The sequence below is a fragment of the Apium graveolens genome, chromosome 2, assembly GCF_009905375.1.
Source record: "Apium graveolens cultivar Ventura chromosome 2, ASM990537v1, whole genome shotgun sequence".
Classification (NCBI taxonomy): domain Eukaryota; kingdom Viridiplantae; phylum Streptophyta; class Magnoliopsida; order Apiales; family Apiaceae; genus Apium; species Apium graveolens.
This window is the reverse complement of record NC_133648.1, coordinates 313,602,905-313,674,993: the sequence shown is the minus strand read 5'-3', so window position 1 is coordinate 313,674,993 and position 72,089 is coordinate 313,602,905. Positions and strand designations below refer to the sequence as shown.

The window sequence follows — 72,089 nt, the reverse complement described above, 5'->3', positions numbered from 1 at the left end:
TGGTCAATATAATGAGTCTTGGGCAAAAAGTGAATAACGTGTAGAATTGATCTGGGTTAGAAAAAAAAACTAAAATTAAACTAATGATAATTCACACTATTGATCCGGGTTAGAATTAATCTTTTAATTAAAACATAAAATTCATTTGTATACTATTATATGATATACGAAACATTAAAAGTTTTGGAACTGTTTATGTTTTTTGATAAACGTTGAATTTACCAGATTATTGTTAACTACTTACATATCTATCTATACTGTTATATTAAAGAAAAAACAATAAAAGTTTGGTTGGTATTCGGTTTGGTCACCGTAATTATAGAAATACTTAAATTAAACACTCTCATAAATTGATAAGTATTCACAATAAAATTATATTAATACAAATAAAAGTAAAATTAAAAATAATTCAGTCAAGCTGGGAAAAAAATAATATTATTGATCCAATCTTAAATAAAAAATAAAAGTAAACTACATATAATTAGTTGGATTTGCAGTCTCGGACTAAAAATAAATAATAAAAACTATTGATCCCGCTAAAAATATTAATATTATTGGATCGGGCTAAAACAATATAAAAATTTGAAAGGAAATTCGTTTGGCTGATTAATGCCCACGATAAATCAAAATAATATATTAACCGTTCGGTTTAAAAATAAAATATGTTATTTGTCTGTTTAAATAAAATAATATTAACCCAGGGCTAAAATAAAATTAAAAATAAATAATGTAACTAGGGATCTGGTTGATATAACGGGCCTAATGGTTAAAAAAATAATGTATATTATTGATCTACGCTAAAACAAAAACTAAATTCGACTAAAAATAATTCTTATAATATTGATCGGGTTAAAATTAAATTAAAGTTTACCTAATTAGCTGGCATGTAAGTGTAGGTTTAGAAGAGTGAGATAATTGATATCTGACCCTAATAGCTGAAATTGACTCTAATAGCCGATATATTAAAAGTTTTATAGTAGATTTGCACGTACAATGTTTGGGTTTAAATAATTACGGTTTTTTGCAATGTTAATAATATGCATACTACTTTAATAAAATGAAAATAAAGATGATTCTTGATAGAAATGTTCAAAAAATCCGAAGGCCGAAATCCGATTCGATCCGGAAAAAAGCCCGAAAAACCCGATCTAGAAAAAAGCCCGGCCGGCCCGCGGGCCTTAAATGGGCCTCATTTTTTCTCGAAAATTCGGCCCGGCCCGAAATCCGAAAAATCCGGATAAAAGCCCGGATTTAACAAAGTTCGGATAAAATACCGAATCTAAAAAAGCCCGGTTCGGCACGGATAAAAACCCGGGCTTTTTGAAAAGCCCGATTGAAAAACCGATTTTTTTATATATTTGTAAATATACAATATTTTTTTATGAATTTTAAGATATTATAGTATAATATTAGAAGCAATTAAGGTATATATGATTATTTATATCTTATATTAAAGAATATTTATTTATTTCGGTGTCTAAACTACTCTATCTAATATATCAAAATATTACTTTCTCCGTTATTTAAACTACTCATAATTCGAGTTATAAAATCTTTAAATATTTTTATATATAAATAAAAAGCCCGGATAAAGCGTGGTTCGACCTGATTCGGCCCGGCCCGCGGGCCTAAAACGAGCCTTGTATTTCTTAGGAAGCCCGGCCCAGCCCGCCCTAATTTTTAAAAATGTCTGGCCAAATCCTTTTCAAAAAAATCGGTGTTTTTATAGCCCGCATAAAACTCGGCCCGATTGGCTCTTTGTGCATCTCTAATTCTTGAGTGGGTATAAAAGCGTCAAACTAAAATAAATCAATATATATTATTTATCTGAGCTAAAAAAATTATTCAATTGATATATGATAAATTAAAATTAAAATAAGAAAATAATTAGACAAGTTAAAATTAAAATAAAAAGTATTTTTGTCGGAGCTAACATAAATTTTTTACCGTTAATACATGTTTTTTTACCATTTATCAGGACTTAAACAATTTAAAATAAAATAAATATAAATATATTTAATTGAATTTGATCGATATAACAAACTAAAGATAATTCATATATTATTAATCTGAGTTAAAATTTATCTTTTAATTAGAACATAATTATATTTCATAAACACACATATAAATATTAATAAAACTATATTTTCCAATCATTTTATTTTTTAAAATTAAAATGTTAATCACTTATATACATGTATATTTATAATTGTTATCAAATCATATATTTAAAAACTTCAAATAAATAAATTTTGTATTTTAAATTTTTATTTCAAATTAAATTCAAAAAATTATATAATATTAAAAATAATTCGTGCGATGGACGGATTTTAGAGTGTGCATGATCAGAAAACACGACACTTAACACTTAAGATGAATGGGAAGGAGTATGTACAAAATCAACCAGTAATAACTTTTCTTTTTACAAAGTATTTATCTTGAAATCCAAGATTTAAAATGAGACGGGACAGTGGATATTTAAGAAATTGATTCTCAAGAATCTCGCAAATAAGGTGACACTTACGGGCGGCTACAGGCTACATCATCCATGATACGAAAGCCGGTCCTTTATAAGTTTTTTTTGTGAAATATTTTCGGACTTCCTTTCTTGTTTACAAAAATTTGACAAGATTTGCATAATTAATTAAGGATGCCCGCAAAGAGATACACCGTACTGGAAAATCTTTTGACAGAGATTTAGCATCTTTAATATTGGCGAGTTCAGAGCATAAAAAAGGAGCAAAAACTCGCAAGAATAAAATTGTATCCATTTTAAAAAGGAACATGATAAAAAATCCAAATTTTTATATCAAAAAATTTCCCAAATCTGATGTGTCATATAAATATTTGACAACTTTTCTAATAATAATATTAAATCCCGCGTTCATTTATATGCGTCCACGAATTAGAATCAGACACGTTATTTGATAAATTTTTTGGAAAGGTATTTGGGTAAAAAATAACGAAACCAAACACCAAAGGCTTTGAATCCAACGGTATTTACATCCACTACTCTTAACTGAAGTTCTTATCACTATCCGGAATTAAAGGCACGTTTATCCCACAATTAAACTCCTATCCTACATAAATACCCCTCCTCATATCTTTGTTACACACCCAAAACCCTAGTACTGTTTCTGCCTTCGCCAAAGGTGAGTTTTTTATTGTTACTTTATTTTGTCAAACGTTATATAATGTTATTATTTCAATAAGTATGATGTACTTCAGTTTTGAATGTTTTTATTTTTATTTATTAAGTATGATAACATGTCTATTTTGATAATTATGATAGCTATAGTATGCATTAGCATCGTTTGTTTGTGGAATCCATGTGCAAACTCTGATATTTATGAACTGTGGAAACAGAATTTATTCAAATGGCTAGAGGATATTCGGATGATGATTCTTATGATGACCGAGATTCTTATGGTGCCACTTACTCCCGGTCCAACAACAGTCGAGAATATTCAGATGATGAATCTTACGATGATCGTGGTACCACTTACTCAAAGTCCAACAATAATCGAGAATATTCAGATGATGACTCTTATGGTTATCGTGATACCACTTACTCAAAGTCCAACGACACTCGAGAATATTCAGATGACGACTCTTATGGTTACCGTGGTCGAGAATATTCAGATGATGATTCTCATGCTCTTGGTGACTACAATAACACCTACTCAGGGTCCAGAGCCAAAAGTGGTGGAAATCAGGTGAGTGTGCATCAAAAAACTTACCGACTGAAGAACGAGGACAAACAGAGCGGGAGCTATGATCGCTTCACTGCAAAGGAAAAGACGGTGAGTGGTGAACCCTTTGTGGATAGGTATGGGAACCGTGGTTACCAGAATGAGCGCACCACAACTTCAACCTACAGAACTGGTAACAAACGCGGATACACTGAGTACTCCCGCGAGGAGAAGGTGAAGCATGTTGATTATGATAAAAGCAGTTATGGCAACAACAACAAGGCCGTTAGGTCCTACACAAAATACCGCAAGTATTAGGTCAATCTATATCCTCCATCAGCATGTAGCCTGGTGGTTTATCAAATGTTTTCAATCTTAATTTCTAGCTTTATGAATCTGGCTTCTTAATGGTTGTACTCTTGGTTGGTGGTTTTGATCCGGTTGCAAAGATTACGATTGTAATTTCATTTTCATCAGTTTTGTCTTATATGTTCTTAATTTTGCTGCTTATAACATTCTTACATCAGCTGGGATTTTTTTTTTCACTTGTAAAAATACTAAGCATTAAATTATGAAAAAGGAAAATCTAATAACCGAAATAGGGTATATTTTGTTTTAGTTATCCCCTCTTTTTATTATTAAAAATAAAAATAAATAGTGCTACATACATGTTGAACTACTAACATATCCCGCTAAACTACGACCAAATCTTCTTTCTAATTCTTTTATTATTTTTATTATAAATTTATAATTATTTTATATTTATATAAATATATTAAAGTTATTATATAATTGAATAAATAAAATTTTAAAATTATTTGAATATTAACGAAATTTTAAAATTATTTGAATATTAACGAACCCAGTAAATTTTAAGGTAGCGAATGCAAATACATTTTTTAAACAAGTATGAACTTATTGGAAGTGTGACTTTTTTGGCTAATTAATTACGCACGCAAAGGCAAGTCGAACTCTTGACTAGTAATGAGGAGTATTTCGATAGTACTAAACAATTAATTTTAAGATTAAATGGTTGTCAATTTCAAAAAGATTAAATGGTTGCAAAAAATCAGTGTTTTTAAATCACCCATAAATCTCCGATTTAACTGATTAATCCACTATAAAATATCCGACCAATTCGATCTTTGAAATCCGATTAATTCTTACGAATTTCTCTTTATTGGAGTATATATAATTATTTATTAAAATTAAAATAATATATTAATTTAAATATGAATAAATATAGAAATTATGATATAATAAATATATATTTGTTAATAAATAATATAATATAATTATAATAATATACTAAATATAATTTAATATTATTATAATAATCCGATTTTTACTCCGATTAATTCCCGATTTTCAATTAATCCTAAATCGGTAGCTCGAGCGATTTTCGCCGATTCCCGATTTTTACAACACTGCAGAAAATATATATTGAAAACGATTAAAAAAATTTAAAATTGTGGCAACCAGTTTTATAGTTAATGACATAACTCATTTAAATATACAATATTTACTTTTGCACCAAAAAAGTATTCAATATTTATGTTGAAAAAATATTCACCAATAACGTTGCAATTTCTATTAAGCTGTCTGTCACACTTCGCTCTCCATTCTCAGTTTCATTTATAATTTATTTGTATATTATGCTTATTTTTTTTGGTTAAATTGGTTTCTATTTGCTTAGCCAAAATAAATACATGCATGTTTCTATTTATTTGTTTCTATTTATCTCTCTGTGTTGTGGTGTTCATGTATTTAACTGTTCTGTTCGTCTTTGTAAAATTTTCACTGCTCAATTGTAGATCATGTTATGTTAAGCTTGATTTATTACCCATAGTAATGGAAAATTGTAATGGAAAATTGTAATGGAAAATTGTTCATATAATCATATGCTTAATATGTATATACAGTTTTAGTTTAATTAATTACATATTTTGGCAAAAAAAAGTACATATTATGTGGATGCTTTTGGACTTCTTTTATCTTTAAAAGTTTCAGCGTGTTAACAGATATTACAACAATGTACTGGAAGCTCGTTGTTTCGTGTTCTCATCTTTAAACGGATTTTGAGTGCTTTAACGTATTTTGTGATAGTTTTAATTTGTTGTTTAAAAATTTGGAGGAGAGTAGATGTCTTTATGTATGTGATTAGTCGATAGTTTTTGAGTTGTTTAAAACTCCGAGAAGAGTAGTTGTTTACTTAGCGTTTGTTTATGTGACTAGTTTATAGCCCGTGTTTTGCATACGGGTATTTTAAAAATTATTTAATAAAATAAATAAATAAATTTATAATTAAAATTGAATAATATAATTATAAAAGATTAAGTTATCTATTATCTATATAAAAAGTGTATTGCATCTGCATATTATGATAAATTTATTTAAGAACTACTTTCGTTATATAAGTTATTTTTATGTTATATATTTTATGAAATTATTTCTATAAATAGATTTGTCAAAATTTAAAGTTTACTTCAAATTTGTATTAAAAACTTATCATAAATAACATAATTCATATTTAAAATTGTATTGCAAAGTTTCTATAATTAAAATGGGTCATAATAAATATATGGATCTTTTATAAACCTAATATGGATACCAAACCTAAAAATGGATAGTCCACTGGGTCAAATTAAAGTTAAAAATTATATCCGAACCAAAATATGGATACCAAACCTTAGGAAAGAGTTATCCAGCAATTTATAATATATAGATTAGCAGGGTTCTGTTTGTCTTACTACAACTGTTCTCCTTTTAAAAAATTTGCCGTAAAATGATTTCTTTTACATTTGAATTTTCGTTACGGTGTTCATATAATATACAAATATTGACTTGTAAAGTTGAAGTTTGACTATCAGAATCGGTTGGAAATAATACTAACTATTACAGCAACATAGAGACAATTATATATTGAATTTAGCAAGGCAAGACCAAGATAACAGTTAACAAAGCAAAACATGTAGGTAAACAATATGCAAGTCGGAAATTGTAAGAACAAAGAAAAGTAAGAGTGCATACGAGTAACCGTAGCTTTAACACTTAAAGAAAGAATAGAAAGCGATGATGTGCAACTGGTAAAATGCAGAAAGTAATGTAACAGCTGAGTCGTTAGGCCTTACTCGAAGTCCTGACCGCTCTTGAAGAGATAGTTGCCCCCACCTGGCTGCATTGAGATGCTATGCAACAATTACTCCAGGATAAAACAGCTCTGAGCTTTGAGTTTATAACACCTCGAAAGCTCGACCTCGACTGGAACCTCACTTCGCCTGAAAACCACTATCTGAATCTGGGAGAGCAGAAAGTATAGAGAGGAGAAGAAGAATGTAGGGTGTGGTGCAAAAAACTCAGAACCTTAGTCCTCTATTTATAGTAGAGACTAAGTGAAACTGCCACCCCATTTAATATCAAAATTAAACTGTACAATTAATACATAAATCAAAATTGATAATTTGAATTTAAAATAAAATTGTGACAGTTACAAAGTTATTTGTCAAATGACCAAGTTCAATGAATCTGACTAAGCCCACTTATAAAGTGACTTAGCTCAATTCAGAAACCGAACCCAGCCCAACAGTTATAACCCATCCCAAACTGATAAATAAATTCTAATTAAAATATTAAATCACACAAATAAATAAAATCCTCGTCCAAGTCACCTCGCGTACGCGAGACGCCGAGACATTCGCCTAAATCGCCCTTCGACCCGACCCGACCCGACCCGGTCTGTGGCGCGCGCGTGAAGCACACAAGAACACAATGCACCATCTCACACCTTAATTAGTAGTTGTACATAGAGCCGGCCAAATGGGCGGGTTCGAACCGCTCATTCGGGACCGGCTCGTATCAAAACCGGAGAAAATTCGGACCGAACCGGGTCGGTTTAAACCCGCCCAACTCGCTAAACTGTACGAACCGAGTACGAATTTCATTTTAATAACCCGAAACCGCACGAGCTCGCACGAAGCCAAGCCCGCACGAGCCGCATGGACCAGGCAACTCGCGCAGCCTGCACAACCCGCACGAGCCCGCACTGTAGTTGAGTAGATTTTGTGTGTTTTTGATTGTATATATACGGCGGCTTCTACTTCTGGCTTCTGGACTCTGGTATTGTTTTTTATTGTTAATTATGGCCTCTGGGTTTGTTAATTTGAGGCCATGGTAATTTGAGGATTGAGGTAAAGTCTCGAATAATTAAAAGGTTTTATACGTATATAGATAGATTTTTGTCGTTTTATACATATATAGATAGATTTTTGTCATTGTGTGTGTATTTATACAAAGCTTTTTTCTCTATATATTAGGAGAAATGTTATGTACTTATTTATTTATTTATTATAGTATATTGTTCATTCGTTTTGTAAATTCGTTTTTTTTAATTGATGATTGTAAATTTCTTTACTAATTTTACATTTATAATTTTTTTATAAATAATATTAGGAGTCCTCTCACATCATTTGTAATTTTTTTTAAATTAATAAAATTTATAAGAGGTACCGTCCTCTTTTTAACCAAAAACTTAAAATAATAAAATTAATTGATTACAATTATAATATTTCGAATAAATTATGTAACATAATAGAAAATAGTGTTACATTTTATTAATTATATTTTAATAAACATTGATATACTAATTTCGAAATTTATATAGTAAAAAATATTTATTATACATCTTCAATACACGAATTTTTTATTAAAAAAATACAAGCGATTAAACTCTATTTATAGTTTCTCTGTGCTTGACTGCTTGGACATCACATTCACATCACATGTGATGTGACATAGTAGAGTGCACATGGAGTAGCCGACTGCAGGAAGAAAAAACAATAACAAGCAAATCAAGAGCCCGCGGCCCGCACAGCTCGTTGAACGAGCTCAGCGTACATCCCGCGGCCCGCACTGTTCGCTCACGAGCTCAGTATTGGGTACAGTTTTCCTTATGTCGGTTCAAGCCCAGCCCGACCCAATTCGTTTAATTAACGTGCCGGTTAAGTGTCTGTGGTACAGTTTTCCTTATGTCGGTTCAAGCCCAGCCCGACCCGATTGTTTAATTAACGTGCCGGTTCAGTGTCTGTTATTTCCGGGTCCAGCCCGCTCCCAGCCCGACCCGGACCGCACAGCCCGCACTACTGGCCAACTCTAGTTGTACACTACCCATGTGTGTGATACTATATAAAGTCAATATCCCTTTATTTATTTTCAATGTGGGGCAAAACACATTCTCTTTTTTCAAGTTCTTTCAAGTCACTAAGTTTAACTCTAATTTTCTATGGATTTCATTAAGAAAATTTTCTTAAAACCATACATGAAAGTTTAAGTTCACATATCATGCAACAACTTCCAATCATTAGATTTAAGGATACAACTTCCAATCATTAGATTTAAGGATTATCATGAAGAAATAATAAAAATATGATCAAAAATCCAAGTTTTCTAACAGAATCAATTATGAGGTGCTAAGAAATGGTCACAATCCTAATCTGTATGTAAAATAAATTATTCTAGGCTGCTATTTTGTTTGACAGTATTATATAGATATTTTCAGTTTATTGTACATATATTGTGAGGTGATATTGTGATCTGCAATATAGTCGTATAATTTGGCGATAATAAATGTGCAAGTAAATGTGCAAGATTCCAGCATTGTTTGATTATTTGATAAGGTTTGCATGTTGCGTAATATTGGTTTATTAAGTATAATGTAGGTTCTGGTAGTTTTGATATTCTCCCCTATCTTGGGACAGATTGATAATTGATTAGTGTACCTTGATGTTTATAGGACTTGGATATGAGTTAATTAAGGGCCTGGTGTATATTATACAAGTCTAGTAGGTGTATTTACATTGGATAGGGTACTTGTTGAAAATCACCCAAAATCGAAAGCTAAATTTCATGTGTGTAAATAAGATTATGTACTACTTTGCTTGCACTGTATTATAGGTTTGGCTAATAGGTAATTTTGATTGTTCAAAAGCAACCTTTTGGTTGGAAGAGGAGTTAATTATAATTTGTTAGATTGTTTTCTCAGTTACTTTATCATACATTTTGTCTATGTGAAAAGTCCAATAGTTATGTTCTTGGTGGATACAAAGTATCTACAAATGGCAGGAGTGTATTCAGATTCAGATGATGAATATTATGCTGGTGATGACTATGAAGACACATACTCGGAGTCCAACATGGGAGGGGGAGATAATTCAGATAATGAAGACTATGTTGTTGACTACGGTCACTCAGACCCCGACACGAAAAGCGAAGGGCATTCAGGTGAACAACATTATGCTCTTGGTGACTATGGTACCAGTTACTCAAAGTCCATGATGCAGAGTGGTGGAAGTCAGGTGAATGTGTATCAGCAGACATACCGTGCTAAGAATGAGGACAAACAGAGCGGGAGCTATGAGCGTTTTACTGCTAAGGACAAGGCGGTCTGTGGTGAACCCTTTGTGGACAGGTCTGGAAATCGAGGTTACAAGGATGAGCACACCAAATCTGCTACTTACAAAGTTGGTGATAAACGCGGCTATACTGAGTACCACCCCGAGGAGAGGGTGAAGCATGTTGAGTTTGATAAAAGCAGCAGCAACAACAAAGTTGTTGGGCACTACCCCAAATACAAGAAGTATTAGGTTTCACCATCAATCCTCCTTTGGCATGTAACCTGGAGGTTATCTACATTAGTAACTATCACCCTGGAACCACTTATATAGTTATGTAATGCTCGTACTTCCGTTAATGGTTTGTATTCTGTATTATAAATTTCTGTTAGGATATCAGTATCGCTGTGGTATACTTTTGTTTGAGGCTTGGCTTGAAAATCAATTTCTTTTTAGTTTCTTTGCACTTAATTGCTATTGTGGACTCAGGCATAGAACTGTGACAGCAGATAACATGATAAGGAGTTGATGGTGCCAAGTTCATGGCTTGATTTCCGGGCCTTCTTATTTGGAGTTGGATAGCAAAAAGGTGAATACATGGGTATAATCCTAACAAGTTATCATTATTTTACAAGATGAATGGTTCAGTTTCAGGGATTAGTTGTTTAAAAATGATGGTCTAATATGGAGCGGTGAATTAAAAGTAAAATTTCCGAACAACATTGATTCGTAAATAATTAACAGACTGTTTCAGCTAACAATTTTTATATTTTTTGCTAAACTAAATGAGCTCACTTTACCATGTTTGATGTAATCTTTTGGAAAACATACGGCCTGATAAGGGGAAGGGGAACTAAGAAAACTGTTTTTGGAAAATATACGGCTTGAGCACGGTTGGATGGCTTCTTATGTGATTAATTATTTATTTTTTATTGTTTCAGGTCCTAAATTCAATTCTCGCTCATATAAGGCGATAAAGACATATTTATATAAAAGAAAAAAAGTAAAAAAACTGTTACTCCTTCCTACCACTAATTTTGTCATCATTTCTCAGATTTGATTGACAAAATTTTATGTCACAAAAGTTTGTGCAAGTGCAAAAATTAAAGTTTGATTGACAAATATTTAGTGTAGGTATGAATTATGAACCCCGTAGGCTAAATTTAACTAGGACTTTGAACCCCGCCATTGATGGTGCACATCACATAGAACTGTAAACTATAATAAGACTTCAAAGCAAATGACTTATTTATTACTCCTGAAAAGCATTACATATATAGAAGAACTACAACCACCTATAACTAGAAATAAGGAAACCACTACTACAACTGCAACTAGAATAAAGGAAACAAACTTGACTAAATCAACTATTGTCCACTAGCCAATAATGCTAAATACTAGGACTCTTATTTGACTAAACTTAACATTCACTCCCTTGAACTAGATTGCATTGGCAGCTAGTTAACTTCTGAAAGATCACACACTCCAAGCTTCTTCCTCAGCTCTCGAAATGTCTCCAACTTCAGCGGTTTAGTAATGATGTCTGCCAACTGATTTCTCGTTCCACAAAACTGAAGCTGCACAACTCCATCATTCACGAGCTCCCTTAGGATATGATAGCGTACATCAATGTGCTTGCTCCTACCATGCATCACTGGATTCTTGGATAACTTGATTGTTGAGCTATTGTCACAAAAAATCAGAGTGCTTTCACCGCCTTTGTAGCCTATCTTCTTTAGCACCCTTTGCATCCATATAGCTTGACAACTACTCTCTGCAGCTGCTACAAACTCAGCTTCTGTAGTGCTTAAATTTACTATAGGTTGCTTTCGAGACGACCAAGCCACTGCAGCCCCACTCAACATAAACACATAACCTGACGTGCTTCTTCTATCCTCAATCGAACCAGCATAGTCACTGTCAGTGAAGCCAATCAAGACATGGTTTCCTCCCTTTTTGTACAAAATACCAAACCTGGCTGTTCCTTGCAAGTAACGTAGAATTTATTTTGCAGAATCATAGTGAATTGTTGTGGGTCTTGACATGTACCTGCTAAGTAAACTAACTGCATACATTATATCTGGTCTTGTTGCAGTTAAATACATTAAACTTCCAATCAACTGCTTGTAAAATGGACCTTCCATCTCTACACCAGTTTCATATTTAGAGATCTTAATCCCTGATACCATTGGATTTTCAACAGAGTTACAATGCTCCATTCCAAACCTCCTTAACACCTGCATTACATACTTTGTTTGACTGATAAATATGCCACCATTAAACTGAACTACCTCGATGCCAAGAAAAAACCTCATCTTACCCAAGTCAGACATATTAAATTCTCTCATCATAGACTCTTTAAACTCACGCATCATTATCTCATCATCTCCTGTAAATATTAGATCATCAACATACAAACTAATAATCAAGAATTTACCTTGTTCGACTTTGGTAAACAACGTTTGCTCACTATCCTCCTTCTTGAAGCCTTCCCTTTTAAAGTATGCCTCAAACATACTGAACCACGCTCGCGGAGCCTGCTTGAGCCCGTACAAAGCTTTGTTAAGCTTATATACCTTCTGCTCCTCATTCTTTCTTTCATAACCCCTTGGCTGCTCCACATACACATTCTCAACTATTTTTCCATGAAGAAATGATGATTTTACGTCAAGCTGAAACACACACCAAACCCTTTGTGCAGCAAGAGCTAGAATCATTTGAACTGTATCCATACGAGCTACAGGAGCATAAACCTCTTTATAGTCAACTCCATATTCCTGAGCATACCCCTTAGGAACCAAACGAGCCTTGTATTTTTATACTTCTCCATGCTCATTTAACTTCGTTTTATATACCCATTTGACTCCTATCTTTTTTGCTCCCTTTGGCAGCTCCATGAGATCCCACGTGTTGTTCTTCTCAATTGATCTCATTTCCACATCCATGGCTTCCCTCCACTTCTTGTCAATCACTGCCTTATCAAATGTAGTAGGATCCGAGTGTACAGTATTGACAATATTAGCAAATAAGACTAAGTGAATCTCCTCCTCCTCCTCCTCTGACAAGCCTTTCCCAGAGACATAATCATCCATCCATCCCGGTGCTCTTCTATTTTGAGGTGACATAGGTGGAGAGTTGTTCTCTGCATTCTCTTCGTTATTTCCACCCTCGAAATCTGCATTTTCTTCTTCAGTCTCATCACCTAAGTCAGCACTGGCTTCCTCCCTTTCGTCATTTGTTTCATCTCCCCATTCCAAGTTGAAAGTATTGTCTTCTTCAGTGTTTTGTTCCCAAGCCCATTGTTTATCTTCTTCAAAGACAACATCCCGACTAATGATAATCTTGTTAGAAATTGGATCAAATAATCGGTATGCCTTTGTTGGCTCACTCACACCAACAAGGACACAACGACTATTTTTATCTTCAAGCTTTGTGCGTCTAACATCAGGTATATGAGCATGTGCTACGCAACCGAATACTCTTAAGTGTCCAACTGATGGCTTCTCCCAACACCAAGCTTCCTCTGGCGTTGTTTCTTTCAATGTTGCTGTTGGACATCGATTAAGTATGTAGACTGTCCAGTTTACTGCCTCTGCCCAAAATTTCCTTGGAACATTCTTCTCAAGCAACAAACTCCTTACCATATTCATTATGGTTCTGTTCTTTCGCTCTGCAACACCGTTCTGCTGTGGTGTATAAACAGCAGTTAATTGTCGCTTGATCCCATGCTTCTCACAGAATTCTCTGAACTCTCCAGATGTGAATTCAACCCCGCGATCTGTCCTTAAACATTTGATAGACTGTGCCGTTTCTTTTTCAACAAGGGCCTTGTATAGCTTAAAGATATTGAATGCATCTGATTTATGACTGAGAAAGTAAACCCACGCCTTTCTACTATAATGATCAACGAAATAAAGAAAGTACCTCTTTTTGCCTTCTGAAATTGGAGAAATCGGACCACAAATGTCAGCATGAACCAGTGCTAGTTTTTCTGATGCCCTCCATGTGCTTTTCTTTGAAATTACATTTCTATGTTGCTTTCCTTTCAAACAATCAGTGCACACAACTCCACCAGTTGAGAAGCACGGCAAATCATTTACCATCTCCTTGTTCTGCAGCGTTTTTAATCCTTGATAGCTAAGGTGACCGAACCTTTTGTGCCAGAGATAAACCATGTCTTCAGTGACTACTTGAAGACATTCCTCTTCTTTGTGATCTTTGTTGCTTGGCTTGGCTTTTGATATCAACAAACATTCGATTTTCTGTCATGTTGGTTTGAAATACCAGACCCTTAGTGTCGTGATAAATGCGACACTCATTCTTCTTCATTAGCACAGCCAAGCCTCTTTCTTGCAGTTGTCCAACACTAAGGAGATTATTCTTCAATCCAGGAACATAGTATACATTTCGTACAACGTAGTTGATCCCCTTGATAGTTAAACAAACACTGCCCTTTCCGGCCACCTCCATGCTCGCAGAGTTTCCCAACCTGACCACCTTGCTATTTCCCTTCGTTACATCACAGAAAAGAGATAAATTGCCACACATGTGGTTGCTGCACCCAGAGTCAATGTACCACACCACATCTTTATCATCTCCAGCCTTCTCAATATATGCCATCAGCACCATCTCCTCAGATTCTTCCACACCTGCATAGTTTGCTTGACACTCGTACTGAAAATGCCCAAGCTTATGACATTTGTAAGACTCAATGGTTGCCTTACTCCATGGTTGACGACCCCTGCCTTGTCCTCTACCTCCTCGAAGACCAATTCTTCGTTGTCCTCTTCCACCATAGTGATCCTCATGAGTCACCTTCAAGGCCTGCTCTTCTTCTCCACCTGCTTTGAACTTCTGCTCATGAACCAACAAAGAACTCTGTAAGGCATCCACAGATAGTTGATCTATGTCCTTGGCTTCCTCAATGGAACAAACAACATAGTTCCATTTATCAGTAAGAGTTCTCAAAATCTTCTCAACGATCTTGACATCAGCCATGTCTTCTCCATAATTCCTCGTGTCATTGGCAATCGTCATTACTCTTCCAAAGTAATCAGTGATTGATTCTCCTTGCTTCATTGCCAAAACTTCAAAATCCCGACGTAAACGATTGAGTTGAGCTCTCTTCACTCGAGCATTGCCTTGACACTTAACCTTCACGGAATCCCAGAGCTGTTTAGATGTCTCCTTCTGAGTGATTGTCTTGAGAATTGACTTGTCAATTGATTGAAACAAGTAATTCTTGGCCTTCAAATCCTTCAGTTTCATCTCTTCCAGGCTTGTTATTTCAGCTGGTGTCAATTTATCTCGACTATCTGGCTCATTGTAACCCTTTTCAACAGCAACCCAGTACTCCTTAGAACGAAGGAAATTCTTCATGATCATGCTCCAATGATCGTAGTCACCATCAAACTTCGGAATGGAGGCTGCTGCAAAATTTGCTTCTGAACCCATCTTTCGTGCTCCCTCAAGTGTTTCGTACTGTTTTTCGGATCTCTCAAGTCACACGCTCTAATACCAAATATAAACTACAATAAGACTTCAAAGCAAATGACTTATTTATTACTCCTGAAAAGCATTACATATATAGAAGAACTACAACCACCTATAACTAGAAATAAAGAAACCACTACTACAACTGCAGCTAGAATAAAGGAAACAAACTTGACTAAATCAACTATTTTCCACTAGCCAATAATGCTAAAGACTAGGACTCTTATTTGACTAAAATTAACAAGAACAGTGTTTTCAAATTTCAAGGTACCATCAATCAGGGACATAGGGAGGGTATAGTACCCACTCAACTAAAAATTGTGAAAAAATGACAAAAATACCACTTTTTTAGAGTATGTGACAAGAATACCATTTTTTCAAGTATATGGCCAAAAATACCACTATAATACGCATTTCTAAGTTGGGTATCACTAATACCCATTTAACAAACGAGTAATTTGTGTAAAAAAATGTTTAAAAAAAATAAAAAATATATATAAACGAGATACGCATTTTAGAAATGCGTATCAAATGGTTATTAGGTAAAAAAAATTAAAAAAAAAACAAAAACAAAACAAAAGACACACATTTCTGAAATGCGTATCACCCTTTGACTTTTGGTGATACGCATTTCGGAAATGCGTGTCTTTTGTTTTGTTTTTGTTTTTTTTTGTTTTTTTTACCTAATACCCATTTGTCAAATGCGTATTAGAGTTACCCATTTTACAAATGCGTATTAGATGGGTATTTTTGGTCATATACTTGAAAAAGTGGTATTCTTGTTACAATTTTTTTTAAAAAAGGTATTTTTGGCGATTTCTCATTGAACATAGTGTCTGTTTGGCGTTGTTGTTGCACACCGCTACAACAGCTTTTTTCAGAAAAGCTGTATTAAAACTGTTTGGTAAATTTAAAAGTACTTTTTTGAACCACACTTTTGGTCCAAAAGCTGATTATATACAAAGCAGCCCTCACCATGCTTTTAAGATAAGCGGCTTTGGCGGACAGCAGTATAGGGGTCAGGTATCAAACCCTGGGAACTACATTTTTTTACAAATTTACATATTTCCTATATCATCTCAAAGTATAACCAAATATACATACGACCTATTAATAAAAAACAAAAACTTAAAAATATAACCTAATAAACGTATTATAATTGAACACAAAAACTTATTTTTATAACCTACTGTAATCATTATATAATATACGACCAATAAATTATCAAAATAGGGTTCATGAAGCTGCTGGGTTCTTTGAGTTGAGAGCAGACAACAGAGAGCAACTGAGAAGCTATTACTTTGATTCAAGCCGTTTGTTCTGGTATGTGTTTCATCTTCCTTTGTATATGTTAATATATAAACACATGGTGTACATATATAAGGTTTGTATTTATTCATGCTTAATATTTTAAGAAAATTAAGAAACTGTATTGTTCACTATATTCTTTAATGTTCAGGATGCTAAATTTTGTTTCATATCATTATTGTTTGTCTTCTGGTTAATATTCTGCAACTGGTTTATGTAAGGGTCGTGATACATGTTACATGATTAACTAATTGCTATAAAATAAATATTGTTTTATCCCGATAGCTTATAAATTGGCTTACTACGTTTATTAGGTTAATATGCATATTATCATTACTTAGCAAAAAAAATGCAGATCATCATTAAGCCGCTCAAACCTTCCCTACATATTAATTAGGCATGTTGTTCCAATCAAAAAATGCAACTTTAATAATTTTCAAGATATGTTAAATATACAGAATATAATGTGTGCTCTCAATGCATCATCAACTGCACTAGCAATTTTACAATGACTGTGGAAGAAGAAGTCCATATGATGTGGGTCCCTGAAGTGTATAAATAAATATAATAGAAATACACTCCATTACTGCATGTGCAAACTTTTATCCATCACTTTACTTTCATTGTGCGAAAATGCATGCTTAGTTTCGAAAACACTGTTGAACATACAAAGCTAAATGCAAGTGTTCTCCTTGTTTCTACCATAGTACGTCATGTCTGTATACAGTGCTATCAAATATATAATATAATATATTATATTATATTGTAATATTAACATTTAAACATGACATGCTCAATATATAAATTCCTCCCCTCAGCTTTCACATGGATCTCATTGGGTAATTACTATCACTCTTTACATGTATATTTTTATTTTATAATAGATTAAATATGGCTCATAAGACACAGAAGAATTCAATCGAGGAAACACAAGATTCTTCCAGATCAAAAGCAAAATGGAATCTGAGCACAACACATATAGTTTGCGATATTTGTATAACTGCTATCAATAAAGGCTTGCGACCTTCTACACATTTTAATACAAAAGGATGGGAATTTGTTGTTACAAATTTTTAAAACCTGATCGGGTTAAAATAATGGAAGCCTCAACTAAAAAATAAGTGGGATGCATTGAAGTTGGACTGGAAGCTTTGAAAAGAATTAATAGGTAAGGAGACTGGGTTGGGCTGGGATCCAAGATTAGAAACGGTGGATGCAACTTCTGAATGGTGGAACGAAAAAATAAAGGTAATTTTTTTTATTTAAATTTGATTATTTTTTACTTGATTACGAAATATATCAATTGATATCCTTGTGGTTAACTTGCAGTTGAATAAAGAGTATGCCAAATTTCAAAAAAAAGGGATAGAACCCGAACTTATTGCAAAAAATGATTTGATGTTCGGAGCTACAGCTGCAACCGGGGAGTTTGCTTGGGCCCCATCATCTAATGCAAATGTGCAAGCATACAATGGTCCAAATGAGGATGATATTATAAGTTTAAACGAGTCAGGTGACGATCCACTGCAGAAGAGTTTGGATATGTACTTACAGGAACAAGATGATACAATTTCAGATGATAATTCAAAAATGGGTAAAAGACAAAAGACAGGCAAAGAAGCTGCTCAGAAACTACATAAAAATCCAAAAGAAAAAGGAGCTACCAAGCAAAGATTAAGTAGCGCGTCAAAATTGAGATCTGATATATCTAAACTGGTGGCGACGGTTGAGAAAAGAAGTTCTATCACAAAAGTTGCAGGTTGCACTATAAAAGAAGTTATGGATGATCTGCATTCCATCCCAGAGATCACTAAAAATAGTGATCTGTATTATTTTGCTGTGACGATGTTTGAGCAGAAAGTTAAAAGAGAGTTATGGAAACACCTACAAACTGCGGATGCTAAAGTTGGTTGGTTAAACTATCAGAAAAAAAAACAAGACGCCGAGAATGCGAAAAATTAGTTTGAATAAGTTACCTCATAATAATTTATTGGACATAAATATTTATTTAGGGGTTTAAGTTAATTTTATTTAGTGTTTCATTTAATGACTAATGCATTTTTTTCGTATGTTAATTTTTTTATTAAAGTTTTTTCTTGTTAATGTATATTAGTGTTTAAAAATGCTAATTTAATTTGTGTTTGTTACATTTATAGATATGGATTACCAGAGTACCGGTGATGAGATAACTAATGAGATGGTCGATGATAATGATGATTTATGGGATTTGATAGTATGTGCAACTAGTGCAGTTGTAGAATATTATTGCACATTTATTCATAAAGTTCCGTGTATGACATCTTATCAAACTGATCATAGATGGATGCAAGAAATATTAACTATGAATGGAATAAGGTGCAAGGATATGTTTAGAATGGAAAAAGAAACATTTTTCAGCTCTCTCAAGACTTGGAAAATATGTATGATCTAAAACCTTCAAGGAGGATGTCAGTTATCGAAAAGGTAGGAATTTTTATTTTTGTTTTAGCTCAAGGTGCGTCCAACAGACACGCGCAAGAACGTTTTCAGCATTCCGGTGAAACAGTAAGTAGAGTTTTTCATGAAGTTCTACAATCAGTTTGCTCCTTTGCTAAAAATTTGATAAAGCCTGACGATCTAGAATTTAAGAAGATACCATCTCATATACTTAACGATGATAGATATATGCCTCATTTTAAGGTATAATTTTATTTTAGAATTTTAATGTCATTTTCATAATATATAACTATGTCAATATTACTATTTATAATTAATCATTGTTCATTATTGTAATATATTATATCTACAAGATTGTATTGGTGCAATTGACGGGACTCATGTACATGCTTGTGTACCCGTAGATGATCAAGTGCGGTTTGTAGGAAGAAAAAATGTGGCAACACAAAATGTGATGGCCGTTTGTAGCTTTGTTATGCGATTTACATTTGTTTTAGCAGGATGGGAAGGAACTACTCATGATGCCCGCATTTTTAATTCTGCAGTTAACACACCACATTTAAATTTCCCTTCTCCACCCCATGGTAATATTTATTAAATTACACTTAAACACACACACACGCAAGTATTGGTATAATTGATTATTGTAATATATATATATGTTTTTTTTGAATATGCAGGCAAGTATTATTTGGTAGATGCTGGATATCCACATACATTAGGATATCTTGGTCCATACAAAAAATTTAGATATCATCTTCCTGAATTTCATCATGGACATGCACCGGAGGGTTATCAAGAAATATTTAATAAAGCTCATTCATCTCTTAGAAGTTGCATAGAAAGAATATTTGGAGTTTGGAAGAAAAGATGGAAGATCTTGATGAATATGCCTCAATATTCTTTTGAATCTCAAAGAAATATTGTTGTGGCGTCAATGGCACTGCATAATTACATTAGATTGAGCACCATTCAAGATAAGATTTTTCACGAATTTGATACACATCCAGATTTTGTGCCCAGAGATAGTTTTTCAGATCGTCAATCACAAGTTTTAGAACAGAGTCAAAGAAGTGATAAATCAAGGCAAATGGACATACTTCGCAATCAAATAGCTCATAGTTTAATAATGGAGAACGTATGAGTTATTTTATTTTGATATAATTATTTTACCAATTCAATTTTTAAGAGTATTAATTTGAATAAATTTCAATTTTGTATGTAACTCATCTTACAGCATTTTCAGAAAAAAAAATTACCAAACAGTTTTTTTCCAGCTTTTATTTAAACAGCACAAGTAACATTACTTTTACCAAACAGTCATCCGATTTTTAAAACAACACTTTTTCTGCAAGCACTTTTTCTAACAGTACAGCAATTTCTTACAGCAATACCAAACAGACACATATTTTAATTAAATTTTATACATACTAATAATAATTTGACCCTACTCAAATAAAACTTATAATTTTATATATCAAAAATTGAAGTTGTACAACAAATTTAAAATTTAATTTCATTTTTCGATATGCCAATGTCGTCGTGTACATCTCATCCACACCAGCATCGTAAACTGAGGCTCCCAGACAAATCTTGTCCTATTTACATTGAAAATCGAAGGGCCTTAAATGTTCTATTTATTAAAAAGTTTTGTTGCTCTTAAGAATCGAACCCAAATTATAAAATTAGTTTACACTATATTATACCACTAAGGTAATTAACATGTGTTATGAATCACGCACATATTACGTGTTCTTGCATGCCTTAAAGAAATAAATATTTAATGTTATCAATTTGAGATGAAAATTAAGAATGTTTATTATTTAATTATTTAAATAGTAAATATGTATACGAGATTATTTTTCTTAAATTTTCAATAAATTTATATTATCTTTATCTCTCTCAGTAGTATTTCAAATTTTTATCAATGAGATCGATTTTTTAATCAATTAACCCATTTTTTGATCGATTAATTCAATTTTTAACTAATTTTCATAAAAAAATAATTTTTAACCCTATTTTCACTTAATTAATTCGATTTACTAACCAAATAGCGACTTTAGTACCGCTTATTTAGAATGCAACAAGGTAAGCTGTTGTATTGTAGCCTATAGGGGACTCCAAGTCTGGTTAATCATTGATGTATCGTACGTAAAAAATCTTTTACTAACAGAAACAAACCAAAAGGATCTCCAACTTACCGTGATCATAGTGCAGTAATTTTCTTAAATCCAACGGTTGATATCAACTCATCTCACTCCACCTTTATAAATAACCCCTTCATTTTCACAGTACAAGCCCTCACTCTTTCTAGCAGCTGCTTGTTTCTTCATCAAATGTAAGTCTTTCATTTACACAACATTCTCTATATTCTGTTTATTTTTTAATGTATATTTTGGTTAAATATTTTTATAATTATTTCGTTCTATATCTCTCTCTGTGCTGTGTTATTCATTTATTTAACTGTTCTGTTTATTTGTAATTTTTTAATGCAGACTTGTAAATAATGTTAGGTTAAGCTTGATTTCTTATATTTTTAGTAGTGGCTTGTGTGTTGTAAGTGTTCATATATTGTGTTATTATTTGTTGGCAAATATTATGAGTTTATGACAGTCATGATTTATATATATATAGTGCTCTAAAATTATTCATATGGTTAGAATACACAGTTTGAGTATAATTAAGTACATATTATGTAGCTGTTTTTGGACTTATTCATCTTTGATATTTCTCCGTGATTCCGAGATGTTACAACAATGTACTGTAAACAATGAATTTTGATTTCTAAAATGTAGCTTACTATAGTTTTAATTTGTTATTTTTGGTGTTTAAATGCCGAGGAGAGTAGATGTTTAGTCGAGCTTTTAATGATGTACTCCCTCCGTCCCAATTTATCTGTCCAGTTTGACTTTTGCACGTAGTTTAAGGAGCATTAACCGCATAGTTCCGCTGATTATCTTTCAATTTTTTTTGTAAATAAATATTCAAATCTTAAATTTTTATTCACAAAAAGAAAAGTTGAAAAATAATCAATGGAACTATGCGGTCAATGCACCTTAAACTACGTGCAAAACTCAAACTGGACAGATTAATTGGAACGGAGGGAGTATGTGATTAGTAGGGGTTCTGTTTGTCTCACGATGATTTCACTGTTCAGCTTTTGCAATATTTTTACCGTAAAAATTGATATCACGGGGCTTCTAGATCTAGATCATGTGGCTTTCTTTACATATATATTTTTGTTTACGGTGTTCATATAATGTGCTAGGATTATTGACTTGTCGTGTTGAAGTATGACTATCAGGATCAGTTGTAAGGTGTTAAGAAATGGTCACAATCCTAATCTGTACGTAAATAGATGATTCTTGCCTGGTTTGTTTGTTTGACAGTATCATAAATATTTTCAGTTAGTGTACATATAATGTGGTGATGTTGTGATCTGCAATATAGTAGTACAAATTGGCGATAATAGATGTGCAAGATCCCAGCATTGTTTGATTCTTTGGGAGGATCTGCATATTGCGTAATAATGCTTTTATAAATATAATGTCAGTTCTGGTAGTTTTGATATTCTCCCCTATTTCGTACAGAATAATTAGTGTACCTTTGATGTTTTTAGGTTTTGGATATGAGTTTTTGATGTATATTATACAAGATTTAGCACAAACAATTGGAGACATGGTTCTATTTTAGCACCGATATGTACTTTTTGGTGCTAAATTATAGAAATAGCTAAATTATAGAAATAGCTACACTTATATTTAGCACACCATTGGCTTTGCTCTAAGATAGAAGGGTATTCTGGACTTTGTGTAATTAAGTAGTGGCAGTAGGCTCCTCCTGATAGAGGATAAAAGTGTTGAACAAGTAAACTAACTCCTGGAATTCAGGAATATTCATGCATATTGTTGGTTCAGAGAATGTAGAAGAATATAAGAGGTTGCATTAAGTATGGTTCAAAGAACTCAGTAGATGTATCTATTTTAATTCATGTATGATGTTTTATATTCTCCTATTATATAAAGGAGAAGATTATATTGTTTTTAATAAGATTGAAAAGATTGAAATATACAGAATATATTAGAAGCCCAGAATACATAGTTCTTCTCTTGTTTCTATATTCCATTCTGCACCTTATACACAGAAATATACCTAAACCCTAGACACATACACAACAAAAAGGACAAGTTGTTATATTGTCAATTCAGATTTTGGCTGCATATCATTTTGGTGCAATAATTATTATAGCCTTTTATCTCTTCTTTTCTCTGAGTTTATTGCATTGTGCTTTCTGTTACTTTGTTCTCAGTTACGCTTTTGGTGGATACAGAGTATCTACAAATGGCAGGAGTGTATTCAGATTCGGATGATGAATATTATGCTGGTGATGACTATGAAGACACATACTCGGAGTCCAACATGGGAGGGGAAGACAATTCAGATCATGAAGGCGGTGGAGACTATGCTCTTGGTGACTACGATACCACTCACGTGGAAAGCGGAGTCGCTTCAGATGATGAAGACGTTGGGGACTGTGCTCTTGGTGACCATGGAACCATTCATGTGGAAAGCGGAGACTCTTCAGATGATGAAGACTGTGCTATTGGTGACTATGGTACTACTCACTCAGAGTCACACGTGGAAAGCGCAGACTCTTCAGATGATGAAGACTATGCTATTGGTGACTATGGTACTACTCACTCAGAGTCACACGTGGAAAGTGCAGACTCTTCAGATGATGAAGACTATGCTATTGGTGACTATGGTACTACTCACTCAGAGTTACACACGAAAAGCAAAGGGCATTCAGCTGAACAACATCATGCTCTTGGTGACTACGGTACCAGTCGCTTTAAGTCCATGACGCTGAGTGGTGGAAGTCAGGTGAATGTGCATCAGCAGACATTCCGTGCTAAGAATGAGGACAAACAGAATGGGAGCTATGAGCGTTTTACTGCTAAGGACAAGGCGGTCTGTGGTGAACCCTTTGTGGATAGGTCTGGGAATCGAGGTTACAAGGATGAGCACACCAGATCTGATACCTACAAAGTTGGTGACAAAAGCGGTTTTACCGAGTACTACCGCGAGGAGAAAGTGAAGCATGTCGAATTCGATAAAAGCAGCAGCAACAGCAACAAGAAAGCTGTTGGGTACTACCCAAAATACAACAAGTATTAGGTTTTACCATCTATCCTTCATTGGCATGTAGCCTGGAGATTCTCTATGTTTTGATCTTGAATTTTATGCTTTAGTAGTCTACCATTTGCGAACTACTTGTCTAGTCTACCATTGAAGGTTGAAGTTCTGTATTAAAGATTTCTCTTAGGATATCACTAAGGATTTGGGTTGAGGCTTGGCTTGAAAATCACTTTCTTTCTTACTTTCTTGTATTTAGTCACTTGATTGCTATTGTGGACTCGGAACAAAAAATTCCAGTGAGAATATAACATTAAGATGGTTTACAAGATGAATGGCAGTCTTAGGGGATTATTTGCTGAAAATTAATAATCCAATGTAGATTGGTCAACTTAAAGTAAAATTTCAAAAATAATTTTGATACGTAAATTATTTTCAATTTTTTTATTGTGTGTCCATATCAGAAACGGTTATAGTTTAATCCCTTCTTTCATGAATGAACAGCTAACAACTTTTATATTTTTGCTAAATAAATGAGTTAACATTTATATCACCATGTTCAATTTGATCTTTTTTAAAGCATGTGAAAATAACTTTTTATATAGAATTGGGAGAGGATTTCGGATTTAATTCAAACAAACTTTTGACTTGAAGTCAAAATAACTTTTATATTGGACTCCACAAGTCCCCAGGCCGAACGGGCTCTTAAACTTCTAACCTACATAAATATCCCCAACACCTTCAGTTCACAGCAAAAGCCCCTGCCCTGCCTTTGCCAAAGGTGAGTTTTATTTCTGTCTTCATTTGATCCAACTGTTTTGTTCTTGCATTATTTTACAGACTCTAGATTATACATTCATGTCTCTAATTTTAGATTTTTGTTGTTAATTAAGCCTTATACTTTTTTTACCTTATTGATAGTTTGCAAAATGGTCATACCCTGTTGTGTTTCTTATAATTGTGTTCAGTGTTCAGAAAATGCTTTACCAATTTCAATGTCAAATCTGTTAACATCAAAGTGGCCGCGTGTAAATCAAAGCTTAATTGTTTACACAGTTACGCTGAAAAATGATTTTGTACCTTTTTAGCCCTTATGTGCCTTGTTAATATGTCTAATAGGTAATTGTAAGCAGCAAATATTGTTTTAAAGATTATATAATCTTGTATTTTAGATTGTTCTCAGTTACTACACTAGGCATTATCATATTCTACTTGTGGTATTCATGTAAAAAAGCCTGATATTTATGGAATGGTGGATACAGAATTTATTCAAATGGGAGATTCGGATTTTGATTCTTATGGAATCTGTGACTCTTATGATTCTCCTGGTGACTGTGATTCTGATTCTTATTGGTTCTGTAATTCTTCTATTGGTGACTGTGATTCTGATCGTGATTGTAATTCTAATAGTGTCAATTACTCCCAGTCCAACAAAGGTCAAAATTATTTAGATATTGAATCTTCTAGTGACCGTAGTACCAATTACTCAAAGTACAAAGATGGTGAAAAATATTCAGAAGATGAATCTTATAGTGATTGTGGTACCACTTATTCAAATTTCAATGACACTCAAGAATATCCAAATGATGAATCAGAATATTCAGATGGTGAATCTTATGATGGTCGTGGTACCACTTACTCAAACGAAAGTCAAGAATATTCAGATAATGAATCTTATGAAGAATATTCAGATGATGAATCTTACCATGAGTACGGAGAGTCCAAGGCCAAAAGTGGAGAATATTGGGATGCTATTGGTGACTACAAGATCACCTACTTGAGGTCCAAGGCAACAACAGGTGGAAATTGGGCGAGTGTGCATGAACAGACTTCCCAACTAAAGAACGAGGACAAACAGAGTGGGAGCTACGAGCGCTTCGCTGAACCCTTTGTGGATACCGCAAGTAATTAGGCCAAATCATACCTGGTGGTTAAAAAGTAAAGTAATTTCAATCTTAATTTCTAGCTTTAGAAATCTACTACTAGGACATACAATCTAGCTTCTAATGGTTGTACTCTTGTTGGTGGTTTTAATTTCCGTTCCTAAGATTTAGATTGTAATCTTCCTATTAATCTTTGAGACTTGGCTTCAAACTCATTTTCTTCCGTTTCTGCCTATCTGTTCTCAATAGAGCGAGCAATCGGGTTCGGGTTGTGTTATTTACTTTCGTGTCGTGTAATTTCGTGTACGTAAACATGAAACTCATATCTGACCCGAATTAATTTCATGTACTCATATGTGAAACCCATATCCGATTCGAATCGTGTCGTTTACTTTCCGTGTACTTTTCGTGTATATTAAATAAAAAAATTAATATAATATATATATTACAATTTCGGTTCGGTTCGGTTTGGTCCAAGAAAAAATGATAATTCGGTTTTTCGGCCTATTCGGTTCTGTCCGGTTTTGGACCGAACCGACCGAATGCTCAGCCCTAGTGTTTCGTGTTCGTATACATTCGTGTTTCGTGTACCAAAAATTAAAACTCATATTCATATTTTTCGTGTCGTATTCTTGTGTCGTGTACCAAATTGCCCAAATTACCCGCTCTACTTCTTAATATGCTGCTGCCGATAACATTACATTACATTATTTACATCACGGAGTTACTGTCCACAAATCCAGGTAGAAATATTTTTTTACTCGGAATTAAAACACTAGGCATTCTTTTATGATAAAGGGACGAATATTAAAATAACGGATTTACAATTTTTAAACAAGTCGAATAAGTAATTTGAAGTGATAATTTCGATAGTACAAAAAATAAATTCGGAAAATAATTTTCTCATGGATAATTCGAACTACAGAGCAATTTTATTTAGCTGTAACACTTGGCTCTTCATTCTCCGATTCATATTAATAAAATTTGGTAGTAGCATTTTTTTCTAAAAGCAAATTATTTACAGGGTTAATTATTTAGTTGGTCATCAAAGTCAATCTAATATATCATGTTAGTCCTTGAATTGAAAAAGGTCATATGATATTCACTAAAGTCAGCGATTTATCAATTTTCATTGATATTTAACAGAATCAATCGTTCTCATTTCCTCGCCTTCAAAACTGGGTTCATGACTGCTAAATCCCTGAACTTCTGCTAGTCAAATGCTACTTAAAATTTAACATATTAGTAGCATTTTTCGTTGTTAAATATCGAAGAAAATTGACAATATTACTAATTTTAATCTCGTTTGCAGTTCACTAACTAACTCGATACAATAAATTGATTTCAGTGACTTCAAATAGCAATTCGAATTTAAATATGTTTACAATAGATGATGGTATTTAAATTATTTTTAATAAATCATATTCTACAATGAAAATTAATTTAAACTTAAAAATATTTATATATTATATATAATGTTATATTTATTAATAATTTTTTTAATTAATATATATATATATTATTTATTTATATTAAATATTATTATCGTGTATCGGGATAAGAAAATTCTAATTTCCGAAATCTTCCCGATCCCCAAATCTTTTTTAAATATTTTTACATTTTTCGTCCAACACGTAAAAATTTCCCAAATTCCCGCGCGGGACGGGTCCCGTGACAGACATTCCTAATGCTGTACTCCAGAGTTTGAAAATGGAGAGAAGAGAAGAGAAGAGAAATGATAATTTTGAAATTTTCCTTCCGAGGCGTACTCCCGAGTTTTTTGGTGAGAGAAGAGAAATGATCAGGAGAGAAAATTCATTATAATTTTTCCCCCCAAAATTTTCTTCCAAAAAATGGGCAGATTTGGAAAGATCCTCTCACATTATCTTCTTCTTTTTTATCACTTTCTCTCTTTTTTTACACAAACTTGGGAGTACACGACGGATCTGTTTTCTTCTATTATTTCTTTTCTCTTCTCTTCTCCTCCATTTCTTCTCTTCTCTCCCGGAAAATATCGGGAGCACAGCGTAAAGGGAGGAAGTTGAAGCGTACACTAGAAGTCTGGTTAATTATTGTACGGTAAAAATCTTTTGAATGAAACTAGGCCCCAAAAGATCTCCACTTACCGTGATTTTAGTGCAGTAATTTGTTTTAATCCAACGATTGATATCAACTTATCTTACACTACCTTCAGTCACTCCCTTTATAAATACACCTTCATATTTCACAGTACAAGGTCTGACTCTCTTTTCATACCCCAATTTTTCATCAAATGTAAGTTTCATTCGCCACATTAATCTCTATATTCTGCTCATTTTTTTTATATTCTAGTTAAATTTGTTTTTTATTTATTTTGTTCTATTTATCTCTCTGTTGCTGTGTTGTTCATGTATTTAATTGATCTGTTCTTTTTGTACTTTTTTTACTGTACACTTGTGGATCATATTATGTTAAGCTCAATTTCTTATTTATATAGTTGTGAGTGTTCATGTTATCATACATTGTTTTAGTATTTGTTTGTAATATTATCACCCTCGTGATCTGTAATGTTTTTATTAATGCAAAATTGTTCATATGCTTAGTTTCTAAAGTTTTATAGTTTAATTTTATTTTCGATAGTTTCTCGTAAATTAATTTCGAGTGCTAAAATGAATATTAGGTTATTTTAATTTGTCGTTTTCAGTATTTAAAATGCGGAGATTTTTTTTTAGTTGAGCGTTTGATAATGTATGTGACTAGTTGGGATTCTGTTGTCTCGTGATGATCTAACTGTTCTGCTTTTGTAATTTTTTCATCGTAATATGATATTATGTGGTCTCTGGTTATAGATTTATGGCTCTATTTCGAGATCATGTTTTCATGACCTTGATTTCCTATACATATGTATTTTATTCACCGTGTTCGTATTATGAGCTAATACTGAAGTTGAAAGTTGAAATACTGGCTATCAGGATCCGTCGTAAAGTGCTAAGAAATAGTCGCAATCTTAATATAGATAAATGATTCTGTCCTGGTTTGTTTGTTTAACAATATGTTATGGATATTTTTGGTTTAGTGTACATGTATTGTGGTGATATTGGCTTGTGTCAAGATCTGCAATATAGTCGTACAAATTGGCATAATAAATGCATAAGATTGGCCTGGTTTGTTTCTTTGGTAGTGTCTCAGTTTGCGTAATGTTAGTTTCATACATATAATGTTATTAATAGGGTAGTTTTGATATTCTCCCTTATTTTGTACAGATTGATTAGTGTACCTTTGATATTAATAGGGCTTGGGAGCTATGAGTTTTTCAAGGACCTGGTGTATGTTATACATGTCTAATAAGGTTGTATTTGGTGTCTAATACACTGGTTAGAGTAAATGCTGAAAAGCACTCAAAATCGAATCTAAATTTCATGTGCATACTGCTTTGCTTGCACATTAGCTACTATTTTTTGTATGTTTTCAATTTGGCTAATAGGTAATTTTGATTGATCGAAAGCAGTTTTTTGGTTTGCAGAGGAGTAAATTATCATCTTTTGGATTGTATATTAGTTACTTTATACATTTTGTCTGCGGTGTCCATGTGCAAAGTTTAATAGTTATGCTCTTGGCCGATACAGAGTTCAAATGGCAGGAATGTATTCAGATTCGGATGATGAAGATTGTGCTGTTGGTTACATAGGTACCATTTACTCAGTGCCCAACACGAAAAGCGGAGGGCATTCAGGCTATGGCACCAGTTACTCAAAGTCCATGACGCTGAGTGGTGGGAGTCAGGTGAATGTGCATCAGCAGACATACCGTGCTAAGAATGAGGACAAACAGAGCGGGAGCTATGAGCGTTTCACTGCCAAGGACAAGGCTGTCTCTGGTGAACCCTTTGTGGATAGGTCTGGGAATCGAGGTTACAAGGATGAGCACACCAAATCTGCTACCTACAAAGTCGGTGACAAAAGCGGCTATACTGAGTACTACCGCGAGGAGAGGGTGAAGCATGTCGAATTCGATAAAAGCAGCAGCAGCAACAAGAAAGCAGTTGGGTACTACCCAAAATACAACAGGTATTAGGTTTTACCATCTATCCTCCATTGGCATGTAGCCTGGAGGTTATCTATGTTTTGATCTTGAATTTAAGCTTTAGTATCAGGAACTACTTATCTAGTTTGGTAATGCTGGTACTTCTGTTGATGGTTTAAGTTCTGTATGAAGTATTCTATTAGGATATTACTATGGATTTGGTTTGAGGCTTGGTTTGAAAATCACTTACTTTCTTTGTATCTAATCACTTGATTGCTGTTGTGGACTCGACCGTAGAACTGCGAGAGCAGATAACGTTAAGATGACTTAGAAAAGGAGTTGGTGGTGCTAACTACTGAGTTCCAGGCTTTCTTTTCTGGCCTTATCTGGAGTTGCATAGTGAAAGTGAATACATCCATGTTTATAATCTCAAACGTTGTCATTAGTTTACAAGATAAATGGTTTAATTTCAGGGATCATTTGCTTAAAAATAATGGTGCAATGTAAGAGTGTTCAGTTTAAATAATTTTGGTTCATTAATAATTAAATCATAGCTATTTCTTTTATTGCTAGGTTGAATAAGCTAACTTAACATTACCATATTCGATATTATCTATTTGAAAGCATTCGGTCTGTCACTAAAAACATTTTCTGACACGTTTGTAAATGTACACTTTTAATTATTAATTTCGTATTAGTATCAAATATAAAAACTTCATTATATTAAAGTATACATAAATACAAATTCAACAAAATCATTAATTATTATGTTTAATTTTATAAATTAGACGTAAATTAGTAGTCAATCGCTTAACATGAAGGATAAAAAAATCAAAATGGAAGAAATATTTTAGGACGGAGGGAGCAGTAAAAAAACTGTTACTCCTTCCCTACCACTAATTTTGTCATCATTTCTCAACTTTATTTGTCACAAAAAGTTTGTACAAGTTCAATAATTAAAGTTTGATTGACAAAATTTCAGAATATATAATTTCAAATTTTCATCAAATATTTAGTGTAGGCATGAATTATGAAGCCCCTAGGCCAAATTTAACTAGCAATTTTGAACTCGAGGACCAGCCATAGATTGTGCAGATGACATAGCCCATAGAACAGTGTTTTCAAATTTCACGGACGCAGAGTACATTTCATTCTCACGACTCACTAGTCACTACTCACTAGCATTGAATGCGGAGTGCTGACTCAGCAAAAACATTCATCTATTAAAAAAATATAATCTATAATTAAAAATTAAAAATTGACATATAAATAATATGAAAATCGTAATTTATAAATTATTTAGGTGTTTAAATAATTTTATTTATAAGTAGTAAATTAGTAAACTTATAAATGATTTACGCGTTTGGTTAATTTTACCTATAATTTGAATTTGATGATGTGTTTGGTGAATAATAATTTATAAGTTATCATTTTTCTAAAAATTAATCAAAAACCAAATAAAATAATTTATTTTATGAATATAAAATTTCAAAGAAAAATTTCATAACAAAAATATTGAATATAAATTTAAAAAATAAATAAAAATAAAAAACGAATTTAGAGGATGAGAAGCCGCTAGGATTTTAGTATATAAGGATACGAGAGAAATGAAAACTGAGATGAATTATTCTGAAACGGGGACTAAAATGGGAAAGTATCACTGGACCACTTTCAAATTTTCGTTATATTTGTGGCTATGTGACCATTATGTTCAGGCTACCAAATGGTCCACCTAAGTTCGTAATGGGCTTGTGGCCCAAGAATGATCATTTTTTTTGAAAGCTAAAACAGGCTGACTTAACGATTTTTAAACTAGATGAAAATTTAGTATTTGTATTTGTATTCTTAGTACATAACACGAAAATACATAAACACTAAAGTACATAAAGTACATGATCGAGATTTAGTGTCGATTTTGTGTTTTCACTTCAAATACACAACATGACACGAAAAATATGACATATTATATATTATAACTAAATATTAATATTTATAATGTATATATGTATATATATAATAGATATATGCATAATTATTTTTGAAATAATTACTTAATTTTACAATATATATATAAGTGTGATATATATATTATATTTCGCAAAAAAATTACGTACAAATCTTACATTATTTTAATTAATATTAATATTTAATTTTATACGAAAAATACGACACAAAATGACATGAAACTAAAATACACGAACCCCAAATATGTTGGTTTTGTATTTGAACTTCACGTACACAAAATACCAAAATACACAATATGAAAATATACGACACGGACGAATTGTCACGTCTACTACTATATTTAATAAATATACTCTTAAAATTATCCATTCTAATTCATAAAAATTTAGTATATATAAAAATTATAATACTTGGTCAATAAATTTTATATCTTATAATAACGCAAACAAAAATCACTATCCTTATAATATTAAGAGTTAATTGCACTTTGTAGCCCCCACCTTTCATTTAAAATCAAAACAGTATATCTACTTTGTAAAATACAGTTTGCAACCCCTAATTTTCAATATCAACTACAACATGCATCCCTAACGATTATAAAATTGAAATTGAGATGTTAATATTAATAACTAAAATTTTAAATTAATTAAAATATTTATTTTAATGATTTTTTTACATGAAAATAATTATAACAATTTTCTATTAGTAATACACTAAATTATTCATAATGCTAAATACTTAAAATATATTTATTAAGCAAAATATATGTTTATATATATAATCATAAAGTTTCTAAATATATCTATATTTTAAAATTTTAAAAATTATATTGAGTAATTAAATAATTGACATTAATATTATTTTTATAATTTGAAATTCTAAATTTTAGTTTAATTAAAAATTATTATTTAAATATTTTTCTGAATTTCAATTATACCCTCCACAATATAAATATTTTTTAACAAAATGGTTAAAGGGATGCATATTGTATTTGATGTCTAAAATTAGGGGTTGCAAACTGCATTTTTGAAAGTAAGTATATAGTTTTGTTATTCAATGAAAGGTAGGAGTTACAAAATGGAATTAACTCTATAATTTATTACTATATCTCCATATTTTCCTATCAACGTTGAATAATTTGTCGCAGCTAGTTCCTTTTTTTGTTGGAATATTTATAAAAATAAATTCAAAGATTGAATGATAATCAAATTCGGAATGATAAGCAACCATTTGTTAATAAATTAATCTTTCTTCGAAATCGAACCATCTTCCGCTCTTCCCGGGCTATTGGTAGCGTATGAAAGACCAAGTCTGTTTAATTACTGTACAGTGAAAAATCTTTTGGCAAAAAATTAGAGACACCAAGTCTGTTTAATTACTGCACGGTAAAAAAAATCTTTTGGCAGAAAATGACATGGAAGTATCTTTCACGAAATATACGTACCTCTGTTCTACAAATTATCAATTTTATCGGTTAATTACCCGATTAATTGTTTCTATACGTTCAGTCGATTTGATTTTATAATTCAATTAATCAGTACATTTTTTTCTTAAATCAATATATATAATTTAATAAATTATTTATATTTATATTTTATTAAACATATTTAATTAATATTTCGATCAATCCGTTTAATTATAGATTATGAATTAATGGCCAAAAATAATACGAATCTACAATACGGATTTCCGCTTCTTAGTTCAACTCAACTTCCCATAAAGTTCACCATCACCCGAATCTTCTATTTACCGCGGAAGTATTTAGTAGTTACCTTGCTCGGATAAGGTTAAAAATGTAGATGACAGCAGTTAAAAACAACATCTTTCGATCGAACGGTTGTCATTAAATCATCTAACTCATGCAGTCATGCTTATCTCACTCCCTCGATAAATAACAACCCACTTCCCCACACACACATTTACGGGAGAAGTAATGTTAGGGGCACAAAAGATTGTACAAAAATTTGTTATAAAATGAGGCTGATGTGGGGGTCCATTTTCATATAACCAATAAAACCCTTACACGTGACATTTTGTAATTTTTTTAGGAACCAATTTGGTATCTCTCGCATTTTCCTTTACAACGGTCCTTTTTCACACTTCACAGCAAAAGCCCTAGCTAGCATCTCTTGTTATTTTCTTCATCAAATGTGAGTTTTATATACAAGTATTTTTTTTAATTTTCTGCTTTTATATATGCACATTGTTGTTATTTATCTGTATATTTTGTTCTATTTGTCTCACTGTAACGTGTTAATCACTTAATCATGTCTTCATAAACTGTTCTATTTTTTATTTTTTTACTGTACAGTTGTAGCTTCGTTTTATGTTCACCTTGATTTGAAATGTATAAATGTATGCGTGTGTATGTTTATGTATGTATTATAGTTGGTTTGTTCATATGTATTGTTGATTTTGGCTTCTAATATGACTATCATGATCTGCTTTGTACATGGAGAGAGAGAGAGGGAGAGAGGGAGGGAGAGAGAGAGAAAGAGAGATGCAACATTGTCATGTTCTTGATGTATGTATAATTATTTTTAGTACTAGTGTATACATTTTCAGCCTGATTTTATCTTTCGATTAGTTTGGTTTCTCGATATTTTAGCTTTTTACAAAATTTAGATGCTGAAGTTTGAAGTCATATTACTTTTTATACTGTGGCCTAGAAATTAATTTTGAGCATTAGATCTAGTTTAGATGCTTGCACGGCTTTGAATAGCGAGCTTTGTTAGTGTTGATGTATTTTTTACGAGGTCTAGTATGAAATGAAAATTACGTGCTCTGTGTTTGACAGATCGTTGTTAAGCTTGATACATTTTGGTACATTTTGGTTGCGGACTTTTGTAGTGTTCACATTTTGTGTTGATATTATCCTTTAATGCGACAATCGTGATCTGCATCATAGTGTTACAAAATGGTGATAATAGATGAATCAGATTTGATCGTGATTATGTTTCCTTGATAGTCTGTTTACGTGTTGCATTAGCTGTTATATAGGCCTTATCAATGTAATAAAATATCTGGTCAGTTTGGTTTTCTTGTGGCGTTGAGTTATGAGCCTATCGTGCTTTTCTACATCGCTATTGCCTTCTCTTCTGTTTAGATAACAATGGGGAGACTACACGTATTGTTTAAGGCCAAGTATGATTGACGCTTAATTACTTGTAGTTATGGTTAACTATGAACTTATACTTCTCTGCTTGCCCTTGTAACTGTTGTTGTGTATCATGGATTTGGCTAGTAGGTAGGTTGAATTGTTCAAAATCAACCACTTATTTGAAGATGAATTGATTATAAACTAGTCTCTGCATTCTGTCTGCGTTGTTTATAAGAAATGTCTAATAGTTATGCTCTTGGTGGATGTAGATGGCAGAAGAATACGCTCTTGGTGACTATGGTACCGGTTACTCAAAGTCCATGGCCAAAAACAGTGTAAACCAGGTGAACGTGCATCAGCAGACATACCGTGCTAAGAATGAGGACAAGCAGAGTGGGAGCTATGAGCGTTTCACTGGTAAGGACAAGGCAGTGTGTGGCGAACCGTTTGTGGATAGGTCTGGAAATCGTGGCTACAAGAATGAGCACACCACTTCTGCTACCTACAAAGTTGGTGATAAAAGCGGCTACACTGAGTACTACCATGAGGACAGGGTGAAGCATGTTGCCTTTGATAAGAGCAGCAACAGCAACAACAAAGGTGTTGGGTACTACTCAAAATACAACAAGTATTAAGTTTCGGCAGTCATCCTCCTTTGGCATGTAGCCTGGAGGTTTTCTACTGTTTTCTGTTTCGATTTCTAGCTTAAGTAATCTACCACTTTGAACTAGTTTTAGCTTCTTAAGATGGTACTCTTGTTGGTTTAAATTTGTGGATCAGAGATTTCGATTGTGAATTTACCTATCGTTTTGGTTTGAGATTACCTTGCATTTACTTTCTCATCGTCTGTCCCTCTATCTGTCTGAATCTGCTGTTGATGTTAATAGTTTTTGATCATTGGTTGGGGATTTTTAAGTGTTTCTTGCAGGCATATTCTTATTTTCTGTTCGTCTTATTAATAAAAATTGAAGATCCTTTCTACATGTTATCAGTTCTGCTAAAGTTACTGGACTTGAGTTCTATAGTCTTGGTAGAATCCTTGTTTTCATAAAAAAAAGCAGCAGAATGCTCTGCAGTCTGCATCGTGCTATATTGCTTCTTGTTAGTTAAAATTTGAAGAACCTGCGGGTTAATTTATATTTAGTATTTACCCATGGAGATAGTTGTTATATCCCTCGTGAAGTACTAGGAAGTAGGAACCAGGTATTTAGTTTCTGATAATGGTATTCATGTTGGTGGTATAATTTGTTTATCCGAGATTTCAACTGTGATTTACTATTGATTTGGTTTGAGTATGGCTTTCTTTATCATGTTGATCTTCATTGGAGTCTATAAGAAATCGGCTATGGCTATTTAGAGTGTTCCATCCACGTACGAGTATTAATAAGGATATATTGTTTGATCCTTCATCAAATCATCTCGTGTTAGTTCTTCACCCTTTAACAAATTCCTTCTGTTCTATTCTTGCTGTCTATGTAAGAATTACCTACATTCGTATATTAAGGCTAGAGATGCACAAAGGCCCACCGGGGCAGGACTTTGATCGGGCCTTAAAAAGCCCGGGCTTTGATCGAGTCGGGTTTTTCGGGCTTTGACTTTGACCGGGCCGGGTCGGGCTTTCCGGTAATGTCAAAACCCATTTGGGCCCTCGAGGCGGGCCTAATCGGGCTTTTTTTCGGGCCGGGTCGGATTAGGCTTGACTTTTTTCTAATTTAATTCGGATCTAGTATTATTAGAGATTCCGAAGAATACATGTGTTAGTAATTAGATTATCGTAAAAATGTATTAGTTTACATGGAATATTTTAGAAAAACATTACTTCGTTGAAAACATTTAAGTTCGGTAAAAAATAAACATGTTTATATAATATATTTTATCATTGTTATGATAACAATGATAACAATGATATCATTGTTATGATAACAATGATATCCAAATATTCATGACAATGATATCCAAATATATATAGTGTACTTATTATATTTTCTTTCATTATTTATGCAACGAAGTATATAAATAATATTATTAATCACAAATATGTAAATATATATATATATATATTTAAAGTATTATTTATATTTATAGTAAATGTGAATTTATAAATATATAAGAAAATATATTAGAATAATCAGATTATAACCGGGTCTTTTCGGGTTTTTAATCGGGTCGGGCCGAAGCCCGGGCTTTTAACCGGGCCGGGCCGAGGATTATTCGGAAACCAAGTTCCATTCGTATCAGCTCCGATTCACTGCTAGACTACCCCGATTGGACGCGAATGCAATTTCATAAATCGAAAAAACGGGCCGCCTCAATTTTTGCTCCAGACCTCGTGTACTACCCCCTACGAGGATTATTCGAAAACATAGTTCCATTCGTTTCAGCTCCGATTCACTCCAGGACGACCCCGAAGGACGCGGATGCAATTTCATAAATCCATAGGGACAATTTATGAAAAGAAATAAAAAAAAACGGGCCACCTCAATTTTTGCTCCAGACCTCGTGTACTACCCCCTACGAGGATTATTCGGAAACCGGGTTCCATTCGTTTCAGCTCCGATTCACTCCCGGACGATCCCGAAGGACGCGGATGCAATTTCATAAATATATAGGGACAAATTATGAAAAGAAATCGAAAAAACGGGTCACCTCAATTTTTGCTCCAGACCTCGTGTACTACCCCCTACGAGGATTATTCGGAAATAGAGTTCCATTCGTTTCAGCTCCGATTCACTCCCGGACGACCCCGAATGGACGCGAATGAAATTTCATTAATCCATAGGGACAAATTATGAAAACAAATCGAAAAAATGGGCCGCCTCAATTTTTGCTCCAGACCTCGTGTACTACCCTTACGGGTCGGGCCGAAGCCCGGGCTTTTAACCGGGCCTGGCCGGGCCGGGCCGAAGCCCGGGCTTTTAACCGGGCCGGGCCGGGCCGGACTTTGCCTAAAAATATAGGGCCCGTCGAGGCCCGAAGCCCGGGCCGGGCTTGACCGGGCTTTGACCGGATCGGGCCGGACCAGATTTTCGGGCCCGGACTTTTTGTGCATCTCTAATCAAGGCACAGTTCACAAATGTACTTGCAATTTACATTATAAATTCTCACTTCCTGATGTTTTGAATAGCTTGTGATTAGTTGTCCCGAGTAGAACACCAAACTAATTAAACTTTTTTTTTTGACAAAACTAATTATGTGCGTGTAATACATATTAATTTTATTAGATCAGTTCCCGGGCAGATGTCCGGTTATATTTTAGTTAATTTCTGAAAATTATTTTAAAATAACTTACTTTGAGTATATCAATACAATATTTTTAAAATATAATAATGAGAATTGAATAAAATTTATAAATTTTAAAATTTTAAAAATAATATTATCCAAACTAAAAATATTGATCATCAACTTTTTATTAAATATAAAAATATTATATATTTGTATAAATAAAATTAATTTTGAATCACTACAAGAAATTTCATTATTACCAACGACATATTTTGTTGGTAAGTTAACAAAATCTGTTGGTAAAAACGTTTCCTAACGGATTGCCCACTAAACTGTAGCGTTAGAGAAAACGTCGTTGGGAAGCACCTTCCTAACCGATTTAGCTGTCCGTAACTAAGTTAGCAACAGAATAGTAACAGACTAATAACACTTATAAAGTAATCAAAAAACACCACCCTACCAACATAATATTTGGTTGGCAATTCTAATAACAAACTGCTAACAGAAAATTTGTTGTTACATTTGGTAACAAAATACTATCGGAATTTTGACAACTGAACCCTTTTACCATCCTCAATTTTGTTCTGAATTCTTTGCCGGGAAATCTCTTGTTAATCAATTGGGAGACCTTGCTAATAATCATAATTTCTAATATGATATTCGCACAATATTTTGCCCTCAAAATATTCAACTCCATTTATAATTACAACTCACAGTAAGGTAAAATGAAAGATTCAAAAAAATTAAGATATTTTACAGTCAATCAAAAATAACTTTACAAACATTAATCTAACACCAAAAATTACATACAACACTCTCAATATATAAAATCTTACAAAACTTAGGACTTCCTCAAAAGATACTCATATTTTATACAAAATTGGTTCAACCATTTGATACTGGTACCTGATAATAACAACATGAGTACTCAATGCATTCCGAGTTTCAATCTTTGTTTCTGATGTCACAAAACCAAACCCAACTGGCATTTGTGCTCTTTCATCCGGTGTAAGTGTAGCTGCAACAATATTTAGTTACTAGTCATATATAAAACCTGAAACTACAGTTACAATCAATATATTTGTAGTCATAGATGATTACCTTCTGTAACTGAATCAAATGGTGAGAACAACTTCTTTAATTCTTGATTTGTGTTGTAAAATGACGCCCAACAAAAATATGTCAATATTTTTAACTTGTGTGTGTGCAAAGGTGATAAGGAGGGGGACAAAAAATGAGGAAGATGAAATTGCCGATAAATAGCTCGGAACTTAATCGATTCGCCAGTAGAACTCAAACCCCTACTTGGGAATACAGAAATTGAACTGGCTGCATAGTGTTGAGGTGGGAGAGAAGATGCGAGAGAAAGAAAATGAACAAGGGTGTGCACCGTAATTGATTTTATAGTTGTGATATAATTATTGGGTTTGACATATATATATGGTAAAATTTTACAAGAGATTAGTAACAAAAATACGCACGACCCGATCTAGAATCGCTACAGATTAGTAACAGAATAAATGTAACCGATCTACAATTATGGAAAAACAGATAACCGATCTATAATTATCAACCGATTACTAACCGAATACAAGTTGGACATGTGGAACTGACAACGAACAATGTGGTTAGTATAGAGTTAGTAATCTGTTAGTAAATTATTGTTATTCTATTAGTATTCTGTAGTTAAATATCTGTTGCCAATTTTTTAGTAATTCTGTTATAACTTTTGGTCTAGCCAACGGAAAATTTCGTTGGCAACTTTTCATTAGTAACCCGTTACGAAACCGTTGATGTTATATCGACTTTTCAAAAGTTTGCAATTGGTCGGCAATCCGTTGGTAATTGCTCACGGATAGATTTCCGTCAACAACTTTTGTTGGTAAAAATGAGATTTCTTCTAGTGATAAAATTAGTGAAGGAAGTGGAATTGTTGAAATTACTAATTTAAGAAAATAAAAATGAGGAAGAAAGACAATGAGAAATGAGTAAAAGAGAGAATAAGTGGAGGTAATAAATGAAATAAGAGAGAGAGAGAGAGATTTGAATGAAATAAATTAAATGCGAAGAGGATTGTCAATGGATGATGACATCATCAAATTAATCAGGGTTTGACACGTAGGATTTAATGATGTAAATTCTTAAAGGAGAGTTTGACACATAAGTAATGATGATGTCAATCGTAGTTTGTTTCAGTATAATGTAGATTATTGAAGGGTACTTTATATTCAAGCCCGACCTCTAAAAAGTCTATATATATATATATATAAGTCAAATCAGTATGTATTTGCGGACATGCTATTATTAAAACTAATTACAGATTCTTATCTATCATACGTGTTAGAAGAAATTGCAGGTCGTGCCTTCTGTATTGTATTATTACGAATATATACATAGCCGGCCCTGAGATTCGAGAGGCCTTCTGTATTGTATTATTACGAATATATACATAGCCGACCCTGAGATTCGAGATGCCCTAGTCGAAATCAGTTTATGGGGCCCTAATATACATATATCATGGAAATTCATATATATTTATTTGAAGAAGTTAGAAATTTTTGGGGCCCTTGAGTGTTGGGGGCCCTAGACGCAAGTCTTACTCGCCTATAATCTCGGGACCACCCCTGTATATATACATAAGTTCAGGAGGAGTTATAGGGAAAATATCTCTGACAATATTTACCGTATCTCTGGCAATATTTACATAATTATTTTTGATATCAATATATATATATATATATATATATATATATGCTAACATACGCCACAGTCGCAGCGGGAGGTGAGTGTACGCTGACACTGCTCCGAAAGTCTTCAAACGGAAATTTTGGCAACCCTTTTGTAAAAATATTAGTATATTGATAACGAGAGGGCACATAAAGTACCCGGACCTCACCACGGGCTATCTTTTCGTGAACAAAATATATATATAATTCAACATGCTTCTTCTGCTGTTGTACAGAATTACTAGAGAGATAAACTTGTCGCAATAAACCAGGATAGCCTTTTTCGTCGAACAATGTAACTCCAAAAGCAAATTTCTGATCCAACAAGTTTCTGCAATCATATTTGCAATCTCCCTATATTCTACCTCTGCACTTGAACGTGAGAGGGTGGATTGCCTTTTCGAAGACCAAGAAATGATATTGTACCTTCCTGTAAAATTATAAGATATTAGAGAAATATCTCAATAGAATCATATAGTTAATCATACGAATTTTGACGTTGATCATTAGAGTTTAAAAGTTTTATCAATAATCACTTTTTGAGTTCTGAATTTGTAATTTACAGTAGGTATCTGTTTAAATTTCAAATGGCACCTTGGAGCGAAGTGTACAAGGTCTGAGTTCTATTTTTTTTCACACGCAAAAAGTTAAATCACTCAGGATCAAACTATACTATACTAGCCAACTTTGAGAATTTAAGTTCTCACAAATATAGCCATACTGAAATGAAAGATTCGAGTAATATTTGTGAGCTGTTCAAATATATTTTCAGTTTTGAGTCGTTTATATATATTTGATCTCAACTTGTTAAACTAATCGGACTTAATCTCGTGCTCGTGGAAAATCTTGTGTTCGATCCTGATCCATATATAACTAATTCAAATCCTCATTTATAAATTTAAATTGAATCAAGTCAAAATACGAGTTCGAGTCAAGGTTCCTTACTAGCCATGCATATATCAATTACCAGTTAGTTTATCGATAAGAACTTGAGGATTTCTGATTTTTCGTTACCTTTCTTGGCTTGAAACTATTTCCAGTCATCCCTCTATATATCTAAACATTTAGCAATTAATACATCAACACAGCGAGGTTGAAAACAGCATATATTATTAAAACAAATTTACAAAACCCGATTATAATCAGAGTCTACAACAGTTTTAACTTACATCCTCCTTATGACATTTAAAATAAACATATACGAATCCTTACTTCTCAAGTTAATATCATGTCACTGCTACACATTGTATCTCAAAGCAAAGTCTTGGTATAATTGATCAGACTGATGATGATGAGTTGATGTAGAGTCCCAAGAATTGGACGTCGATGCAGAATTCGTGTCAAACTGATCATTAGGCCACCACATCATGCTATCTTTAGAAGAACCTTCTATTTCCTTAAAACAATCAAACTCACCCATCCCCACTGCATTGTTGTTGTTTAGAAATCCATCAAGCTCAGGCTGGAACGTCGACACTGATTGAACTCCAAAATTTGATTGATCTGCATCTGATTTCGGGACAAAATATGAGTCTGGAACATTTAAGCTTGAAGTTGGCATGATTTGATGTTCCATCACTGGTTCAAAGAGCTGAACATTTTGGGCTTGGCCGGGATGAGGAATCATCGTAGGTTGAATCAAAGGGTTTGAGTTGATGTTGTTAAAAGTTTGAAGGGTTTGGATCATCTTTTCTTGAAGAGGGTTCATCTTGGGCCAAACTGCAGGATTACTGAACAGTGAATAAGGGTTTTGAAGGTTCTGAAGCTGCATATGGAGCTGAAGCCTTTCCATAGCAGAGTTGCTCAAGGTGTTATCTTCTACAGCGTGATCTGCAAGTTTCGTGTCCTTACTCGAAGAGGCGGATGGCGAATTGATGTGATAGTTTTTGCGCTTTCCAAGCAACTTTTTCTTGAGTTTGGTATTCCAGTAGTTTTTAATATCATTGTCAGTTCTTCCAGGTAATTGAGCAGCAATAATAGACCACCTAATACATATCAAAATTAACATCGCATCAGCTAGGCACAGAAAGATTATAATGAAATGCATGTGATCTAAGATTTATAATATATACTATGTGCTTGATATATAGATCATGCTGCTCTTTATCTCGAATTCTCGATCTACACTTATGTGTGTGTGTGTGTTGTTCTTAAAACAAAAGCTTCATGGACAACAACAAAGGACAAATCTACAGGTAAGAGGAAAAAACTGAGACCTGCTGCCAATACTGATATAGAGGCTGCATATGATGTTGTCCTCTTCTTCGGAGAATCCTCCATGCTTGATGTCAGGCCTTAAGTAATTCAACCATCTCAATCTACAACTTTTCCCACATCTCTTCAACCCTGTTAACCAATAATTAGTCTGAATTTAACTCCTATCACCCAATTAATTAGTTACATAAAATAATTAAAAACAATATTAGGGTTTTGTTTTTCTTTTTTCAAAAATGAACATGCATAACTCCAAATAGAGAGAAAAAAAATCTTGTAAGTGTTCAAAATGAATAACATAAGATCTTGGAGACTTCCTCTGACAAAAGTTTTAGATCGATGAACGGGTTACTTAATAACGAGACAAGGGTAGTTACCAATTTTCTGGGGAAGAGCAATCCAGTTATTGCCAGTGCCAAACGTTTCAATATAAGACTTGAGCTTGGCATCTTCTTCAGGTGACCATGGACCTCTCTTCACGTTCTCTTTGTCACAGCATGGAGCTCTACCCATCTTGAACGATATATTCGATATTTATTGTATATGTAAATTTATCTCTGTATTTTCTGCTTCTCCTTCTTCTTTGTAGCAAACTTGAAGTTCTTGTTGATTGTTGGGGAAATGAGCAAGCGGAGACCAACCATTTATAGAAGGAATTTTAATTCTAATTTAAACAAAAAAGTCAAATACTATATAGTCTCTTCCTCCCTCTTCTAGGGTTTGTGCATAACTTTATCTCATTCTTTGGATTAGTTCAGCAATCCTCTCCCCTTGCTTTTTTGATTTGTTATTATTAAACATGCAATAGGCAGATAAGTACAGAAACTTGTCTAACATCTTGGTATTTAAAATTAAAAAGCTTTCTAGTTTTAATAATTTACAACGGGCACAAAGCGAATTCAAGCAAGAAACCTCCCTGCTTTACGTTTGTTGGCTCTCTAAATGGTTGTATTATTGAGTTAGCTACCCTCTTTTTAATTATTGGCTACCTCTACCTAGTTCTTAATTAAGAGATTAATGAGATATCAATTGAAAAAAGGGAATTCGTTAAAATGTGATATAGAGTACAAACCTATAAAAATTATTATTCTAAAAATCAGAAATCGACATTATTCGGTAGAGTAACCTTTCGGTGATTAATTGATTAATTGATTATTAATCAAATTGATTAATCGGATGTGTTTAATGAAATATAAAAGTAATTAATTTATTATACTAAATATATTAATTTAAGAAAATAGTGCAGTGATTAATCGAATTATAAAATTGAATTGACAAAACACATTAAAACAATTAATCTGAGTAATTAATCAATTAAATCAATGATTTTTAAAACATTTATAAAAATACTTATAAGCATACTTTTACTTGCAAGAGAGTACTGTATTATACAAGTTCATTAATGTTGCGTTCAATGTTCAATGTTCTCTGTTCTCTCATAGGCTACAAGTGCTCAAACAATCTTCAGTTAATATATAGGTTTTGCTACTCGAGACGAAGGCTTCGCCAATTCGTACCGTGTATTTCAGTATATAATTCATCTCGGGATTAAAGTTCTATTACACGGAGTTAATTTTACTACAGGTAACAACCAACAGAACGTGTATCAAACAGGTCCACGAGAACAGCATTGCATAAAATTAAATACTCCCGCTACATTCGGATAATATCACGCATGGTTTAATTACTAATTTTTGTTTACATTTTTCTGAGTAATACTTATAAGATAATTAATAACTTTTTAATGTTTGATTAATTTGAAGGGCGTTTGGTTCATGTCAGGCAAACGGAATGTAACAAAGAAAGGAAAAAAGGAAAAGGAGGAAAAAGAAAAATAATGATCTTAAATTATTTTACTTGTTTGGTTCAGATCCGGTAAAGGAATGAAAAATTACTTGATTATATTGATAGTTGATTTTTCTAATATCATGTAATGTAAAAAGAGTCAATGTATTTTGTATTTATATAAATAATATAATTTATTTACATTAAAATAAATTAATATAATTAATTTATAACATCTTTATTTTTTTCAAAAAAATAACATATAAATTAAATATCAAAATTGTTTTAAATTTTTAATACTAAATAAAAAATTATTTTTTATTATTGAAAAATAATTTACATATGAATCTACTTTTTGAATTGTCAGATTTAAAATATAATTAAAATGAAAAAAAATTGAAAAGGGAAAGCAAATATTAGGGGGAGGTGGAAAGCAAATATGTAGGGGGAGGTGGGGATTGGGTATTGAGAAATTTGGGATAAATTTAAAATTAAAAAGTGGGAAGGGAATGACAATTTTTACTAAACAAATATTAACTAAGGAAATGAGTCTAATTTACCCTTTACCTTTGTTAATTATCCTTAACCAAACGCCCCTTAGTTTAATGAGAATCAAATTCAGAATTTATCACAATCGCGAATACGACTTACCCAATCCGAAAAATGAACCGAAATGACTTGTTATTAATAATTTTATTCAATTATATTTATATATTTGATTTCATTCTATTTTAGGCAATTTTAATTAATTGGGTGATGTTTAAAAATACCCATTTTTGGGTGCAATGGCTGAAAATACCCATTTTCAGAACACATGGCTGAAAATACCGTTTTGGTTACGCATTTGTAATTAGGTAAGTGTAATATGCATTTGAGAATTAGGTATTTAAGAAAATTACTAGAAATACACATTTGTAGTTTGAGTATTATCATTGAGATAAGCATTTGCCAAATATCTTAAAAAAAAATTGGATACACATTTGACAAATGTGTATCTAGTACAAAACAGAATACCCAAATGACAAATGCGTATCCAAATTGGTATTTTCAGCCATCCACTTCCAGAATGGGTATTTTCAGCCATTTACAGCAAAAAATTGTAAATTTTAACATTTTTTTATTTTAATTTGTCCCGAAATTGACCCGTTTACAAACTGAAACCCAAAAATATTGCCACCGTTTAAGTATCTCAACACGCTCCTATTTACTATTCATATTTAATGATTAAACCGGGAGTAATATTACGTATTTTAAAACTTTTTCTAAAATATTTATCAAATAACGTATTGTCGTGTGTCAAAATTGAATTTATTAATATATATGTATATATGCGGGGTTGGATAAAGTTATCATTTATAACATTTTATGATAATTTTTGTGATAACTTTTAGGGTTCTGGCATTTTTCTTAAACTTTTGTGATTTTTTTTTACAAAGATTGAACGTGGAGATCGAAAACATTTCTTCGTAAATCTATTATCCGCATACCTCAGTTGTCGTTGGTCAAAAGAATATCAAACGATTGGTACTTGTTTGAAAAATTAAAGAAAGTTCATTTTAATTAATAAATCAATTAGATATATAATCTTAAACCTGCTGGTTTCTAATTGGCCAGAGTATTAAGCCAACTTTTAAAACAAAAGTGAAGAAAACATAATATATAGGAGGGGCCTTAATTAAAAGCTCAAAACTTTTAAGTTAAATAAGCCAGCTTAGCACCCACTAAGAATTGACTTCACCTAAAAAATCATAATTAACACTTTGTTATGGAGTTAAATATAGGAAGAAACATAGACAAATAGGTCCGGGAGCGCACTTACAAAGAAATACCCAAAGGGAAAGATCTAAAATTGTCAAAAGCTGCTCGCCCCAAAGAAAAATACTAATTTATTCCTAATCATACATCTAATGAGGGAGAAGAAGCTTGCTTCTGTTTGTCTTTTGGCAACCCTAGAATCTCTGCAGCATATTAAACTCATGCATTGACACTGTCTTAAATATATAGATATTAATACATCATCATGAAGACCAAATTCAAGACTTTAGAAGAGAGCTGGTGAGGGGTTTTCTTGTTAAGAAGATAAGCTTGGCTGACATTGATTTACACACAATTATGAAGATAATTTCTTCCTAGCTTTATATGTAGGTGCTAACCTAATCTCTCTGTATATACATGTATCATATCAATGTATATATAATAGCAGTTGACTTGGAGCTCAAGTACTGATCTGCTGAGGAAGCCAGGATCTGTATGGACTGGAGCCAATTTATGTACCACACACTATTAAAATTTAAAGTCGACTATATAGTAAATTTTTCATGATCGATTTTGAGTTCTTCTTCATTAATTTACATAACAAAAATAAAAGAGGGTTAAAAGTGTAAATATATATGAATATTACGTATTTAAAAATCAAACAATATTTCTATGCTTATAATATGTTATATGTAGATGAATCGAGATAACATTTTATCTGTGAGGTTATAAACCAAATTTGGATTTAGTAAGATCAAAAATATATTATTACTTAATTATCATGGTAATCTAAGCATGGTCATGGCCACCTGAATTTAATGAAAATTAAGTTTTTTCATGCATTAAATTAAATTACGTAACACCCTGGAAAAAAGCACGTCGATGGCGGTGATTAATCCGTCGGTGATTGCGTTTGAAGAGTTTATGGAGCAGTATGTAGGTAGGTTTATGAGTTGTGCTAAGAAGATTGGGGGACAAGTTGAGAAACACTACAAGAAAATAGGACAAAACCGATCGTCAAAAACGGTCGGTTAAGAGGCAAAACGATCGGTTAAAAGGGTCATAACCGACCATAGGACGTGGTCGGTTTTAGCCTGATCGGTGTCGTGGTCGGTTTTAGCCTGATCGGTTATGACTTTTGGTCGGGTTTAACCCTTATAACCGACCAACACAGTGGTCGGTTAAGTGCCTGGGCATTTTACTAAAATGTGGGGTCACTGTGTACATGTGGTAACACGTGTGCACACGTGTCGCCATGTCACTGAGTCATACCGACCGCAGGTGGTCGGTTATGTTTATTTTTAAAATGTTGACTGGAACTCATAACCGACCGTGGTCAAAGTGTGCACATCGGTCGGTTTTATTTCAGAAGCTAACTTAAATGTCATAACCGACCGTCGTAAAACCGACCACCCTCTAAAGAAGACGGTCGGTTTTATGAAGAAGGTGGTCGGTTATGTCACCTGACGGTCGGTTTTCTGGGTTTTGTAATGGTCAAAAGTGGTCGGTTATGCCTATTGTCGGGCGTTGTCGCATAACATGATCTTGGTACTTCCTAAAATATAAAGTAAGATCATGCATGTGTCACATATTCTTCCGCTTACTCTCGTTCATCATCACTCATGTATCGAGTTCCTTCCTTTCCAAGAGATTGAATTGGATATTTGAACACTTCTAAATTCTCGGAATTTTGCACATCAAACAAAACCTCGTTACGACGTACCTTATTATGGATCGTGTCAGAGGTAAAATAAAAAGAACAAATATTAAGAATCTCCTCCTCCATATATCGTTCGACAATTGACCCCTCAACCCTTACTTTATTACCGACTTTTTGTTTTAATTTGCCCAACAAACGTTCAATCGGATACATTCAATGCCAATAAGCAGGTCCAGCAAGTCTAATTTCTTCGGCTAAATGTACAACCAAGTGTTCCATCGAATCAAACCAACTTTGAGGAAAAATCGTTTCCAACAAACACAACGCTTTGATAACCGATTTTTCCATTATTTCCGAGTCAGTTTTTGTAACCACGGATGAACATAAATCTTGGAAAAAGTTAGAAATTGTCGTGATTGCATCGGCAATAGGCGCCGGTAGAAGTTCACGAATTGCGAGAGGCAATAATTTTTGAAGAAAAATGTGACAATCGTGCGATTTGAATCCATAAAATGTACACTCCTCAACATTGCAACAACGTGATATATTTGAGGAATAACCATCCGGAAGTTTTAGTGAACTAATCCATTCACACAAAAGTTTACGTTATTTTCTAGTAAGAGAATAAGGTGCTTTATGTGACTTTCCTTTCTAATCGATCCACAAATGTGGTAACACCCCAAAATGCTTGCAATCCGCTCTTGCTTTTTTATGATCTTTTGACTTTGCCGCATTGACAATAGTAAAAAAAATGTTTTCAATTTTTTTTTCCCGTATGCATGATGTCAATTGAATATCGTAAACTATGTGATGACCAATAAGGGAGTTCGTAAAAGTTTGGGACATGAGTCCAATGATGCTCTTCCCCGTATCCGACACTCTTTGCCTTCGAATTAGTCTTTTCGGGTAGTGGAAAAACTAAACCATCAAGCAATTCCTTAACACCCTCACCGGACAAACGACCACGAAATAATCTTCTTTCTTCGTTATCAAACAAATTACTTTTTTGACGGAGTGGATCATTTAATTCAAGGAATATTCGGTTCGTGCCATGAGAAAATACATTTTCCACAATATTTTAATTGAAACCCTTGCACGCTTCCAAGACACGCTTGACATCCCATCTTTCCTTTGCCCGACCACCCACTTATCATACTCATAGCGGGATAGTCACTAATTGTCCACATAATAGCCGCTCTCATTGTAAAATTTTGTTTCAAAGATTGGTCGTATGTCTTCACCCCGGTATTCCACAATATTTTCAATTCATCGATGAGAGGCCTTAGACAAACGTTAATATCTTTTCCAATACTATTTGGACCAGGAACTATATCGGTCATGAACATATAAGGTTTTTTCATACACATCGATGGTGGAAGAATGTAGACAACTATCACCACGGGCCACACACTATATGTTTTTTTTTCCGGTAGGGCCAAAATGGTTGAAATCATCGGTCGCAAGACCGAGCCTTATGTTACGAATCTCTTGAGCAAATGAAGGATACCGACGATCAAAATTTTTCCACTCTTCTCCATCCGCGGGATGACTTATTTCTCAATCTTTCACATCTCTATTTTTGTACCATCTCATGTGATCGGATGTATGTCCCGACATATATAAGCGTTGTAATCGAGGGATCAAAGGAAAGTGTCTTACGATTTTTTTTGCTATTTTTTTACCATCTTTCCTAGAAACATCCCGATAACGATCTTCACCACATATATCACACACAACTTTATCCTTGTCATATCCATAAAATAACATACAATCATTCTCACATAAATCAATTTTTTCATATTCAACCCTCAAATCCTTCATAATTTTTTTCATTGCATAATAACTTTCGGGTAATGTATGTTTTTTTGGTAACACATCCGTAAGAAGTTTAAGCAAACTATCAAAAGATTTATTACTACAATGCGAGTTATTTTTGAATTCCAATAATTTGGTGGTAAAGCTTAATCTTGTGTACTTTGTATTGCAGGGATAAATAGGTGCTCCATTTTCAACAATAACCTCGTACAATTTTTTAGCACTATCATTTGGAGCTTCTTCTACATTCATAGTTCCCGTATCTGTAGTTTCATAAAATTGATAATTTTCACCGGCTAAATCATGTAACATCGCATTCAAATCTACCGGTTCTTCTACTCTCGAAGGTTCCCGAACACAATAACGGTGATGTGATGTTCGACTACGTTTTTTTCCTATTTTTTCACCGTGCGATGTCCACACGGTATAACCCTCAAGCATCCCTTTAGCGAGCAAATGAAATCTAACATCATCAATCTTTAACCAATTCAAATTTTTACAACGTTTACACGGACACTTCATTGTACCATCTTCCATTCCATTTTCACTAGCAAATTTTAAAAAAATTTCTACACCAATTCTATATTCCGAGGTCAATGAAATTTTATTGCTTTACAATTGATTACCAATCCAACTTCGATCAATGGTCTCCATCTACAATAATATTTTTTAAAATTAAAAAAATATATATTTAACAAATAATTTATCATTAATCTCATATTTATTCATGTATTTCATAAAACACACAAACAAACACACTATAATTACAATAAATGAAACTAACTTACAAATTATCTACTACCAAACTTCAATTCTCACAACAAACATTATATAAAAAAATAAAAATATTAAATACATACAACAACATTTAATACATACACCACCAACATAAACACACACACACATTATTACAAAATATGGAAATAACTTACAATTTTCTGAAACTCCTCCACTTCAATCCTCTGTTTTTTTAATTTTTGGCCAAAATCAAGAAATGAGGGATATAACAAAAAAATTAAAAAAAAGGTTAAAACCGACCAGTCGGTTTTAGTCAAAAGAATAAAACGACACCGTTTTCTCTATAACGGGTACTTTTTTGTACTTTAAATTAATTTTTTATTATTCTACAAAACCGACCACCATATATGATCGGTTTTAACCTGCAAAATTTGTGGATATAACCGACCACATGTAGGTGGTCGGTTTTAAAAGTGACACATCAGCAAAACGGTGTCGTTTTTTTTCAATAAAACCGACCACCAGTGGATGGTCGGTTTTATGTGTGTCACGTCATCGATACGGTGTCGTTTAGTTGGCATATAACCGACCATTGACGTCGGTCGGTTTTAAGGTGACCAAATCGACGTTGGTCGATTATGTCCGGTCGGTCTTACCCTATTTTCTTGTAGTGAAACAACCCTTTTGTTGAATTTTGTTAATTGCTCTGTTCTTAATTGTTGTTTGAATTTTTTTAAGAGTTTGTTCAAGATGTTGCACAAATTATATCTTAATTCAATTAATTGAAGTAAGTTATGAATAAAAGTGTTTGTATTGGAATTTTAGTTTATAAGGAGTTTGCAGAGTACGGTTAGTTATAGTATTTGTAATGTTTGCTGGTGAAATGGCTTGTGCAGAGATAGAGAGAGATTGTTGATTTGATACGTTTATTTATAATGTTTGAAAATTAAATGACTGATGTACAAAGAGAGATTATAATGAAATAAGTTTTGAGTTGAATTGGGTTATCGGAATCTGCTCGGAATTTTGGCAAACTCACCGGTTCTGGAAATTTCCAGTTTCCGGTGATTTTTTTTAAAAAATTAGTTTTAATTAATTCAACCGAAATCAGTTAAATTTAGAATTTTTATTTTTGACTGGATAAGGTCGAATTTAAGTTTTGGGCGGTTTTTTTTAAAAAAAATCAGAAAATTCAATTGTTTGAGTGGGATTTTTAAATTTTAAGTGAAATTTTAATTTGACCATCTTCGGTCGAATTTGGGCGGTCAAATTTAAGCGGTTGTATTCATCCAGTCGTAATTAGCCGGTCAAATTTAGTTAAATATGACTGAACTCCTAAATTCGACTCTCTTTATTACAACTGATTCAAAATCGGTCGAATTTAGTTAAATTCGACCGCGCTTCGACCGCGCGCGGTCGAATTAAGCTAAATTCGACTTATTTTTTATAGTCGAATTTAACCTTTTTTTCTTGTAGTGCACATTTATAATATTCATGTCAAATTAAAGTCAAAACCAACCGAATGAAATGAATAAACAGTTGTTGTTGACAAATTTATTCATAAATTATTGTTTATAGGATTACTTATCAAGATTCGAGATTGTTAATCATTTTTGGAGTATGTTTAGAAAATACCTTTACAAGAAAATTACAAGACTAAATATAATTGTATAAATATAATAGGAATCAAATCAAACACTTCTTGACATGATCATAAGAAACAATAAACTGACCAACAAGATCATCTCTAATTACTTTATCAAACTCAATATGAACAAAATCCCACAGCCCGATACGCTTAAAGAACGCTTCGAACTTTCTTATCTTATCTGTGTGGAACAGAAATCATGCAACAGAGTCTTTTCAAGTAGACTTTTCTAGATCAATACGGTTCTTATCTTGTTTTAAAAAATCATAGTTAATTATCCAAAACAGTACACTTTCAATTTTGTAACCGTTTTTCTCTGACCATCCCATCTTCTTCTCCCTTTATTTTATAAACTTTTATGCACCGTTTCATTATCCACATTTCATACACATTCTTTGTCCGATTGGTTGAGTTTTAATTCCCGATATCGAAAACTGAAATCTGCAATTTGCGGGCGACCAGGTAACAAGTAACAAATAATTAGGTAAGTCCCATGTAAATAATATCATGGGCTAAGGTTTATTTCGACGCTTTTCAATTTAAGTGATCATATTTTTATGTGTTTGAAGTTGGTATTAATTTTTGCGTATATGTTAAATTGTTATTTTCACTTTATACATATTTTGATACGCACACACAAGCCGGAGTTTTTTCGGGAAACAAACTATTTATTTCTGGGAAGGAGGGGAAGTCTGCGTACATATTATCCACAGACTATGCGTTCAGCGGGATATATTTTGTTTGGTTTTATAATAGGAATCAAATTAATTACTTTCAGTTAAATTTAAGGATCCCGTTAAATTTAAGCGCATGCATGCTGTTATTTTTATTTATGATCGTATTTAATCATTTTTTATAATGTATCGAGTCAAATAATAATTTTTCGAAATTGTCTGGCATATGTATGAAATGAACTCGAATCATGCATGTTCAAACTTCCAGTTGTTTATATATAAAATGAACTGATACTCAAATAATTAATTTTGCTCTTAAAAGTCTGATTTATTTTCAATTAGGTTCAAGTCGCAACCAGAAATTTCATAGCTAGGTGTAGGTGGCACTACGTAAGTCGTACGGTGCATTACAAACAATCAGATTATAAAGAACATGAATGTCATTATCTTAAATATTTCTCGAATGTTAATTGGTTACACTATGTTATAGTGCACTGCAATTGCACAACAATACTACTGGCCTCAGAGGTGGACACTGGGTCAATATGTAGGCTTGACAAATGATGCCAATAAGTTAAAACTTGGACTTATTGCACACAAATATATTTAATCAAGGACAACCAATATATATTTCAACGTAAACACGGTTTTCTGATTCCTTGATGGAGACACTAATGCATGACTTGTGTTTTCCCTACGCGTATTTAAATTGTATTGTAGTCTTACAAAATCAATTCGAAGCTTATATCTAATGCACTTTATGTAAAATTAATACTAACAAGGATGCTGCAGAGGGACGCAGTGCTGCTAAACACTCAACCCTTTTAGTCAACTCTAAAATGAACTCAGTTCGTATACCTTGAACGAGCCGATCTTGTACACTCGGATGACTAAATAAGTTGAACCGAGTTTTTTGTCTTTGTGCTCGAACTCAGGTAACTCGACTTGATTTGGATAAAGTTTATATATATTACAAATAAAAAATTATTACTAATCACTTAAAAAAAATTATTAGTAAATTTTTCGTCATTTATATATCAATAATTTAATTATTAAAAATTTTGTTTATATTTCTAAATCAAATATTTAAATTTTTGTAAGAAAACTATTAAACACATCGTTAACACAATCCGTTCTTCTCCAAATATTCATATTTTCATAAACGCCATTAAAAAACTTGTAATTTACAAAAACTTATTTAAGTAAAACATCGAAACATAATAAAATTTTGAGTTTCGACATCGATAATTTAAAAAGTATTGTACAATTTTTAAAATAAAGAATTTCTCAATAATTTAAATAAAATTTGATATGTTCTCTTAGAACTCGACTTGCTAAATAAATTAATATATATTAAGAAATAAGTGTAGAGTATGAATATATATATAATTATAAGAAAAAGATTAGCATGCGATCTTAACTTAAATTGTAAAACTATAAATTATATTTTAATATTGGTCGAGTAAAAATTATACGTGAATTATTAGTGAAAACTAGATTATGTTCGAATTCGAATAAAGTTCGGCTGAACTTGATTGTTATTAGAAAACTCGGCTTATTTATTAACGAGCCAATCTTGAACCTCACTTTTCGCTTGTTTATTAAACTCGACTCGATTCAGCTCATTTAGTCTTTCTATTTCTATTTACGGGGTACGAAATAAATCTTAGGATTAAACCTCTTATTTTTTTACTTCATCCATTCTCATATATATGTCTATTTTAATTTTTAATCAGTCAATAACTTGAATAAACTTTAACTGAAATTTAAATGTACCATAAAATTGGAAAAATACTAAAAATTTATAATAAAAATGTAATTTTCATATAATTGGAAAATACTAAAAATTTATACTAAAAATAGATTTACTCTATTTTAAAATGTAATTTTCATATTTTAAAAATAATTAATAAACAATTCTTAATATTAATTTAAAAATTGATCGATTTAACTCTTAAAAAATTAAAATGAACATTTAAATAGTAAGGTTCGGTAGATATTTATATATATATTTTTCAAACTTACTAAAACTACGTAAAAACGTAAACAAAGTATAGGGGGAAGACACCAATCGCCTGAGTAACTCCTCTTCTGATCTGGTGACGAAAATGTACAAAATTAATGCATGAACTTGTTTGAAAAAATTTGGAATCCTGGCAATTTTTATCATGACCTCAATGTTAGCAGAAGGAAAGAGCGTGACACCTATTTTCTGATGATGAATATAAATTAGATGAGCAAACTGGTAAGGAAATGATTAAGGGTTAATCTAAAATCATTCACTGCAGAGCCAATTGGGTTATTTGACTGAAGAGAAAAAGTCAATGGAATAAAGGTGCATTAGGTGCCATGAGTTTGTACCGTTTCTAGAAAGGACTGTAGCTAGGGTAAGGCATCTGGTGGTGTCATCATATTTGACCTTGTCATTTAACACTTAACTACTAACAAGTTGGTCGTGAGCGGTGTTTTAAAAATCGGGAATCGGGAAATATCGATCAAGTTTGTTAATTTGAGATTAATTAACAATCAAGAAATAATCGGAATAATTAATTTGAGTAAAAATCGTATGTATTATAATATTATATTATATTTAGTATATTATTATGATTATATTAATTATTTATTAGCAAATATAAATTTATTATATCATAATTTCTATAACTATTTATATTTAAATTAATATAGCATTTTAATTTTAATAAATAATTATATATACTCCAATAAGGGAAAATTCGTAAAAATTATTCATATTTTAAAAATCAAACTGGTCAAGTATTTTATACGAAATTAATTAAGAATTTATCGATTGAATCGAGAATTTTTAAAACACCTGTCATGACACACGCTTGTCTTTCTATTGCATCAAATATTAGTCACCTCGCTTAACCTTGCAAATTGCCGTAATTTCTTAAATTGTTCTAATTAATCTCTTTTATGAAACTCTCACACACCCAAGATGCCCCTTGCTCTTTACAATTTTTCATGCGTAATTAAAAAAATGGTTAAATGGAGAACACTATTTTAATCAGATTTATCGTGTATTCTAATGGTGTGTTGTGGCTAGACCTGACAATTCGGATAACCGGTTCGGTTTCGGATCGGATCAATTTCGGATCGGATCTACTTTCGGATTATGATATATTTGATGACCATTCGGATCGGATCGGATGTGATCCGGTTCGGGTCTAATTCGGATTAAAATTGGATAAAATTCGGATTATGATCGGACAAAATTGTGTTCGGATTAAATTCGGTTCGGATATTTTCGGATCATAAATTATTCTTTTTTCAATTTTTGAGATTTAAAAAATATCTTTTTTATTTAATTTAGTATTTTTAATATAATATAATATACTTTTACAAAAGAATCTGATTAAATAAGTATGTTATCATTAACATAAAATTGTTTAAAGTACAAATTTTGCTCATTTGGGGTCATATTCGGTTCAGGTAATATATTATTCGGTTCTAATCGGTTCCAAGTTATAATCGGATCTTGTATTTTGGATCATTTTCGGTTAAATTTTCGGTTCGGATATTTTTCGGATCGGTTTAAATCGGTTTTCGGATAATTATCAGATTGTATGAATTGGATCTCGGGTCGGATCTTGATTTCATGAATTTCGGTTCGATTTTTCGGATCCAGACCCATTTTGACAGGTCTAGTTGTGGCTCAAGGTTTCACCATTTTCTTGTCCAACAAGTATAATTTTCTAAAATTATTTGTTGGATATAAAATAAGTTATATTATAAACAAAACCTCAATTGTATTGCGTACTAGCTGTTTTTTATCTGTGTTGCTCAATCTGTGAATGCGCACTATCTGTACCCTACGGTTTGGTATACATTTTAGAAAAAATGGTTAATTTTATTTTCAAATGATAACATATCGTATAAAGGAAGAGCATATTAATACTTATAAGTTGGTACAGGCATTTGGATAAATTTATTAATAAGTTAAAGAAATACTCCCTCCATTCCATAATTTTTATTTATAAGTTAGTTCAACCTGGACAACGAGGGGTGGTAATTATTAGAGCAAATGGCCTACATTTTTTCTCACTTTTTTTTGTTATTTTTTTTTCGTCAAAAAACAGTTTTCATTAAATAGAACACGAGGGACAAACCCCAACCAGATTGAAACAACAGTTTCTTAAACGAATATGTTATAGTGGAGATTTTTAAATAGCTTGAAACAACATTAAAATTCAGATGGCCACATAAAAAAAAAGAACAAAAGCTTGGAATTTCAAGAGACTAGTATTAAATATTAATCAATCATGGGCCAAAGAAACCAAAGAAGCACTTGAGAAGAATTTCAGTTCCCCTGTCTTTAAACTATGAGATTTAGTCCAATTAGGCTTCTGGTGAGGTGTAGCCTGACAGCTGGGCCTGTCGAGGAGCCCAACTATAATTTATGTCCGTACCGTAGCCCAATAGCTCAATACCAACTTCCTATCGAATATCGATGCAAGTGTGCAAGTGAAATCGTGGTGGTAATTCGTAAGTATTTCATTTCGTAGACACTAAACGGTTGGGGTGAACATGACTGGACGGATTTTATGTAAAAAATGACTCAACTCAATATAATTGATTTACAAAAAATTCAACCCGTCAATTAAGAAATATTCGTCAAACCCAACCCTATTATTAATATGTCGGTTCGTGTCGGGTAGAGTTGGGTTAGCTGGGTTTCATTTTTTTTAAAAAAATTCAAACTTATTACAGGCCAAAAACTTAGTAAGACGATATAGTTTATTCTTTACTTAACCTAAAAGTGTGATACTTATTTAATCTCTATTTTTAAAGAGGCATAGATATCTCGCTTAAGCATTGTGCATAGAGGTGGCCATTCGTGCGGGTCGTGCGGTCCGGGCCGGGTTGTTAACGGGCTGTAACCGGAAAGAATAAACACTGAATCGGCACTTGAATCGAGCGAATCGGGCCGGGCTGTGCTTGAACTTACAGAAGATAACTCGGATTCGACACTGAACTCGTGTGCGTGCCGGGCGATTCACGGGTTGGCGGGTTGAAGGCACGCGGGCTCGCGGGTTGTGCGGGTTGAATGGTTGTTCAACTCGTTTCTTTGTCCAACTTAAGTCTTCAACAATCATTCAAATATTATATTAGTAATTATTTCTCTCTCTGTCACATCACATCTCAGCTGAACATTAAATCATTTCACTAACAACTCGTTCATCCAAAAGCAAGAACAATATTCACCAGTTCAATTCTCAAATTACACCTCAACAAAATGCCCCTAAAGCTTCTTGAACAACAACATTAGCAACTATACCAACGACACACAACCATTAGATCTACTTACTCAACTACAATCCATTACTTATGTAAAACAGCCTCCAAATAGCTTCATAAATTGGATGATAGAACCAGAATTTTGCAACTGCAAGTAACGTTAACTTGGATGTTAACGTTGCAACTGCAAGTACAGAGCACCAGACAATAACAAAATCCAGAAAGCATGGCAGAAACAACCGGAATCCGTTGGAGCGTGAGGCACACCCGCGGGCTAGTGCGGGCTTGGTTCGTGCGGGCTCGTGTGGGCTTGGTTCGTGCGGGCTTGTGCGGTTCCGGGTTCTTAAAATTGAATTCGTACTCGGTTCATCTAATTTAGCGGGTTGGGCGGGTTTGAACCGGCTCGTTTCGTGCCGAATTTTTTCCGGGTTCCGTACGAGCCGGTCCCGAATGAGCGGTTCGAACCCGCACATTTGGCCGGCTCTAATTGTGCAGTAAAGTAGAAAAATTCATTATAATAGTAGTGTCACAACAGTGGTATTTGAAGCGGTAGTGCATGCAATATTAGTCTATGTAATATTTAAGTATGAAAGGAAAAGAGATGAATCCCTCATCAATAATCATCTACTAGGCGTCCAGGCCTAGGAATTTATATACATATATGCACATAACACTAACAAATTTTTCTGCGAGAATGTCAATCTGGTATTCTATTACTCCCTCCATCCCTAAAAACGTTTCCTCTTTATGTTGGACACGTTTGTCAATGCACATTTTTGATCGTTAATATCTTTAAATTCGTATTAGTATTAAATATAAAAATTTCACTGTATTAAAGTACTGATAAATACGAATCCAACGAGATCAATCATGTCTATGCTTGATATTATAGATTAGACGTAAATTAGTAGTCAATCGCTTACCGTGAACAGTACCGAAAGTCAAAAGAGGAAACGTATATCGGGACGGAGGGAGTAGTGGATAACATATAATGGGCCGAGTACTAATTGTAATTGGGTTGGATCGAATTTGTTCAGAGTTATAATTAGCCAAATCTGACCCAACCCAATTTAATCGGGTTTTTTTTTCGATATTAACCCGTTCAAGTTTCGGTTTTGAACGGGTCGGCTTATTCAGCTGAAAAAAGGGTTGGTTTGGGTTGATTTTAGCGGGTTGGTCGGGTTTCGTTCACCCTTACTAAATGGTTTGATTAAATTATACATTTGTTGTTAAATAATATTGTAATATGTATCTGAAAAATTTAAATCGTACTTGATTTCGAACAGAAATATAGAACTGCATTCTTCATTTGGTATCCGATCAATCCGTAATAAGGGTATAAAAATGACATAAAAACATCTTACTTTCTGCAATTATATTAACATGTAAGATCAACACAATAATTTACGGCATTACCCACGCTGTGCTACAGAGTTTTTGTGGTGAAGAGGATAGAAGAAGAGAAGGAAATGTGAAAGAAGATGTTATAGCCAAAATTTTGCATTGGATCACTCGAGTCAAATACGGGTCAATTGGAATTGAATTAGGGCAAAAGGATGAAGAATTAGGTTTTGGGCTGCAACGCACGAGGGGAGGACGCGCCCCAGGGGTAGGATGCGCCCAATATTGGGTGAAGTGATTAATATGAGTCATTTGAAAGTAAGATTCAGTGGGTGCACTCCGTAGAGTGAGGACGCGCCCTAGGGTTGGACGCGCTCTCATTAGATGAAATACAGGATATGGATTATCTATGTGTTTGGATTACAATACAAGGGAGAATGTGTGCATTACACAGGGTGAGGGCGCGTCCTAGCCTAGGGAGATGCATGCTTTTGGATTCATTTGGATAGTTGGGCTTGTCCACACCTAGGACAAGGAAAAAAAAGGATAAGTTCAGGACAAGGCAAACATGGAAGGAGCAATGGATGATTATGGAACTAACGTATTTGTTGTAGGTACTCTTTAAAGAATTCCCTCCTTGAGTCGGTCAAGGAGGGGGGTGTCCGTGAAAAGCTTGAAGGCCTCCAGGGGTATGCCTGATGATTGAAGGCCTAATCCTATATTCAACGGGTGTCCTCGTTGGGGATGCGGGGTTAACTTTGGTGTGTGTTTTGGGAACTCTGTTCTTTTATTCAACGGGTGTCCTCGTTGGAGAACTTTGGAGTCATCCTGCACTTTGCACCCAAGAGTTTGGGATCACCTGTCCTGCTATCTGGTGGGTTATCCTCATTCGGGGGACAGGGACGCGTCTGGCATTTGGGGTGAACCGTGGCTATACATGCGTTCGTAACTCAAGGGAGATAGCTGTAGCGGAATGTTATCCTTGCGCAGGGAGATACATTATCTGTGAAGTCATGCGATTACAAACGAGCCTTGAGCCTTCGCGGTTGGGCCTCATAGTTGGACATTCCTAAAGCTAGCGGAAGATGGATTCTGGACTGGGCCTAGGAATAAGAAGTCTAAGCCCATTAGATTTCTTGTTCCCCAAGAACTACGTGGGCTTGATTCCCTATAAATAGGGATACGTAGGCAAATTGTAAAGGGTCGGAAGTGAGAGCCTTAAGGAGCCACCACCAACCCTAAGCAATCTCAGCCCCCAATTTATCACAACCACCACACTCCGCTCACTTTTCACGCAAGGAACCACCATCGTAGATCTTGATTCCGGCGACGAACCTCAAACTTTGTTGATACCAAATTCCTCCGTCAACAGAAGAGTTATTTTCGTGGGAAAAAAGAAAATTTTGAAAATAAGGATTAAGGGGAATTTTTGAATAATTTTATTAGAGTTTCTCTCCTAATCATTCATTTTTTTAAAAAAGTTACGACGAGAAAATTGCTAAAAAAATTCAGATCCATTCTCTCCTTTCTGAAAAATACTCGGGAGCACCATTTTTAAATATTTTTTTGAATTTTTTTATTCTCTTCACCTAATTCGGGAGCCCATAGAACTTATATTTTGAAATAGTTATGCCTTGACCGGGTGAGTAGTCCCTCCGTTCTCATTTTCTTTTTTGTAGGGTTTATAAATAAACTAGCATAATAACCAGTGTAAGGCACGTGTGACTATCTAGAATATTTTTATACAATATGTAATTATATCGTTCTTGATTATCTGTTTATTAATAAAATTATGTAATACCTTAAATATAGTTAATATAAGTTGATTAACTATCAATGCATCTGATCTATATATGTAAAACGATACCAATCTGCATAACGTTGCTAATTTAACATAATGAATAAATGATATATTTTCTTGGATGTGGGATGTAAACTGAATTAATAGAAGTAGCGTCACTGGTAGGTATGTGTTTATATATAAAGTAAAATTAATACAACCAGTAATTTAAGTTGAATGTAACAACATAATATTAGTTTTTAAGATATATATGTGTTGAGATAGATTTCATATCATTGTCGATATTATAGTTCATCAACTGAAATTGATCTAATTCACCTGATTTTTTAACCCATTCAAAAACTCCAGATATAATTGATCATTTTCAATTTCATAACATAACCTTTTTTTTATCACACAATACCAATACACCATAGGGGCATTCAATTTCAATCAACTCGTTTTTATGTAATGCATGACATCTCTTTCGTTTTCTCATTCCCTATGAATGATAGATAAACAACAGTATATTCTTTTTTAAATATTTTGATAAATTGTGTTCATAATCTAGTATGATCGGGAAGAAAATGGACTTAGGCCCACTCTCGATAATAATTTGTCCAATTCGAAAAATATTGAGTATTTTCCGTTAAAATCTCAGTACACGTCCTTACTCCCAAGTACATATCTTGAATTACGTTCGTGAATTTAATATGTCTTATTGAATGCTATACATAACTTCACGGTGAATAATATCATATGTTTTATGTAAGACTATGAATACATGTGAAAATTTTCACGAAATTTCTTATATTTCTATATGAGATATGTAAGATAAATTGTCTTGACCATCAATTTTCGAGACATGAAATTAAATTGATGCATATGACTCCCCATTTAATACATTCTCATAATTTAATAAAATGGTTTATTAGTTTTGTAACACGATATCAAAATTTTAAACACTCTTAGATATATATTAATTTTTAAACAAATATCTTTAAATTCAATATCTATTTAATAAGTAATTAAATGATCATTTTATGCTATGTTTGATCTTATATTTAAAATTAACTTTTTAAACTTAACTCTATTAATAATAATAACTATGTAAATATATTACATGTAGTTTTATTTTTAAAATTATAATTTTATAAAGTCTAATTAACTCTTATATAAACAATCTAAGATGATATATTTATAATTTATGAGTATTAATCTAATTATTTTTAAAGTCATAACTCGACTAATCAATTATTATATACAAATACAATCTACTATCGTATTTGAACCAATTATTTTTATAATAATATTCATAATCAATTTTATAAGATGTAAGGCTAGTATTAATTAATTCCTGAATTACTAACATAATCTCTGACTTGGTTCTCAAAAATCCTTACTGTAGTGCCAGCGATAGTGGTATATCCCCTCTGAAACACACACACAAATATATGTATAGACACACACACACATCAAAATGTTGCCTTGGTTATTAGGTGTTAATATATTTACATATGTGTTTAAATTATCTGGATTGCCGTATCAGCAGAAACTTTTGCGCAGATATACAAGGTGTCCAACCACTAGGATATTGTTGCACACATTATTTTGATTCGTATGAATGTGAGATGAATAAAGAACAACACCACAACTTGAATTGTGAAAATAATGTACAACAAAACACATATGCACACATCTTCCAACGGATGTTAATCCCATTCATTTGAATTGCACCAAAAGTTTCAAAAATAGGGTAAATAAGTTGAATGTTTGCAAGATATGGAAGCTTAGGAACAAAGATGGAAAATGGATCAACTATATATCCTGAAAAAAATGAAAAAAATATATAAAGATACATAAATTCTACATAAACTACTAAGACAAATTCTAAATACAAAATATAAAATTTTGTTAAGTTGAAGATTAAATACCTTGTTTGACACGACGAAGGGGTGGTGAACTAGATCCTATCACAGAAAATAATTATAGTAGAAAAATGTCCCAAACAGAAGATAATACAATTAATTAAGAATCCAAGTTCATATGTTATTGCATCTTTCAGGATGGTGTATTTCATTTTATTGTAGATAATGCTATCTAGTGGTTTGTAGTTGGCTATTGTTGTTGGATTTTTCACTAGTTGATTATGTCTTATCTTTCTTTTTTCAATGTGTTTACAAGGTCTTGGATCCTTTATCTATATGTATTTTTTACTTCCTTTACAGTAGGCAATGAAGTTTATATAATATTCAGATTATCAAAAAATCATAATACTATATCATAGTCATTTTTCTATTTCAAAAGATAACATAGGCTTTCAAAATTAAGTTAGCAGTGATGCTAAAAATTAAATTATAGCTCGCATTCATTGTTTCAATTATGATATTTCAAAATAATATTAATTTATTATGGATGCTTACCATGTTCACAGTAACGGAAGGATACTATAATAACCGGAATGAGGTATGATTTGGTATGCCTTTTTTGGATTATGGTTATCCCCATTTATGACCGTTGGATATTTTTAATCAAGTCATCAGGACCGTTAAATTCAAATACTAAAAGAATATACACTACCCAAACTCTCAGGTTCGAACCCCAACAATAAATATTTATATTATTATTTATACTACTAAAACTCCCAGGTTCGAACCCAGCCAACAAGAAATACTTATATTATATCTATAAACCACCCAATATTTAGATTCGAATCCCGCCAACAATAAATATTTATATTATAATTTATAAATATACTAATAAGGTAGCATAACAAAAAAATATATTAATAAGTTATTAATCCAAAAAAAGTTATTATAATTTTAAATAATTTTAAATATTAATGAAGACTCGTTCATCGCACCCAATTTTTTTTTATTATATTTTTCAATAATATAAAAATATCAATGAAGACCCGTGTATCACACGGGTTGTAAGGCTGGTACTAATTAATACCCGAATTACTAACATAATATCTAACTTGGTTCTCAAAAATCCTTACTATAGTGTCATCCATAGTGGTATATCCCCTCTGAAACATAATTATATATATATATATATACACACACACATCAAAAGATTTCCTTATTAGGTGTTAATATATTTACATATGTGTTTAAATTACCTGAATTTCCTATCAGCAGAAACTTTTGTCCAGGTATGCAACAGTGACAAAAGGTTTCCAACCACTAGGATATTGTTGCACACATTATTTTGATTCGTATGAATGTTAGAGGAATAAAGAACAACACCAAAACTTGAATTATGAAAATAGTGTACAACAAAACAAATATGCACACATCTTCCAACGGATCTTCATCCCATTCATTTGAATTGCACCAAAAAGTTCAAAAATAGGGTAAATAAGTTGAACATTTACATGTTATGGAAGCTTAGGAACAAAAATGGAAAATGGATCAACTATATATCCCGAAAAAAATGAAAAATATGTAAAAAAAACATGAATGCTACGTAAACTACTAAGACAAATACTAAACACAAAATACATAATTTTGTTAAGTTGAAGATTAAATACCTTGTTTGATACGACGAGGGGGTGGTGAACCAGATCCTATCACAGAGAATAATTATAGTAAAAAAATATTCCAAACAGAAGATAATATAATTAAGAATCCAAGTTCATATGTTATTGCATCTTTCAGGATGGTTGTATTTCGTTTTGTTGTAGATAATGCTATCTAGTGGTTTGTAGTAAGCTATTGTTGTTGGATTTTTCACTAGTTGATTATGGCTTATCTTTCTTATTTCAGTGTGTTTACAAGGTCTTGAATCTTTATGTATTTTTTACTTCCTTTACTGCAGGCAATGAAGTCTATATAATATTCAGATTATCAAATAATCGTAATACTATATCATAGTCATTTTTTTATTTCAAAAGATAACATGGGCTTTCAAAATTAAGTTAAAAGTGATGCTAAAAATTAAATTGTAGCTCACATTCATTGTTTCAATTATGATATTGGTTTGGTTATCCCCATTTATGACATTTGGATTTTTTTAATCAAGTCATCAGGACCGTTAGATTCAAATACTAAAAGAATATACACTACTTAAACTCCCAAGTTCGAACCCCGCCAACAACAAATATTTATTATATTATTTATACACTACTAAAACTCCCAGATCGAACCCACCAACAAAAAATATTTATATTATATTTATACACTACCCAATATTTAGGTTCGAATTCCGCCAACAACAAATATATATATATATATATATTATAAATATACTAATAAGGTAATGATCGAATTTATTATAATTTTAAATAATACAAAAACATTATTGAAGACCCGTGCATCGCACCTAATTTTTTTAATTATAATTTTAAATAATATAAAATATTAATATACGGGTTGCAAGGCTAGTATATATAAGAGATAACATAATAGTCTATGCGAGGCATGAGCAGTTTTCCAACAATATCTTAGAATGCAGCGTATGACGTTTTTGAAATTTTATTTTTTCCTGATTAAAAAATAAATTATACAGTCCCTTATAATTTAACTTAAAATGTACAAAAAAAGCACCGTAAGTAGTTCATTTTCAATGATTATTTAGACTCTTAAGTGATGATTTATTGTGTTATTTCATTTATTCTTCTTCTTCTTTTTTCAGGCTTCATGATTCTGGTGATAATAAATATTTTGATTGTACGTGATCTCTGAGTAAAAAATGTTTTTATTTATTATAATTTGCATAGTTTCAATATATATGAGTGTAAGTTGATTAAAACTTGTTGTGTATGATATAAAAGATGACTCAAACCAATCATAAATTTCTCGTGTTGAAGTGTCCGCATAATGTTGTCATTTTTTTTGCGGCAGTATTTAGCTGGAAAATATATGCATATCTACTATTTATGCATGGGATATGTACTTTGGAATATGTCATCGTGTGTGATAGTGTTGGTATAAGACCACACATTATTTTCTAGTATAGAGACTAAAGTAGCGTTATTTTAATCGTTGTTTTTTTCATGAATGATTTCTACATTTTTTCATATACAGATTCAGTGATCATATATACTGGCTTCCTGTGCCAAACTTTTCTAAATTCAAAAAAAAAATCATAAATATTAGTACTTAAATTTTTAATGCTTTAATGTTATTATGAAAGAAATAATACAATACTTTTTGTGGTCAATATAATTATTATTCATTTTTAACATGAAATAGATCGATTTAAATTATATATTTTAGTGGATATATAATTTTTATTCATATATTAAAATTTCAAATATGAAAATAATTTTATAATAACATGAAATAGTTTCATACCAAATTAAATAATTACAAGAAGTTTAGTGTTTCATTCAAATAAATTTATATCCATATGTAATTTTAATTATATGAAATAATATATAATTTACATATTTTTGTAAGTTGAATATTATCTGAAATCATAAGCCAAAACATGTTCCAAATTACTTTAAGCGCTAGATTTTTTTAAACAAATGTAAAAAAATTTGACATATTTCTTATGAAGTATAAATTAAAATTTGCTCTTTAAGATTTCACCATTATAAAAAAAATATTCACAAACACATAGTTAAATTTTGGTATTAATGTATATTTTGTTTTACAAAGTGGAATATGGAAAATAATTGGTTAAGTACAACGCTCGTAGCTCTACTTAATAATGCGATAATGTGTACAAAATACTGATTACTTTTCATAAATCGGGTCAAGTTTATGACAAATCACAATAAATCAAGATTGCAATTTTTATATACATCGTTTATTGACTTGGTTTTATAAAGATTCAAACATAATAATCCTTATGGACATAGGATGTTACAAACATCTTATTTCATTGGTATAACGTTTTCATCGATCTAATTAACAAACTTTCTAAATTATCTAATTGAATAATGCACTTCAAGTCGACCAAGCTATTATATATTTATTTGTGAAAAAGGGTCAAATTTTGTGTTTTCTTTAATCAAATAAATTATGATGCTAAGTTCGAAATAAACTTAAATATATTGGTCTAAATAAAAAATTAAATAAATTTATGAATTGTGGATACACTTAACACTACTCCATTTATCTCATTGTTGACTTATTTAATTTTTTACGGTCAATTTGGTCAAATGACTAAAATTTAATATTATATTTTCTTAAAATTATATTACATATCCTTTCTAACAATATAACTTTTATTGAATAAACATGCACTATAAACTTTATTGATTTATTTTTCGTATTAATGTGAACATGATCATTTGTCATGTTTATTAATTCTTATATATAATATCTTAGATTCTAATTAGACAGTTACTTGGAAACACATTACAGTATTTACCAAGTACAAAGTATATCTTAATTTATTTATATCTTCTGTATAATGGCTATTTTTTTGATAAATATTGATCAAAATTATTATCTTATTGAAACTTTAATTACTTAGATATATATTGTTAAATAAATTAATATATATATAAGGAAAAACATGACTAAAAATGTTATTTCATGAATTGTACTCCCTCCGTCCCTTTCAATTGTTTACATTTTTAGAGAGTGTTCGACACGCATTTTAAGGTGCATATTACGTATAGTTCTGTAATTTTTTTTTACAATTTTATTTTTCTGAATAAAAATTAAAACATTTAACTTTTATTCAGAAAAAGAAAATTGTAAATATAAGTTACATAACTATACTTTTTATGCACCTTAAAATGTGTGCCGGATACTTCCTCAGAAATGTAAACAATTGGAAGGGACTGAGGGAGTAATAATTAACTCAAATTTTACTCTTTCGTTATATACACATATTAAGTGTTTGATTAAAAACATAAAATATATAATGGCACAATGATATTGTAGTATAAGAGCTATTAGGAATATGTTGTGTTCATGATGATATGTTAAACAAAATACCTTAGTAGATTTAATTTAGTGATTTTGTAGTTTTCAACGGATGATCACTTTAACATCCGTTGAAAGGGTAGCTTATGTATTAATAAGTTTAGTAGCACATTTCTGCATATTGCAAAGCCTTAGAGAACCAGATGTTGTAGAATGTTTTAAGTTATGTTGACTATTAAATTGATATGCAAGATAGGTTGGCTAACTGTAAATATTAGATGCCTTGAAATCTTGTATAAGTGAAATAGAGTTAACTGCTATGAAGATGCTCTCAACGGATGTTTCACAAGGTTTCAATGGATGATCAACTAGAGTCTCAACGGATGTTCAACCAGACTCTGAATGGATAATCCAACAAAGTCTCAACGGATGATCCCACAGAGTTTCAACGGATGATCAAATTCAAAAGCAGTTGATAGTGACTTGATAGTCACATGCGTTGATTGTATGCAAATGGAATGTGACAGCCTTTTCCAGGTTTTAGAGAATAAAGAAGTATTTCCATTTCCATGCTAAATTGAAGATATTCAAAGATGCTGAATAGAGAAATGAAGGAGTATGAAATTAGACTAGATATAGTTTGTTTTATTTGTTTGTCTTATTTGTTTGTCTTTTTATCATGTAACTTGGTGATATATAAATCAAGGGTAGCAAGTAGAATAATATCGAAGTTAGAAAGCAATTTACCAGAGAAATAGACAAAGTTATATCTGTAAAGAATTCTCTGTTCTTTATAAGTTCAACTTTTAAGCAGCTGTGTGCAAATCTTGCATTACAGAGTTCTCATATTAATATATATCTCTGGTAGAAAAGTTCAATCCACCAGAAAGTTTTTAAATACTTGTATTTGATTACTTTGTGTTTGATTTATTCAATACTTTCATTCCGCACTTTAGCTAAATCAAACACAGTTATATATTCAAAGTAGAACAATTCTTAAAATTCAAAAAGTAGTCAGAATTGCATTCAACCCCCCTTCTATAATTTTTTATTAGATTGTTTGGGAATAACAAGAGCTAAGAGAGGACTTCGGTTCAAATCCCAATAACAACATTTTTTTTAATTATAATAAGTATACGGGCAAAACCGTCATTTCACTGAAAATAAAAAGTCTCACCGATTTTATCACATAGAGATGAATTCATCATTTACAATATTGATTTTGAAAAAAATTAAAATCACATGTTAATATAAGTTATTATTATCCTCCTAGCTTCATATTGTGAATGAAAACGGAGAGACTAACATTATAAGAAAGTGTCGACATGGTTAGAAAACGTTTTAGAAGAAACCTCAAAAATCCTACTTGAAATCTATGGTTGGAAGATCGTAAGAACATTTTAATAGGAATTCCGACTCGACATCTATGACTTTTAGGAAAACAAGCAGCAAAACACAATTAAAACTTTGAGAAGAAGTCTTCAAAAAATTAATTCAACATATTTGTCAACTTCTTTGGAAACTTCAAGTCTTTAACACTTGCTTGCTAATGAGAATAAAGGAATTCCGCAATTATGTACTGAATATGTTAAATATGGTTTATAACCTTATAAAATGAATATTTGTTCTCATAAAATATGTTAACAGAACTTAATTATACTGTAGTCTTATATGCATCAAAATATTAACATTAACAGTAGATACAAGGGCCAATAACACGTTATTTTTTGATCCAAATGAATCATTTGGAGATACAAATTATAAAGGGGAGGAAAATCAAATATGTGACCTATAGTAGACTTTAGTTTTCGTTACTAGATCAAGACCTCATGCTGATAATTGATAAACGCGTTGTAATTATGCGTCCAAGTAGGGCTGTCAAAAAAATTTGAAAAATCCGATATTCGTACGAAAAATCCGTATCCATATCTGAGAAAAAGCGGATATTATTCGTATCCGAATTCGGGATATTCGAATCTAAAACTAAATACATATATGATATTTAAATTATATAAATATATAATTATATATAATTTAAAATTTATTTTTTTAGTTTATAGTGTATGTAATTGTATTAAATAATACGTTTATACAAATTTTATATAATTGTACACATACTTTATACATATATAAATAAATTATTTGTATTCAAACGTAAAAAATGTTCTATAATCATCGTCAAAACGGTTGGGGTAACAAAAAAAAATCAAAAAATCCGATATTCGTCCGAAATATTCGCATTCGTATCCGAAAAAAAACGGATATTATCCGTATCCGAAATAAAGCGGATATTATCCGTATTCGAATCCGATATCCGTATCCGAATTATCTACGTCTCCAAGCTTCAACAAAAATTGGAAAAGAAAATGAGGCGCTTATATGATGTGTAATGTGTTGCACTTGCACACGTGCTAGTGAGGGCCAATATTTTAAATTGTGATCTTACTAAAATAAATTGTGCTAAACAAAACCAACACCCAGTGTTCATTGAATCATCAGTTATCTTGCTTGCTCAAAGCTGCTTATACAAATTTCCAAATTAGGTTACCTCTTGAACAGACTAACAGAGTACATTAAATTATCAGTCAAACTATTCCACCCGTTCAAAAAACTATAGAGGCCTTTTACAAGAGTGAGTTCCGTTAAAAAAAACTCTAATTAACGATCAACATGATGAGTACTTAGTTTGCAACTCTGAAAATTAGGGTCATCAAAAATAAAATTGAACCAAGCATGCATATTACGTTTCACTCGAGGAATTTGAGTAAGGTGAGATGAGCGCAGACCTTCTAAGCCACATGGAGGTGGGGGGTCCTTGTTCTGAAGAAAGCATCCTCAGTTCGAGCACAACTAGTAGGGTTGGAAACATTCAATGTTGAAGATTAAATTGACATTTCGATGCAATTCAATGAGTTTCTTTCTGACAAAAACTGGAAAATTTAAGTGTTGGATCCCCTGAATTCTGGATCAGACAGCAAATTTTAATGTACAGTCGACTGTGGACAGCAAATTATGCTCCAATTACAACTACAAGTAAAATTTGTGCTAGCCAGAAATAACAATCAAGGTATAAACTTCATGGTTCATAGACATCTTCTCCTTCATTATCATGTTTCAGATTTTTAATTTTACTTGGAAAAGAAGATACATTGCATCTATTTTAACAGGCACAGTTGCTTGAGGTAAACTGTAATATCGCGATAAATAATAATTTATAGTACTTAGTATTAATGTAAAATTTGAT

The 72,089-nt window shown here is 32.4% G+C and overlaps 7 protein-coding genes and 1 long non-coding RNA gene across 9 annotated transcripts; 6 read left to right on the top strand and 2 right to left on the bottom strand.

Annotated features, from left to right (window-relative positions):
• Positions 1-3,110: 3,110 nt before the first annotated feature.
• Positions 3,111-4,156, top strand: LOC141706407 (uncharacterized). Its single transcript, XM_074509172.1, has 2 exons — positions 3,111-3,152; positions 3,367-4,156. The coding sequence occupies exon 2, from the start codon at positions 3,378-3,380 to the stop codon at positions 4,008-4,010; it is 633 nt and encodes a 210-aa protein (XP_074365273.1). The 5' UTR covers positions 3,111-3,152; positions 3,367-3,377; the 3' UTR covers positions 4,011-4,156.
• A 5,324-nt stretch (positions 4,157-9,480) lies between these two features.
• LOC141706406 (uncharacterized) lies at positions 9,481-10,504 on the top strand. The gene is made up of 2 exons (XR_012568812.1): positions 9,481-9,641; positions 10,121-10,504. It is a non-coding gene; the product is annotated as an uncharacterized LOC141706406 (long non-coding RNA).
• Positions 10,505-14,257: 3,753 nt separating this feature from the next.
• On the bottom strand, positions 14,258-15,532 carry LOC141703678 (uncharacterized). The gene has a single exon (XM_074507125.1). The coding sequence runs from the start codon at positions 15,530-15,532 to the stop codon at positions 14,258-14,260; it is 1,275 nt and encodes a 424-aa protein (XP_074363226.1).
• A 6,055-nt stretch (positions 15,533-21,587) lies between these two features.
• On the top strand, positions 21,588-24,780 carry LOC141708778 (uncharacterized). The gene is made up of 2 exons (XM_074512554.1): positions 21,588-21,653; positions 23,625-24,780. Exon 2 carries the CDS (start codon positions 23,657-23,659, stop codon positions 24,491-24,493), a length of 837 nt encoding a protein of 278 aa, XP_074368655.1. The 5' UTR covers positions 21,588-21,653; positions 23,625-23,656; the 3' UTR covers positions 24,494-24,780.
• A 403-nt stretch (positions 24,781-25,183) lies between these two features.
• On the top strand, positions 25,184-26,597 carry LOC141706405 (uncharacterized). Its single transcript, XM_074509171.1, has 2 exons — positions 25,184-25,232; positions 25,714-26,597. The coding sequence occupies exon 2, from the start codon at positions 25,725-25,727 to the stop codon at positions 26,361-26,363; it is 639 nt and encodes a 212-aa protein (XP_074365272.1). The 5' UTR covers positions 25,184-25,232; positions 25,714-25,724; the 3' UTR covers positions 26,364-26,597.
• A 1,746-nt stretch (positions 26,598-28,343) lies between these two features.
• LOC141708777 (uncharacterized) lies at positions 28,344-30,622 on the top strand. Its single transcript, XM_074512553.1, has 2 exons — positions 28,344-28,608; positions 29,940-30,622. The coding sequence occupies exon 2, from the start codon at positions 29,947-29,949 to the stop codon at positions 30,385-30,387; it is 441 nt and encodes a 146-aa protein (XP_074368654.1). The 5' UTR covers positions 28,344-28,608; positions 29,940-29,946; the 3' UTR covers positions 30,388-30,622.
• Positions 30,623-34,242: 3,620 nt separating this feature from the next.
• On the top strand, positions 34,243-36,260 carry LOC141706404 (uncharacterized). Of its 2 annotated transcripts, none has more exons than XM_074509169.1 (2): positions 34,243-34,451; positions 35,671-36,259. In XM_074509169.1, exon 2 carries the CDS (start codon positions 35,671-35,673, stop codon positions 36,034-36,036), a length of 366 nt encoding a protein of 121 aa, XP_074365270.1. In that variant the 5' UTR covers positions 34,243-34,451; the 3' UTR covers positions 36,037-36,259. The 2 variants fall into 2 exon arrangements, with proteins under 2 accessions (XP_074365270.1, XP_074365271.1); XM_074509170.1 differs by lacking the exon at positions 34,243-34,451 and adding an exon at positions 35,250-35,445 and having other exon boundaries at positions 35,671-36,260.
• A 6,247-nt stretch (positions 36,261-42,507) lies between these two features.
• LOC141706403 (transcription factor MYB36-like) lies at positions 42,508-44,162 on the bottom strand. Its single transcript, XM_074509168.1, has 3 exons — positions 43,941-44,162; positions 43,566-43,695; positions 42,508-43,334 (listed from the first exon to the last, which is right to left on the bottom strand). The coding sequence occupies exons 1-3, from the start codon at positions 44,074-44,076 to the stop codon at positions 42,587-42,589; spliced, it is 1,014 nt and encodes a 337-aa protein (XP_074365269.1). The 5' UTR covers positions 44,077-44,162; the 3' UTR covers positions 42,508-42,586.
• Between the last annotated feature and the right edge of the window lie 27,927 nt (positions 44,163-72,089).

Excerpts from the sequence above, each read along its gene's own strand:
- LOC141706403 (XM_074509168.1), bottom strand. The coding sequence starts at position 44,076 with ATGGGTAGAGCTCCATGCTGTGACAAAGAGAACGTGAAGAGAGGTCCA. Across the intron at positions 43,696-43,940 it reads TGCTCTTCCCCAGAAAATTG|GGTTGAAGAGATGTGGGAAA; the intron begins GTAACTACCCTT and ends ATTGGTTAACAG. Across the intron at positions 43,335-43,565 it reads TATATCAGTATTGGCAGCAG|GTGGTCTATTATTGCTGCTC; the intron begins GTCTCAGTTTTT and ends GATATGTATTAG.
- LOC141703678 (XM_074507125.1), bottom strand. The coding sequence starts at position 15,532 with ATGGGTTCAGAAGCAAATTTTGCAGCAGCCTCCATTCCGAAGTTTGAT.
- LOC141708777 (XM_074512553.1), top strand. The coding sequence starts at position 29,947 with ATGGCAGGAATGTATTCAGATTCGGATGATGAAGATTGTGCTGTTGGT.
- LOC141706404 (XM_074509170.1), top strand. The coding sequence starts at position 35,671 with ATGGCAGAAGAATACGCTCTTGGTGACTATGGTACCGGTTACTCAAAG.
- LOC141706405 (XM_074509171.1), top strand. The coding sequence starts at position 25,725 with ATGGGAGATTCGGATTTTGATTCTTATGGAATCTGTGACTCTTATGAT.
- LOC141708778 (XM_074512554.1), top strand. The coding sequence starts at position 23,657 with ATGGCAGGAGTGTATTCAGATTCGGATGATGAATATTATGCTGGTGAT.
- LOC141706407 (XM_074509172.1), top strand. The coding sequence starts at position 3,378 with ATGGCTAGAGGATATTCGGATGATGATTCTTATGATGACCGAGATTCT.